Source organism: Lepus europaeus, chromosome 20 (genome assembly GCF_033115175.1).
Source record: "Lepus europaeus isolate LE1 chromosome 20, mLepTim1.pri, whole genome shotgun sequence".
In the NCBI taxonomy this organism is placed as follows: domain Eukaryota; kingdom Metazoa; phylum Chordata; class Mammalia; order Lagomorpha; family Leporidae; genus Lepus; species Lepus europaeus.
Genome location: NC_084846.1, coordinates 10875527 through 10947615, shown reverse-complemented (window position 1 = coordinate 10947615; position 72089 = coordinate 10875527). Strand labels below are relative to the sequence as shown.

The following is a 72089-nucleotide window of genomic DNA, read 5'->3' as shown; positions in this document are numbered from 1 at the left end:
ATTTTTTGGTACATAAATGTTGCTGGTGGTGGTGGCCTCAGCTGCTGTGATGTGGGCTGTGGGACATAAGGTTGGGGAAATTTTCCTTGATTTGAAGAATGCATCAGTTCAGGGCCTGTGGATACATAGGAGAGAATGATAGTATGAACTCTGGTACTTGCATCAAACTTGTGTGGACACATGAGGCACAATGTGAATTTTATGAATCCCATTGTCTTCCACCACCTGAGACATGTAACCAGGAGGAAGATATATAGGTGGCAGAGTACCACTTGGTGACATCAGGGGCACATAGGCAGCCCATTGAATATTCTGAATGTTCCCATCTTTAGTGTTGATAGCAAGAGTCTCCCCAGGAATAACTTGTACCAATATAATCTGTTGTATCCAGTATTGAGGAAAGGAAGGCCATCTGGCATCTCTCTTGAGATGTCATTGTTTGTGAGTAATTAGTAGCATACTGGGTTGCAATGGTGGTGTTCACACGATAGCTCTCCATGTCCTTGCATGGGCCCCAGCAGCCTTTTAACCTCTATTCACTTAGTTTTAAAATGATTCTCCACATGACAGAGCTGAGCAGCAACCAATGACCAAGTCCTGCAGGAATATAAACAAATATGTATATATATATATATATATATATATGTATATATATATATATGTTATTTGTTTATATATTTCATGCGTGAGACAAGCAGAGGATTTATATTCTGGGCATCTGTTTTAAAGTGTGAGGTGTTTGACTTCCTCCAAAATCTTTTTCAGCAGATTGGCCTACATGAGGTCCAGTCAGCAGGTGACTGCTTCCTGCTTCTGCCACACAACCCCAAGCCCTGTTCTGGTGGCATCTGAAAGTGGCCCAATGGCAGAGTCAAATCTGAGGAGCTGGGTCAGGTGAGTTCAGAGCTGGAATGGGACAGGGGATGGAATGGGACACTCAGAGACATGACATGGGGTAGAGGTGGGACAAAGACAGAGTGAAAGTTAGAGTCTGGAATGGATTTTGAAAGATTACATATGAGCTCATATAAACCTTGGGCAGATGTCAACAGATTGGGGGATGAGCTTTTCAGACCCTGGAATGTGAGCTAAAGCTAAAGCAAGGAACTCAGGAAACTGAGAGAAAGGGCCACACAGCTGTGACAACTGCAGCACTGTGTCCCCAGCATGAACAGTGCTGAAATCCTTGTGCTTAATGAGTAGATGAGAAATGCAGGAAACAATGCATGGAACTCAGGCCTCAGAGTCAGTGTGTAGATGCTTTTTAAAACCAGGACTTGGGGTGGGGATTATTTCATTTCCAGGACTGTTTCTGTTGCTTTAAAAAAAGTATATCAAATAAGGCATGTAGTGGAGTCAAATTCAAGAAAGTAAACTTAGTGCTTCTGAACTATACTCTTCCTAAAACTTATGTGTATGTTTCCATGGTTACAAGTCAACACTTATGTGTTTGTTACCATAGTTACAAGCCAACAAACTGTAAGATTACCAAGTTGGTTCATTTAGCAAAGGGTGATTTTTTGTTCTCATTGGTGATTCAGGACACCTTGGTTCAGATTGTTTTCTCAAATGTGTGAAACATCCATTTTTGTGTTTGAGACAGACAAAGAGGGTTTTGACTGGGGCCATCTACTTTAATGCAGGTGAAGATTCTGGCTTTTTCCAACATCTTCTTTTAAGAAGTGATTGGCCCAGATGAAGTCTGGTCATGAAGTCACTCTCTTCCTGGGTCTGCCACAGGACAACAGGGATTTGGATGCAAGATAGATCCAGACATGCTTGGGCAGGTGAGTCAGTGTTGGAATGGGCAGAAGAGGAATCCTAAACATTGAGCTTTGGGTTCAAACATGGTATGGCACAAACTAGGACAGGAAGCTACAGAACAGAGAATGGTTTCTGAAAAGTGATATGTGTGTGCTCATGTAAATGTTGGGTAGGTATTCTCAAACAGAAAGAAAAAAACAGTAAGAACCTTCTAGGCCATGGAACATTAGCTAACAGAAGGAATGATGAAATAGGAAATTGCAGAAATGTCCAAACAACTAGCTTGTTACACACTGTCTGTTCCTGATGTTAACACAGCCTGAAACACACTGGACCTGAATGAAAGGATGAATGCAGTCCATGAGAGGATGAGGATGGCATTCTACGCTGTGTGTAAGACACCATGTGGGATGCCTGCATTCCTTATCAGTGTGCGTAAACATTTGTGAAGTGTGCAGTGGGGAATAGTGCAGGCTTTAGAGTCAGTGTTTAACTGTGGACAAAGACCAGGGCTGGTTACACTCCCGTGTAAGGCTTTTGCTCATTCCTTTCTCTTATTTAAGGTATGCATAGGGGTCCATGTCACAGAAACAGAAAATAGAATGCTGATTGCCAGGGGCTAGGGGGAGGGGAAATGAAGAGCAGGTTAATGCTTGATAAAAAGTTCTGGAGACTGCATGCAATAGGAGTCTACTTTAAACAGCCCTAAAAATGACTACAATGTAGAATTTCAAATTGTGTTCTACCCCAAATTTAAATAGCTAAACTGCAACAGCATCATGTTCGATTAGGAAAGGATTATTTTATGTTACTACATTGGCCACATTGGGCTGAATTATTTCTCACATATGAAACATTGTGTGTGTGTGTGTGTGTGTGTGTGAGAGAGAGAGATTCTGTGCTTCAATTAGTGTCAGAGAGGCTACTGACTCCTTCTAAAATGTTTTTTTAATAGACAATTTGCCCAGGTGAAATACAATAATCAGGGTGAGTCTGCCATGTACAAGATAGCCAGCCCTTTGCTAAGAGTATCCAGATGAATGTAGTTCCCTCGTTGGACAGAGAAGAGCTGAGAGAGGTGAGTCCAATGCTGTAATGAACCAGTCACAAAATAAGGTCATGACAGGAGGTATTTTCAGTAAAACAGTGCACAAAATACATGCCACTAGGGACTACAGAGGATGGAATGGGTTTTTAAAATGCCTATTTGTTTACATTTACTTCAAACACCAATTGACAATGAGGTAGAGAAAGAGAGAGAGTTCCAGCTGCCAGTTTACTCCCCCAAAGTGCAACAACTAGGGCCAAGCCAGGCTGAAGCCAGAAGCCTTGAAATCCTTATGAGTGTCCAAGGTACATTACAGGGGTCAGGCATCTGCATCAGAAGAAGATGAGCCAGAAGTGAAGGTGGCCCTCTGAGAACTCCACGTGAGCATGAAAACATTGCATGGGTGTTCTCAGGAAGAAAGGCAGAAAGAATGTCACACCACAGGGCTGGACACAAAGAAAGGAATTCTGAAGTAGTTGTCCCAGACAAATAATATGTTCAACAGTGCTTCTCCCAAATGGAAAGGCACATGGAATCAAACATGTCCATTGCAACTGAGTGAGGAAAAGCATTAACAAGTACATAATGAGGAAGAACGGCAGGCTTAGAGTCGGTGTTTAAGGGCTTATGAAAAGCCGATTGGTTTCCTCATTACCTAGCAGTCCCAGTGCTGTTTCCTTTACAATGACCTGTTCACCAAAATATAAAGAAAATGGAATGTCCCAGAAACACAAAGAAAACAAAAATGGAGAGTCATTGAATGGGTAACAGCCGTAGCAGCCTTTTTGGGGGTGAACCAAAGGAAGGAAGACCTTTCTCTCTCTCTCTCTCTCTCTCTCTCTCTCTCTCACTGTCTAACTCTGCCTGTCAAAAAAAATGAAGAGTCATTTAATGGGTGTCAAAAACCACACTGAGTGGTAGAGAGCCAAAGGGTTGTTCTATGTGGATTTGTTCTAAAATCATTTGGAAAAAATGTTTGGAATATTTGTACAGATGATATGTATCAATATTGAAATATATCAATGGTTTTTTTTGAGTGTGAGCACATTCAAATACCACTAATTAATGGTCTTATATGATGAATGTGGAGGGATCCACTACATAGAAACAGAAAGGAAATTGATTTCAGGGGATAATGCTGAGTAGATGAATGGGTGTAAAAAACTCCCAAGTTACTGGGAATAGGAACAGTAAATGATAATGCTCTCTTTATTGTTTTATAATAACATCATTATAAAATGGATATCAATGTTTTGACAGAAGGGAAACTGACTAGATTTGTGTGTGTGCATGTGTGTGTATGTGCACTTGTGTTGACAGTAGGCAGAGGGGATTTGGGATATGGGGACCTCTCTTGTAGATAAGGTAATTTCTGACTCTTTTGCAAATCATTTATAGCCCATTACTGATACATGTGAATATCAGCAATAAAATAGTCCTACCTGTGTTGTATGATGGAAAGGTATTCTGTGGTGGGATCCAAGGTGGGCCACTCTACAACATAGAGGTTGACATGACACCAGGCTTATGTCACATGGGAGGCTACATTATAGTCCCCAAAGACAAGAGTGAGATGTGAGATATCAGGGTAGAAGGGTAATAAAGAGAAGTATGAGGGTGCAGTAGGGTGTAGAATATGTTTTGAAAGATTTCATATGAGCTTCTGTAAGCAAATACCGGGATGCCGTCCTCATCATGTTTCTAGGAGGCATGCGTGGAGCTGCACTCAAGACATAGAATTAGAGTTGCTCCATACAGTGCATGTTTCAAGTGCATTACTCCCTGATATAAGGATGTCCTTCAAACTGTGTGAGGAAAGAAACGAGTGGAGTACATAGTGAGAAAGGACACACATGAGTTGATGTTTAGGGGTTTATTAAACCAGGGCTGGTCCACCCTTCATAGCAATTGTACTGGTGCTAGCATTAAAATAACCTCTTTTTAAACATATTTATTTACATAAAGAGAACAGATTTCATATATTCAATTTTAAGCCTGCAATGATTCTTCCCACCTTCACTGCCTCCTCCTTTCCCTCCCTCCTTCTTCCTGCTTTTTTTTTCTTTTAATATTGTTTATTTTTTGAAAGCAAGCATTAGGAGGAGAGAGAGAGAGAGAGAGAGAGAGAGAGAGAGAGAGAGAGAGAGAGAGAATCTTCCATCTAATGGGTCACTTCCCAGATGGCCACAATGGCCAGGCTGGGCCAGGCCAAACACAGGAGCCAGGAGCTTCATCCAGGTCTCCCACATGGGATACTATATTACAAACACCTGAGCCAATTTCTGCTGCTTTTACCAAGCCTTTAGCTGTTGTTGTGCACAGGACATAAACCAGTGCCCATATTGGGATGCTGGTAGCCACACAACACTGAACCCCATACATTCAATTCACTTCATACTCACCGGTTTAATTGTGCACTAAATTTAGAATTCAACAACAAAAAATACAAAGACCACTGTTGTGCAATAGTAGACAAGGGCTATAAAAATTATCAAATCTAAAAATGTCAGTTTCACTCATATACATTAAAATGGAGGGTACAGATGACCCCTTCAGATGTTGATTTTATTTCCTTTGGGTAAATTCCTAAGAGTGCAATGGCGGGGTCATATGTTAGATCTATTTTCAGATTTTTGAAGAATCTCCATACTGTCTTCCATAATGGCTGTACTAGTTTATATTCTCACCAACAGTGCACTAGGTACGTTTCCTCTCGCATCTTCATGAACACTTCTCTTTCTTTTTCTTTTTAACTTTGGGATGATAGCCATTCTAACTTAGGTGACATGAAATTCATTGTGGTTTTTATTTGCATTTCCATGATGCATTTGTCCATGTGGCTGTTGGCCATTTGTATTTCATCCTTTTCATCTCCTTTGCCCATTTATTCACTGGGTTATTTGCTTTGTTGTGGTCCAGTTCCTTGAGCTCCTTATATGTTTTATGTCTTAATTGTTTATCAGGAGAATAGCTTGCAAATATTTTCTACCATTCAGTCTGATTCCTTTTCTCTTTGTTGAGTGTTTCCTTTGCTGTTCATAAACTTCTTAGCTTGAGCTAAGAATCTTAGAGCATCTCCTGGGTCTCACACATGGGTGAAGGTGGCCAAGGACTAGGGTGATCTGCTGCTGCTTTCCCAGGTGCATTAGCAGGGAGCTGGATCAGAAGTGAAGCAGCTGGGTCTCCAACCTGCATGCAGATGGGATACTAGCGCCACAGGCAGAAGCTTAACCTGCTACAATACAATGCTGGCCTCATCTATTGGCCCTTTGTAATTCATCCTTTGAAAAATGCCTATTTAAGTCCTTTGCTCATTTCTTCACTAGATTATTTGTCTTGTGTATACTGGGTTTCATGGGCCCCTTATTATTCCTATGTACTAATCCTTTATCAGCTGACTAGTTTGCAGGTATTTTTCCCATTCTGTCAGTTGTCTCTTCACTTTGCTGTTTCCTTTGCTGCTCAAAAGCTCCTCAGTTTGATGTAATCCCATTTGCCTATTTTTCTTTTATTACCTGTGCTTCTGGCTTCATAATGACATAGAACATGGCTTTTACTGTTGTGACAGATTGAAAAAATCTACATTGTACGTGTATATGTGTGTGGGGGGTTGGTGTGGGTGTGTGTTGCATGCATGCATGTTGACAAGAGGCACACAGGTTTTGGAGGGTTTTCAAGATGGAGAAATTTCTGACTCTTTATCAAATCTTTCATAGGAAATGAATGATGCAGGTGAATGTTACGGAATGAAGGAAAATAACTCTGAGGTGACAGAAAGGTGTTACACTGTGCAACAGAGAGATTGACAAGCTGCAGGATGTACGTAAGATCAAGCATTCAGACAGAACTGAGAAGTAAGATATTGGTGGTCAATGTTGTATTAAGGAAACTGTGAGTGGTGGGGTAGGGTTCCAATGAACTTTGGAAATTTCATGTGAGCTCATGTAAGCAAACACTGGGAAGACATTCTCTGAAACAGGTGAGTAAGATCCCGGCTATGGCAGGAGTAGACAAAGAATTATGGGGTTGTTCTATACAGTGAATGTGTTCAACAGTATTCCTCCTGAAATATGCTTGCCCTGTACAGGTGAGTGAGGATGAATTAAGGACACAGTGAGGAAGGACACAAACATTTGAAAGCTGGGGCCAGTCACTTCCTTTGAAGCTGTTGTACTGGTGCTTGTGTTAAAACGAGAGGGTATGTGAATGAATCAAGTTCACAAATAGAAAGATAAACAGGAAAATGGAGAGTTTTATCTTGATATGTTGTAAGAGAATTGGAACTGCAAGAGCTGTGTCAGGCTAGTACTCATGTGCTCAATTAGACAGTGGGTAGCTGTTTCTTTGGAAAAAAATGTGGGGAATAGCTTGCAACACATGCAGCTGAATCCAAAACACAATGGTTGCTCCACATAATGGCAGTGTTCTGCAGAGTGTGTCTCTCATGGCCTGCATCCTGGAGCATGCAGCTCACCAATGGAGTGGGTGGAGCACTTCCTGGAGATGGAAGCACAGACTTCGAGTCATTGTGCACCCTGCTCCTGAAACCCTCATCTTTGCTCTCTCTGGAGGGTTCACACATTTGTTTCATTACTTGGCTGTAGGATGTGGTAGATTTGGAGTGTTCCACTACACAGAGACAGAAATGAAGTTGGAGATTGCAGTGGGAAATGCAGAATGAATGAATGGTGTGCCAACATCCACCCAGTGACAGAGATTAGGGAGATTATCTATATGTGTTAGTTTGTAATGACCTTGGCAACATTTGCTGACTGTTTTCACAGATGAAGTATTTCCAGGTTTGTGTTTTTGTTTACTTGTGTGTGTTTGGTCACAAACATTGTTTTGAGTGTGAGTATCTAATTATTTAGGTGTGAGTAGTCTCTGATGACTTTGGAAGACTTTTCCAGGAGATTCCTCTGACATGTGAGTATTAGTGAGGAAGAAATTACCTCCTATGTGGGGTTTAAGGCAGGACCATCCCAGATAGGAACCAAGGAGTTCAGCTTTGGAAGATTCCAGTACACCACCAGAGACCAAGTGGGGACTGCAGCAGGGACTGAGACCAAGAACATCACAGCTTGCAAGTTAGCCCAGTGGGGCTACACCTTCCACCACCACAGATCTGGAACTCAGACTGGTTTGATAACTTAGGCAACATGCCTGAGGCTCTCTCTCTCTCTCTCTCTCTCTCTCTCTCTCTCTCTCTCTCTTCACATGTCCTAAATAGCCATTTCATGATATTGCTTAGATTGTGTGACATAGTGTGTGATATTTTGGTATGAATTAGAGCATAGGATAGTATCATATTGGTTTTTTGGAGTATTGTGTCACATGACTAGCCCCACCCCCTTTTTTTGCAGGCCTGAAGAACCTGCACTCATAGCCAAGCATAGATGACAAATGCAACAGCCTGAGGCTAACCTTGGGATGCTCCCCTTTGACCCCAGCCTGGCTGCCTGAGGAGCTCTGTGTGGGTTCCCTCCCACTGCCTTACAGGAAACATAGACTCATGGCGCCATCTCACACTGCTATGGCAAGTGCTGTTCTCAGCAGGACTCTGTGCTTTCACTACTGAAACCCGGGTTCAGTTCCCAGTTGAGGAAACAAGTCAGCATTTACAATCTAAATTCAAAACTTAAATTTTTTGAATTTAAAAAACAAGTTTCTGGCTTCCTATTAATGGCTTGTCACTGGAAACAATTATACTGAGGGGAACCTAAAACTAAAAAATAAATAAATTTTTTAAAAAATTTAAAAACCCAATTATACTGAAGGGGAAACATCCAGTGAAGTTTATTGCTAAGTTTTTATTTGAAAAGGGAGAATTGTATGAGGAAAAGGCATGAGCTCATTTCTGGTCTAGAAGATTCGTTTTGAAGTATTACTATTATCAAGTGCACTTCTGGTATAATGTTATAATTATACCAGCCTAAAATTTGGCATTTGGCTCAAAAATTTAAGAAGCAGCTTATCATTAGGAGACATCCTAATACTGTGCTACAGATAGAGGATCCTTGGTGCCCAGCAGAAGTAGAAGTCAGACAAAGGCTTCCTGTACAACCCCCCATGGATGTACAGGGAGACCTCACTACCTGTCAGAATCCTGAATCTCCCTTAATAGAGATCCATGGAAGGAGACATCAGCTAATTAAGTCCCTGTCACAAGTCCACAATGACACATAAAAGAAAGATGATAGTAAGGAAAGCAATTAGAAGTAGATTTGCAGAGTCTGAGCATGTAAAATTTCAAGATGACAAAGGTGTACCTAATGAGTATAAAGATAGAGACTGCAAGCCAGAGGAAAGTTGGGACACTGAGACATTCAATGCAGCAAAGCCAGTTACAACCAGGAAGCGTAGAATAGATTACAACCATGGAGGAGCACCCCCACAGAGAGTAGATGAAGGAAGAGAGCTTACTAGGGAAGAACTAGAAATGAGGAGAACTGACTTTTGCCAAAGGACATAGAAACATGCTTATTGGTTATTTAAAAATATGATTTAGGAGCAAATGCTACTATCATATTATTAGGACATGAAATAAGGCAATAAAGTGCTATAACTGTACCACAGGTGCTTAATTCATGTTGAATTCAGATAACTACTCAGCATCCAAATAGAGAACTTTTCTTGTGGACCTGGACAGCTAAAGCTTGGGGAAAAACACACCCTATTATAGAGCTAACTGCTTTAGGAGATTCTGCTGTATGGGACAGTAACCAGGAAGCTATAAGAATAGCACACAAGATAGCAGTATTAGCTTTGATGTATGAGGACAACCCTGAAATAAACAAACCTAAGCACATAGCAGCAAATAATGGTATTAAAAAAGTTATATTAAGAGGACACACCGGGTTCTAGTCCCGGTCGGGGCACCGATCCTATCCCGGTTGCCCCTCTTCCAGGCCAGCTCTCTGCTGTGGCCAGGGAGTGCAGTGGAGGATGGCCCAAGTGCTTGGGCCCTGCACCCCATGGGAGACCAGGAGAAGCACCTGGCTCCTGCCATCGGAACAGCGCGGTGCGCCGGCCACAGCGCACCTACCGCGGCGGCCATTGGAGGGTGAACCAATGGCAAAAGGAAGACCTTTCTCTCTGCCTCTCTCTCTACTGTCTACTCTGCCTGTCAAAAAAAAGTTATATTAAGAGGAATGACATCACATTTTAAAATGTCATATATGAATCTCCAGGACTCAGGCCAACACCATGGAGGATGTAATTATAATTATATCTTTACCCCCACCATTTGATGTTCTCACCAATAGTTCTGTTTTTCCCACTTCTTCACCAACATTTGCTACTACCTTTTTATTTTATAATAAGATAGCCATCTTATTGAGTATCTTATTGTGGTTTTTGTTTGCCATTTACTATTGACTAGTGATATTGAGCATCTTTTCATGTACTTATCGACATTCTGTGCCTCTTCTTTGGAGAAATGCCCCCCCCCAAAATTTTTTAAAAATAATATATTTTTATATTATGTAGAGATCTAAAAGGCACTAAAATATTTATTTTTAAAAATATTTATTTTTATTTCATTTTATTTGAAAGGTGGAGTTACAAAGAAGAGGGCAGGAAAGAGATTGTCCATTCACTGGTTCATTCCCAAATGGCTGCAATGGCCAGGGCTGGGCCAGACTAAAGCCAGGAGCCAAGAGCTTCATCTGAGTCTCCCATGTGGATGCACAAGGCCAAGAACTTGGGCTATACTCTGCTGCTTTCCCAAGCACATTAGAAAGGATCTGGACTGGAAGTGGAGCAGCTGGGACTCGAATCAGTGCCTATATGGGATGCCAGCACTGAAAGCTGTGGCTTACCCAATTATGCTATGATGACAGCTCCAGCATTTACTTTTCATGCTAGAAAATTAGAACCTAAAAGCACCCCAGTAGCCAGATCCACTTTTACACCCAGAGCAAAGATACAGAGGAGTAGAGCTAGAAATACAGGCTTTAGACCTGGTTGGAAACAGAATATACAAAATATGGATATCAATAAGAGAGGTGCCTTTCAGGGAAACTTACTGTGACAATAACTGATACATGCAGCCCAGTGTATAGGAGAAATAAATAGAAGCACAATGTTAGAAAATGAACTCAAAATTTTTTTCTTAAAATCAGAAGAGGAGAAGTTCAGGAAAACCTCTAGGAGAAACAGGTGTTAATACTACATGCAGGGCCAGCACCACGGCTCAATAGGCTAATCCTCCGCCTGCAGCACCAGCACCCCGGGTTCTAGTCCCGGTCGGGGTGCTGGATTCTGTCCCGGTTGCTTCTCTTCCAGTCCAGCTCTCTGCTGTGGCCCGGGAAGGCAGTGGAGGATGGCCCAAGTGCTTGGGCCCTGCACCCGCATGGGAGACCAGGAGAAGCACCTGGCTCCTGGCTTCAGATCAGCACTGTGCACCAGCTGCAGAGCACTGGCTGCAGCAGCCATTGGTGGGTGAACCAACGGAAAAGGAAGACCTTTCTCTCTGTCTCTCTCTCTCACTGTCCACTGTGCTTGTCAAAAAAAAAAAAATACTACATGCAGGAAAACTCATAGAACTCTTGTGTATAAAGTATCAGATATTAGGCCATACATAAGATTCTATATGGAAAATGCACATCAAATATTAGAATGCTTAATAACAGGCCTCAAATAAGCTAACTTAGTAAAATAGATAATAGGACGTATAAGGACAATATAAATATAATAAATGTAGCAGGTCTATGGGGAATAATAATACCAGCATATGAAACTAACATCAATTTTAAATTATAATAGCAATCTAATATGATGTAAAGTTTTTACCACTGAGCAAGTAGAAAATATTCTGAGGATGGACATAATTCCAATATTGTTCAGGGAGTTCATTCAATTATAAATGTTCGAGGAAGTTAATTTAAGACTAGCATCAATCAAAATAACTTCTACAAAATTGCCACAGGCATTAAAATTTACATTTACTCAACAGAGTCCCTTGAAGGGAAGACACAGAAAATAACTTAAAAAATATTTGAGTTACAAAAAGTCAGCATAATTGAAAAAGGGAGGAGTCACCTATATAATCATCAAGTAAGACCAATTATCAAGCCAAATGGACAATATAGATTGACTGCAGACAGATTAATTCAAGTTAAGTCATCAGCGTGCCATCAGTTATAGACAGACCAAAAGAAGAAAAAGAAACTGTCTTCTACATTTATTTATTTTTTGAAAGATATATCTTATTTTCATTTGAAAGAGTTACACAGGGAGAGGAGAGGCAGAGAGAGAGAGATAGAGAGAGGTCTTCCATCCAATGGTTCACTCAACAACTGGCCGCAATGGCCGGAGCTGCGCTGAAGGAGCTTCTTCAATATGGGTTCAGGGTCCCAAGGACTTGGGCCGTCTTTTACTGCTTTCCCAGACCATAACAGAGAGCTGGGTTGGAAGTGGAGCAACCAGGTCCTGAACCGGCACCCATATGGGATACCTTTGCTTTAGGCCAGGGCATTAACCCGCTGCACCACAGCGCTGGACCCTGTCTTCTACATTTAAAGACTTATTCTGAGGATGGACATAATTCCAATATTGTTCAGGGAGTTCATTCCATTATAAATGTTCGAGGAAGGTTTATAAAGGTAAATTTGGACTCATTCCAAAATCACATATTAAGAAAATGTTAGATTTCTAATTATGCAGCTGAATTAAGCATGGGAAAAGCCTTGTGACCTTGGTGTACCCATTGTGGATCACCAAAAATTGCTGCAAGTGACCAAGAGTCACACCAAACTACGAAAAGAATTCAACATATACTTGATCTTTTGGATATCCAATGGAATTTTCACTTGATCTATAATCCAACTGCATCAGGTTTTATTGAAGGATTAAATGAGTTAAAGGAGAACTGCAGTTGATGGATATACAGCCTGGTCTGCAGCAAGCTTTAGACTTAGCCAATTTAACTTAAAGAGAAAGATTCCATAAACAATCACTACTACACCACAGTGCCAGCCCTGACATGTTTCTTTTTAAAGATTTATTTATTTATTGGAAGTCATATTTACACACACAGAGAGAGAGAGAGACAGAGATGGAGAGAGAGAGAGAGATCTTAAATCTACTGGTTCGCTCCCCAGATGGCTACAATTGCAGGGGCTGGGCCAGGCTGAAGTCAGGAGCTTCATCCACGTCTCTTTCATGGCCCCAAGTACTTGGGCCATCTTCCACTGCTTTTTCCAGGGAATTGTATCAGAAGTGGAACAGCCAGGACATTGCTGCAGGCAATATCTTTAGTTGCTCCATACAACACTGGCCTTGTATTGGCATGTCTTAAAATGACAGCTGAAACACAAGATTGTTTCTTTAGGAAGAGAACTAAATCTTCATTACAACTGATTGTTATTGTATGTAATGTAAATTTTATGAGTCTTGTTTCTATGAGGTGCAGATAGCTCTTTTATTTACCAAATTAATTTCCCTTGGGTAAATTCTGAGGAGTGGGATTGCTGGATCCTATAGTAGGGCTATATTCAGATTTCTGAGGTATCTCCACACTGTCTTCCAGTTTGCCTTCCCACCAACAGTGGATTGGTGTGCCTTTTCAGACAGTCACAAGCTCCTAGCCTCCTGTTATTTCACCCCACCAGAGTCAGGAGTCTCAGCTTGGCTGTTTGATGGGTGCAGACACAAACTGGTACAGCTGTTACCTATGTCCAAAATGGCACCCACTCTATTGGCTTGCCACAGTACACCTTTGTAAAGTGATCAGAGAGAGAACCATGTCTGTCTGTCTGTCCTGTCTTTCTTTTTTCTCCTCTAGTTTGGCTGGTGCACTTTTCTCCCGTGGGGCCTCAAACCTTGTTCCCTCTAGGCTCTTCCTGCTACTTTTTCGCCAGTGGCTTGGACTACTGCAGTCTCATCTCACCTCACTTTCCAGTACTGATGCACAGGCTGTTGGCTGCTGGAGTCCCGAGCTGTGGGCGCCCACACCCTCCACCGTGTCCCTCTAATTTCAGTAGAGTTTCCTCTGCCATTTTTTCCCTAACTCTTCCCTGAGACTACACTATCTCCATTTTTTATAAAAGATTTTGTTTACTTTATTTGAGAGGTAGAGTTACAGACGGTGAAAGGGAGAGACAGAGAGAAAGGTCTTCCTTCCGTTGGCTCACTCCCCAAATGGCTGCAATGGCTGGAGCTGCACCAATCCAATGCCAGGAGCCAGACAATTCTTCCTGGTCTCCCACAAGGATACAGAGGCCCAAGGACTTGGGCCATCTTCTACTGCTTTCTCAGGCCATAGCAGAGAGCTGGATCAGAAGTGGAGCAGCCGGGACTAGAATTGGTGCCCATATGGGATGCCAGCACCACAGGCAGAGAATTAATTTACTGTGCCACAGCGCTGGCCCCCTCCACTTCTTGTTAAACTATTTTCTCCTGGGCTAGAGCAGTAAGCTCTCTCCCTACTCCACTATTTGGAACCATCCCCCAAATTTGTTCACATTCCGTATTGTAGTTTCTGATTGATATAGTATTGTAGCAATTTGCAGATGGAATGTAATGTAATTTAGTAGGGTGAAAAACCTAAAAGTTCTTGCTGAAAGAAAAATAATTACTTTACTGCTTCAACTATTCCAAGTGATAACTTACTGTTGGAGATTCTAAGTACTATAAACATTTAAAATATATTCCAGTAGCTTCCTGCCCAAAATACATAAGCATATCATCTATAGAACCTATCATTTACAAAATCTATACATAATTAAAGATCCCATTTATAGTTTCAATGTTGAGAAATTGAGGATTCAGCAGGAAAGTGCTAACATGGAGGGGAAAGCTGTAAGATGTACTAGATGTGCAAATAACTCATTATTTACAAAGGACATTCAGACCCCTTCAAACTGTACTCAGAAAACCCTCTCCCATGCTTTAAAATTTGCCTCTTTTAAATGAGCTGAAAGTGGGCTCAACACTGTGCTACAGCAGGTAAAACCACTGACTGCAGCCCCAGCACCCTATATGAGTGCTGGTTCAAGTCCTGCTGCTCTTTTTCCCATCCAGCTCCCTGCTAATGCATCTGGGAAAGCAATGGAAGATGGGCTAAGTTCCTGGGTGCCTGCATCCATGTGGGAGACCTGGAAGGAGCTCCTGGCTCCTGACTTTGGGTTGGTCCAGCTCTGCCGATTGTGGATTCCAACCTGCAGAGGGAAGATTTCTCTCCAGCTCTGCTCTCTGTTTGTGTAACTCTTTCAAATGAATAAATGAGCTGGAAGCCAACTATCAAAACAAATGCTGGAGGAAGGGGACTTCTCTATTTCTACTCAAGCTTTCAGGAAATTTTGCCTCTAAAAATTAGCAACAAGTTATCAAACTAGACTACCTTCAGATGATATGGCCAATCAAATTAACTTGCTTGAACCATAATTTGTTTCACAGTCTTCTGAAATCTTTGCCCCTGAATCCAAATATAAACTTTCTGATATGTCAATAGAGTCCAGGCAAGATTCTGGTGTTACAAATTCAAACTCAGGACTGCAATCTGCCACATTCTGTTGAAAAATGGAATCATTTTGCTGCTGAATGAAAATATCTTCCCAGGTTGCTAGCTTTTTCTGAATAGTAAATGTGGTCTCCATAGGAGGTTCTTTCCCAGTATCAGTCTTATACCCAGTACCTTCATTACAGTCATGGTGCTTGACCTGTCAGAAAGGTAGACATATTATCTCATCTGTAAAGACTTGCATGGATGTCCATGATAGAGCCTCGAGTCCCTGGAAAGATCTTGACTATGAACTGACTTCGTGTGTGAAGACAAACTGGTAGTTGATGAAAGATTTGTCCAAGGCCAAGCACTGATAAATTGGCATTCCTGTATTATGAATCTCATGCTTTGTGTGATATTCTGCAAGAAGAAATACTTTCTCACAGTAAGGGCTTGGATGCTTATTCCAGGAATGAATGTTCAAATGTCTTCACAAGCTTGTCAGACAGACATATGACCTTTTACATACAATATAGATATAACAGACCTTTGCACGTACTACAGTGATCACCATGCCTTATTCCCATATTTGTGCTGTCTCACTGCTGGGTATTTTTGGTGTCTCATTCTCAAGTCTGGCCTTCCCTTCATGAAGGTCATCTTTGATATAAGGGATCACTATGTTTTAAGTATTGACTCTGATATTTGCAAAAGTCTTGAAACCATTTAACAAGCCTTCAGTTTCAGAAGCTGTGTCTAAGGTGATGATGATCTTCCAACCCTCCATCAGATGTTTTGATCCTCAGCCTTGGACATTAGTGAGTCTAGTAATCATATCTAAAATGCTTGAAGGATTGGAACATGGTTCTTGCAGAAGCATAGGAACCTGCACCTTAGTGTCACTCTCATCATCTGTTACTTCCTCCTCCTCCTGTTCACTGGCCTTGTTTCCTGCTAAAGCAGCACTGTTGGCTGACTATGCACAAGTAAATTGACTGAAGAGGACATAGGATTTGGAATTGAAGAACTGACATTTATTTGGTGGTGTCTGGTTTAACACAATAACATTGGGAGTTAATGTGTTGGGACCGGACCGAAGACACCAGCAATTTTTCACTTCCCTGTGTTTGACTCAGTTGCCTGATTCACAGGAGTAGGACATTTAGAGTAACTGTTTTATTTCTTAAAGAGGAAAGGGTATTGCTAACATAAGGTACAGTATTTGAAATAGCATCAGGGCCTGGGTTAGGCTGGGCCTGCATCATTGCATTGTTATTTGACAAGGACTCCTTTGCAGTCAACACCTCAGAGCAGAAAATGACATCATCATCATCATCATCTTAATCATAACAATGATCTTTTTCATTACCTTTAGCAGACAAGGAAAAAGATTCTGTTATAATAGACATTATAATAGCCCCATTATCTTGGGCTTCCTCTTGATTTTTATATTGCAAGATTCTTATTAGAAGCAGGAGGTGTGGCTTCAGCATTACCACCTTAAGCTGTTCCTGAGATCAAGGTGGCATTCCTGAGATGACATTAACTTGTGACAACGGGACACCAAAGCTCTGCTATAAATTTCACTCCTAATTATTGCCCAGATTTAATTAACTCCTCAAACAAATCTGCTCGGCATGAACAATGTTGGAACTACAGATATAACTGAGAATTTCTGCCAAGATCTGTGCTCTTAGAAAGCTTGGTTCAACAACATGCTAAGCAATGGAGAAGAGCTGATGGAAGTATGTGCTGGAAGATGCAAGAGTATTCAGTGGGCATGGAATGTTAGGTCTTCCACATCAACGTAGCAGCACAGAAGAGACCATGACCACATTGCCCATTCAAGGTGTTGAGCAGACTGTCAGAGTACTGCATCTGAAATCAGTTTTCTACCCTCCATTCCTGCCTCCTGGCACCAGTGTCGCAGCTTCTCCTCTTTGGGCCACAAAGCATGGGAGGTCCCCAAGAAAAAGCAGCTTTTGCTCCAGTCTTGATTAATGCTTTTGGCCACCACCATTGCTGCAGCTGCCCCTTGTTGCCAAACTCCATTTGTTTTTTGTTTCCTTATTGAAAGACTTTGAGCTCCTCACTTCAAGCTCTTTTTTTAAAAAAACATTTTTATTTATTTAAAGGGAACAAATTCCATGCATTTCATTATACAGTTTTAAGAGCATAATAACTGCTCACCCTACCCTTCCTCCCTCCCTCCCTCTCACATTCCCTTCTTTCTCATTTTTCTTTTAAGTATTTTTTAAATTATATATAAGGTGACTAATGTCATCCTCCACTAAGTTGAGAATTCAACATACAGTAAGAAGAAAAAAAATACCACTGTTCCTCAACAGTAGAGACAAAGGTTGTAAACAATAATCAGATTTCAAACATGTCAATTTCACTCATACACATTACATGTTTTTGTACTCTGTTAGTTACCATAGATTAGGGGAAAATATATGGTACCTGTCTTTTTGAGACTGCCTTATTTTACTCAATATAATGTCCAGTTGCATGAATTTTGTTTCAAGACAGGATTTCATTCTTTTTTATGGCTGAGTAGTATTCTGTAGTGTATACATACTGTTGAAGTTGAATTCTTCTGAGAGGTTCGTTCTGAGAGGAAGAGCGTGGTGGGGGCAAGAGGCACAGAGTCACCACACAGACCCCGGGAGTCAGGTGAAAGCAGGCCTGAGGCAAGCAGCCTGCAGACTCATTTATTTCAGTTGCTATAGCTACTTATATAGCCAAGGCAACTAATCTGGTCAAGGGGTGGTCTATGCCCTAACCAATCACAACCTATTGCCAGGCAGTTTCTGAAACCATCCAATCATGGCCTGTTGTCAGTCAGGATCTGTTGCCATGTGATTTCTGAAGCCACCCAATCACGGGCTGTTGCCAGGCAGTTTCTGTTGTCAGTGGCCATCTTGGCATGACCTTCTCACCTCAGCGCCCATCTTGGCATGACCTTTTCACCTTCTCATTCCATCACATTTCCCCCTTTTTGTTTATTTTTGAGCAATGGGAGGCATGATTCTTGGCCATACCATTGTTGACCCCGTTGCCATGTGGTCTCCGTACGCAGATGTGCCTATCTTATGTTGTCCCCCAGGGGATCTTACCCATCATTGACTAACCAGTGCTCAAAACAGGAGACCACAGGAGTGCTTGCTCAGATGAGGGTAGGAATGAGGAACAATGGTAATCAGGAATGGCATGACCGCATACAGGCTGTAGGCCAAACAAGTGGCTGACCAGAGCTAGTGGGGTATAAAACAGTAGCTGATGTGGCTATGGGCAGTCTCTCAGGGTAGGATGATAGGGCAGGTGCATCTGCTAACAAGGTGGATTCTCAGTCTTGTTCAGCTGGTTCTGGTTGGCTGTCAGTTGCAGGCTTGATGTTTCTGGCTGGTACCCAAATGGGCTGTCCTGCATTCTCTGGAAAGACACAAGCATATCCTCAGCCCTTGGTTAGCAGAAGCCTTTCTACAGGCATTGGAATCCAGGGCCTGAATTTTGCGTACTCTTCGACATTAACAGCAAACATGCAGGTGGCATGGGGTCTAGTAGCTGCCCTGAGAGCCTGGGGTGCCTGGGAACTGCCACAAATGTGGGGATCCTCACTGGGTGTGAATGGGATGACCTCGCATGGGTTGTCGCCTTGAGGTCATCTGAGTTTATCCCATCAGTATTTGGGGGGGGGCTGCCTAAGCATTGCTACCTTGTTTGCTACCTTGTTTGCTACATTATCATTTTCACTGTTGGTGCTACCTCTTCCTAAGTCATCAACTGTTGTCTGTGAGGCAGGGACCTGGAGTGTCAGGCTCTTATCACTCACATCCATTATGTTTGGTAATCTGCATGGGATTCTGAGAGGGGGGTATCTTTCCCATGTTTGAGCGCTTAAGAGTGGCATGTCATGCCAACTCTAGCCAAAGGAAAGACACGCACAGCACTGCTGCCAAAACAATGCAAATTCCTAGCACCTCAGGTGTTGATGGCATTCTGCAGGTGTCCCCTACCTTAGACAAACAGACAGTGGTGTATCAGATCGTACGTATGTCCTGTGCTTAGTGGGGGACTTCCTTGAATCGTTAGGTCAAGTCTATATGCCCACACGTTGTCTCCAGAGTGTCATCTCTCTCGAGTGAGGGAAGATGACTTGGTTCCAAATTCTGGGATGATCAGTCCCTTATATGAATTTGCCGGGCAAACCGAAAGTAAAAGGAGGAGCTGAGAAGCGGCTTACGCTTCTGGGCAGTGTGTGCCTAACCTGGGGTCATTTAGACCAAGGACAAGGACAAGGACAAGGAAAAGGGTGTAGGAGGGGATTCTGTGCTCATCCTCACAGAACCAAACAGCACACAAAACACCTGACATGTTGTTTCTCTCTCAGTCACGTTGGCACGCCTGATGTTGAAGTTGATTTCTTCTGAGAGGATTTGTTCTGAGAGGAGGAGCGTGGTTAGGGCAAGAGGCACGGAGTCACCACACAGACCCCAGGAGTTGGGTGAATGCGGGCCAGAGGCAAGGAGCCCACAGACTTGTTTATTTCAGTTGCTAAAGCTGCTTATATAGCCAAGGCAACCAATCTGGTCAAGGGGTGGTCTATGCCCTAACCAACCACAGTCTGTTGCCAGGCAGTTTCTGAAACCATCCAATCATGGCCTGTTGTCAGTCAGGCTCTGTTGTCATGTGGTTTCCAAAGCCATCCAATCACGGGCTGTTGCCAGGAAGTTTCTGTTGTCAGTGGCCATCTTGGCATGACCTTCTCACCTCAGCGCCCATCTTGGCATGACCTTTTCACCTTCTCATTCCACCACAGAGATACCACATTTTCTTTATCCAGTCATTGGATGATGGTCATCTGAGTTGAGTCCTGAACCAAGCTTTTGTGGATTGATTTGGTATAAACACAGGGCTTCAGGTAACTCTTTCATATGCTTATTTTATTTTGTTTAGGTAAATTACCAGGAGTAAAATTACTGGTTCATATGGTGGATCTATTTTCAGGTTTCTTAGGAATCTCTATATTGACTTCCACAATGGCTGTACTAGTTTGCACTCCCAACAGGGGGTTAGGATATCTTTTCCCCATATCCTCTCCAGCACTTATTGTTTTGATTCTGTATAAGTGCCATTTTAATTTGGGTGTGGTGAAACCTCATTATGGTTTTGACTTGCATTTCCCTGATGGCTAGTGATCCTGAGTATTTTTTCATATGTTTGTTGGCCATTTGAATTTCCTCTTTGGAAAAGTGCCTGTTCAAGTCCTTTGCCCATTTCTTAACTGGATTGCTTGTTTTGTTGGTGTTGAGTTTCTTGAGCTCTTTATAGATTCTGGATATTAATCCTTTATCAATTGCATAGTTTGCAGATATTTTCTACCATTTTGTGGGTTGACTTTTAACTTAGCTGAGTGCTCCTTTGCAGTTCAGAAGCTTCTTGGCTTGATGTAATCCCACTTGCCAGTTTTGGATTTGATTACCCGTGCTTTTGGTTTTTTTTTTAAAGGAAAAGATTAATTCACATGGGAAATCTGACAGGTCAGAAGGAAGGGGCAAAGAAGAAAGGGTGGGGGTTGAGAGAGAGATTAACAGAGAGGATGAAGAAGAAAGAGAGATCTGGAGAGAAGGCATGTGTGCAGGCTTCAGGTCTTATACCTTTGCAGGGGGCAGGGAAATTGGAGTAGCAAATCTCATTAGGGTGGGGGTGGAGCTGACACCTGTGGTTGGGCCATTTGGTCACCTGGGTTCCAGCAATGGTGGTGAGGGATAGAGCCAAGGATGGTGTCTGGAGTGTATATTGTGCCACAGATAAGACTATGCCATTTTATTAACATTTCCCCCTTTTGTTTTTTATAAAATACTGTAAGGTATTACATCAGCCCCCAAAGTCCAGGAGGGGTGGAGACTATGATCTGTCTTTAGAGCTACTTCCTGCTGACATGGGGGTGATGAGTTACTTTCCACTGGCATGCAATGATGTCTGAAGCCGCAATCTCCTAAATGGGCAGTTGAGAATATACCTGTATCAGCATTTGGATGATTGCCTGGTTGGTGAAGGCCTTGGTTCATTCTGTTATCACCTCCTATAAGCACTTAAACACAGTAGTATAAAAGCCAGGGTGAGAATAGTAACCAATGGTTCTAATTAGTGGCATTATCCAAGTAATGAGAGGATTTCAAAGAGGAGAGGAATTGAGGGGAGTCTCTGGATCCTAGTGAAGTCTGTTAGATGGATGTGGTTTTATCTGGCCTGATTGGTTAACATAATAACAACACTGTTAAGGTCAGTCTGTTTTGTAGTACCACACCTGTTATTGAGGTGATATGGCTTTGGAAGCCTCAGATGGTATCAGCTGGGGTCTCAGTGGACCTAGGGACCTCCTCTTGTAACTGTTATTGTTGTTTTGGAGTTGGTTGGTTGAGATGACATTGTGACCTAAAGCTGTTCTGAGATCATTACTGAGGAGAGGGAGGCTGCAAAGCCAAAACTGGGAGAAAGGCCACTCATCTCTTGTAGGTAGAAGGGTTTGTCTGTAGAAAAATTCTGAACAATCATACAATGTTAAATGTGAGAGAGGACCATCAATACACATGTGTCAGGAGTAGAGCTATTGATGTAAGATTAGAGGCCATGATTACAAAGGAATGAGGCCCTAAGTGGGCTAGACAGGGTCTAGAACAAAGGACAGAGCAATTATTAGAAGACTTAAGAGAGCTGCTATCTAAAACACAACTAAGTTTTCTAATTGAGAGGGAAATAGAAACTGACAGAAGGGGCTTGACAATAATCAGGTGGGCTTAAAGGCCTTGCCAGTTGTGAGGCCCAGACCTATCTATCTCTTCACATGGGGTACATCCTAAGGGAGGGGTGAACCTTCTTAGGAAGGCTGTTGACTTCCATTACTCAGCTGGCCTGGCAGGAGAGCTGGCCAGGTGAAAGCAGTTGGCATCTGTAACGAGAAATGTACAGTTCTGTCTATAATGTTGCTGAACATATTCAGCCGTCCCCTCAGCAGCAGTGGTTACTTTGGAATCTGGGCAGAATGAAGGGATTTTCAGCTTACTGCCAACAAGGTCTGCAGCTCTGACCTGGGAGTCCTTGGATTCCAGGGCCATTCCATTTCCAGTGACCCAACTCTTGGCTGGCAGAGCTGCCAGGGCTCTTCACAGGCTGACTTCTGCTGAAGCCCTGACTTTCCACCTTGAAAACCACTGCAGTGGACTGGGTTGTTGGGTCTCCTTGATGGCAGATCACTGTGTAGAGCAGCCACTAACTGGCCTGAAGCCTATCTTTACAATGCTTCTGCTGCCTAGCTTCCTCTTCCTCCTGGTTGTGTTAAAGCAGACCAGAGGAAGCCTTTAAGAGAATGAAAGTCAAAGGGATGCTCCATCCCTAATTTTTGGTGGCCTAAACTAGAAATCTATAGTCACAGGCATGTTCTGATAGTGGTTTTTCTATGAGGTAGACAATGCCCATGAGGAAAGCTATGTCCTCACTTTAAAACTTTCTCTCCCTTTGGTCTTAAAGGGAGGTTTTGCCTGCTTACTGTGCCCATGGAAAAGTAAATATAGCTGTGGAATCATAATTTAAGCTCTCATCCTGGCTATGTTTTTACTACAGAAAAATGTTATCCATCCCTTTTATAAAGCCAAAAGATCAAACTGTACATCCTGGAGAGTCCTCCAGAATAGAATCACTTTCCCATCTTGAAGAGAATAGAGAAATGAGGGAACAAGTCAGGCTTCCCAGATTGCTTACTGACAATAACAGTATCAAATGAAAACTTAGCAAGCAATTTTAACCATTAAATAACAATTTATGAAAAAACATTTACCAGAAGTTCCAATGACTTCTATAAATTTTAAGACAAGAATACATGTATTTGGAAACATCTCTTAAATATCTAACATGGTATAGCTTGTTTAACCAGCAAAGTCAAGTACAAACATATAAAAACATTTTTAGTTTCTTTCTACCAACAAATTTAAAACATCTGATACAGTGATTCATCTAGGTCATGTGATCCAAAAAGTATCTTTAAATTTATGAGAAATCTTTTATCTATAATCCAATTAAAAACAGTTCTTAATAAATTTTCCCATTTAGACATGCAATATGTATACATGTGTAATGTAACATGCAAGATAGAATAATAAAGCAGTTTCAGTAATAGCTTCTTAATATCTTTTTTTAAAAGATTTATTTATTTATTGGAAAGAAAGAGCCAAAGCCTTAAATTGAGAAACAAAGAGAAAGGAGAGGCAGAGAGAGAGAGAGAGAGAAGGAGAGAGAGAGAGAGAGAGAGAGAGAGAATCTTCCATCCACTGGTTCACTCCCCAATTGGCCGCAATGGCTCGAACTGTGGGGATCCAAAGCCAGGAGCTACTTCCAGGTCTCCCACATGGGTGCAGGGGCCCAAGCACATGGGCCATCTTCCTCTGATATCCCAGGCCACAGCAGAGAGCTGGATCAGAAGTGGAGCAGCCGGGCCTCGAACCAGTACACACACAGGATGCGGGCACTTCAGGTCAGGGCATTATCCCACTGTGCCACAACCCCAGCTCCAACTGTTTTTTAAATTACCAATTGATTTGGATTACTTTCTGCTCTTAGTAACCTCAATTAACCATACTTTTTCCCAGTTGGAACCTGTAGTGCATTATTGGCTTCACCTGCTTACAGAGCCATCCCAAAGTACTGAACACAATAGAAGTCATTGGGAAAGGCCTTCAGAACCCATAGAACATAGTTAACACAGAACATACAATGTTTTAGTTTTATGAGCAGCAAATCTGATACACAAAACTGTGGATGATAAGAGACTTTAAATAGCCACATTTACAATTATAAACTCATTAAGCAGCATGAGGTACTTGTTTACTCTGAACAGTATTTTCAAAAGCCCTGTAGTATTTTACAAAACATTTATCCCTTTTAGGCCTCTGGGCCTTTCTCATTAAGACACCATCATCTCTAGCAACACAAAATCATAAGACTTTTTAGCTTTTGGATATTTGTATCAATAGCATTTTACATTATCCTAACTTAAAATTTAGCAGTGCTTCAAAACTTGACAGTAACAGTAATATAATCCAAAGAGCCCGATTAGTTGGTGTTTCTACAAGATGAGAGACATACAACCTTTGATTTTACCAGGGGCCCAAGTGGAAATATCAACGTCCAGAGAAAATGGAGCCTTGAGGTTTTTTTTTTTTTCCTGTCAAAGATGTCAAGAAGGGTTAAAATATCTGGTAGAAATAGGAACCCGTAACATCATGACATAAAATAGCCCAGATTTGATTACTGTTACAACGTGATTACTCAAATGCTTTAGAATGAGTACATATTCAAAAAATCATAACTCCTTTAAAACTCAGTTCCTAGAGAGAGCAGCAAGATGGCAGAATAGGAAGGGAGCACACTGAGAGTCTGGGAAGAGACAGTTTAAAAAGTGGAGATACTGCAGGTTCAAGGAAGAGTAGGGGAAGAAACGGCAGAAGAAACGCTTCCGGAACTAGTGATTGACCGTGGACCTGCTTGGAGAGCGTGGAAGCCCAAGTTCGGGACACCAGCAGCAGACTCAACACACCAGCGCTGGAACGCGAGATGAGCCAAACCTCAATAGCCCGAGACACCAGTGGGCAAGCAGAAAGAGGAGACTAGAGGGAACGAGGCTTGAAACTCCGTGGGGAAAAGTTCACCAGGCTAACTAGAAGAGAGAGAGGAAAAAAAAGGGACCAAAACGGACACGAGTTTCTCTCTCCACTCACCTCTCAAAGGCGAGCAAGACAAAGAGCAGGCGCCATTTTGGACATACGTCATAAGCAGGGCGACCTCAGGTCTGCACCGGCCCTGATCCTAGCAGAAAAACCTGACTCTGGGGGGAGGGGTGAAATAACAGGAGATTAGCATCTAACTTGGCAACCCAGTGGGAGACTGCAGGAGAATTGGAGCCCACACTGAAGGCAGCAGAGATTCCCTGTGTGGTCCTGGGGAAAGAGCTTCCGATCTCTGGCTCCTGTGGGTCTATCATTCACCTGCTAACTATCTCCAATTCCGTTCAGTTGTGTGGAATTACTTCCCTTTTGAATCAAAAAAAAAAAAAGAGATTTACCACGCCTAACCTGGGAGTGTCATCTTTGACACACCCTCAACCACGAGGAACCAAACAGAGCTCTCAGGCCACACTCATCTCAAGCCTCTAAGGCTCCATCTAAAGCAGACAGTCGACTTAATCTAGAGCCATAATATAACAAAAAAGCACCACAGTGAAGAAACCAAATATCTCCAACATGCCAAACAACAAACGCAAAAACCGAGGTAACAAGAACAAGAAAGACACTATGACGTCCCCAAATGAAAAAAAGACACCCCAATTCAAGATTATGAAGATGATGAGATAGAAGAAATGCAAAAAGAAGATCTCAAAAATTGATAAGAACATTAAGAAGCTCTCAAAAACAAATTCTTGAACTACAGAAATCCTTGATGGACAAGATAGAAAATCTCTCTCGTGAAAATGAAATATTAAGGAGGAATCAAAATGAAATGAAACAACTAGTAGAACAAGAAACTGTGATAGTGACAAGAAACCATAATGAAATGAAGAACTCAATAGATCAAATGACAAACACATTTGAGAGCCTTAAAAACAGAATGGGTGCAGCAGAAGAGAGAATATCAGACTTAGAAGACAGAGAACAGGAAAGGAAACAGGCAAACCAAAGAAAAGAAGAGGAAATTAGAAATCTAAAAAATACTGTTGGGAAATTACAAGATACTATTAAAAAAACCTAACATTCGGGATCCAGGAGTTCCTGAAGGCATGGAGAAGGAGAAAGGATTAGAAGGCCTTTTTAGTGAGATACTAGCAGAAAATTTCCCAGGTTTGGAGAAGGACAGAGACATCCTAGTATAGGAAGCTCATAGAACCCCTAATAAACATGACCAAAAGAGATCCTCACCACGACACGTCATAATCAAACTCACCACAGTGAAACAAAAAGAAAAAATTCTAAAATGTGCAAGAGAGAAATGCCAGATTACTCTCAGAGGATCTCCAATTAGACTCACAGCAGAGTTCTCATCAGAAACCCTACAAGCTCGGAGGGACTGGCAAGACATAGCCCAGGTGCTAAAAGAGAAAAACTGCCAGCCCAGGATATTATATCCTACAAAGCTCTCATTTGTGAATGAAGGTGAAATAAAGACTTTTCATAGCAAACAGAAATTGAAAGAATTTGTTGGCACTCGTCCTGCCCTGCAAAAGATGCTTAAAGATGTGTTACACACAGAAACACAGAAACATGGTCACCAATATGAAAGAAGATAAAGAAAGGAAACCTCACAGCAAAAGATCACAAGAAGCTCAATTTCTCTTTGACATAGAATTAAACTCTGATTCTCTGTTAAAGCAATGTGTTAAAGTAATCTATTATGTTCTCTTGATGTCTGTTACATTCTAATTGTTCAAAAACAGCTGAATTTTTATTAAGAGCTATGGGTTATTTAAATATGTGCTTATTTTCAAAGATTTGAATAATCACCTTGTAACAATGATCAAATTTAGTCTATATTATGTCATGATTTTAAGGAATCTTATTTCAACCAGATATTTTGGATTTTGAGCCTTCTTGGTGTTCTTGACAGGCATTCAAAAATCAAAGTTTCAAACAATCTGGACTCTAAAATTTCCAGTAAATCTTGGACTTTGATTTTTCCAGTTTGGACCCAACTGAAAAAATCGAAGGGCCTGTGTCTCTCATCTTATTGAGACACCAGCTAATTGGGTATTTGGATTATATTAGAAGTACTGTCAAGATGTGACGTGGTACTAAATTTTAAGTTTCTATAATGGAAAATGCTATTAATACAAATGGTTGAGAATTGAAAAGTCTAATGATCTTGTGTTACTAGACATGATAGTTATCTTAATGAGAAAGCCCCAGAGGCCTAAAGGGTTAAATACTTGTAAAATCCTACAGGTGCTTTCAAAAATACTGTGAAGTAAGCAAGTGCCTCTTGTTGGTTGATGAGTTTATAATTTTAAACATGGCAACTTAAAATCTTTTGTCATCCACAGTTATATATGATTTGCTGCTCATAAAATTAAGCGTTGTTGATTCTGTGTTTAGCTGTCCTCCTATAGGTTCCTATGGACTTTTTCCAGCCACTTCTATTGTATTCAGTACTTTGGGATGGCTCTGTAAACAGATGAAGCCAATAATGTATTAACAGTACCAACTGAGAGAAAGTATGGTTAACTGAGGTTACTAAAAACAAAAAGCAATTCAAATCAATTGGCAATCTACAAAAAGAGTTAAAGATTTTAAAAGCTATTATTAAAATTGCTATATTGGTCTATTATGTTATGTTATATGTGTGTACATATTGTATGTCCACATAGGAAAATTTTATTAAGAGTTTTATTTTAATTGGCTTATAGATAAGATTGTCCATAAATTTAAGCTGCTAAAATCAATCAAAGATACATTTTAATTCATGTGACCTGAATCTCTGCATCCTATATTTTATACTTGTTGATAGAAAGAAACTAAAAACATTTTAGATGGTTGTGCTTAAGTTTACTGGCTAAACAAACTACACCATGTTAGATATTTAAGAGGTGTTTGCAAATACATGATTCTTAAAATTTATAGAAGGCATTGGACCTTCTGGTAAATGTTTTCTTAAGTTGTTATCTAATGGTTGAAACGGTTTGCTAAGTATTCATGTAATATTGCTATTGTCAGCAAGCGATCTAGGACTTGCTCCCTCATTTCTCTATTCTAAGCCCAACTTGTTCTTTCATTTCTCTATTCTCTTCAAGGTAGGAAACTAATTCTATTATGAAGGAATCTGTAGGACGCACAATTTAATCTTTCGACCCTATAAAAGAGATAGCTAACATTTTTCTGTAATAGCATAGCCAAAATAAGAACTTAAATAATAATCTCATAGCTAGATTCACTTCGCCATCAGCCAAGTATACAGTAAGTAGAAAAAACCTCCCTTTCAGACCAAAGGGAAAGAAAGTTTTAAAGTGAGAATATAATTTTCCTCATGGGCATTGTCTACCTTAGAAAAACTACTACAGAACATGCCTGTGACTATAGACTTGTAGTTCAGGTCACCGAAGATTAGAGATGGGACTTGGGCACTCCCTTGACTTGCATCCTCTGGTCTGCTTTAACACAAACCAGGAGGAAAAGAAAGCTAGGTATCAGAAGCAATGGGTGGCAGGCCTATTAATGGCTGATCTGTATAGTGATCTGCCCTCAAGGAGACCCACCAGGCCAGTCCACTGCAGTGGCTTTCAATGTGGTAAGCCTGGGCTTCAGCAGAAGTCAGCTTGTGAAGAGCCCTGGCAGCTCTGCCAAGAGTTGGATCACTGGAAATGGACCTGCCCTGGAGTCGAAGGATGCCCAGGTCAGAGCCACAGATCTTATTGGCTCTATGTTGAAAAGCCCTTCACTCAGCCCAACTTCCAAAGTCACCACTGCAGCTGAGGGTATGGTCAAGTAGGGTCAGCAACATTGCAGGCAGAACTGTAAATTTCTTGTTAGAGATGCCAGCTGCCTTTACCTGGCCAGCTGTCCTCCCAGGCCAGCCAAGTAATGAAAGTCAACAGAGTGCCTTCCCCTAGGAGGTTCACACCTCCCTTAGGATGTACCCCATGTGAAGAGATAGATAGGTCTGGGCCTCTTAACTTACAAGGCCTAAAGCCCAACAGATTATTATCAAGCCCCTTCTGTCAGGTTCTATTTGCCTCTCAATCAGAAAACTTAATTGTAGCTTAGACAGCAGCTTTCCTAGCTCCTTAATATTGACTCTGTCCTTTGTTCTAGACCCTGTCTAGCGCACCTGGGCCTCATTCCTTCGTAACCATAACCTCTACTCTACCACCAATGGCTCTACTCCCAACTGTGTGTACTGATGGTCCTATTCTCCACTTAATGATGTATAATTTTTCAGACCTGGTTAACGGCACTCCTAGGATCATTGGTTACTATCCTCACTCTGTCTTTTATGACATTGTCTAAATATGATCAGAGTCGGTGAATTTGGAAGGCTTCCATAGCCTTGGCAACTCATGACGACAGCCTAGGTTGGTTAGTGGTTCCATAAACTAGAGTGTCAATTTGTTGGGTCAACAACAGGAGTCACTGTGCACTTGCTCCTCATGTGGGATCTCTTTCCTTAATGTGCTGTACATTGTGATTTAATGCTATAACTAGTACTCAAACAGTATGTTTCACTTTGTGTTTCTATGTGGGTGCAAATTGTTGAAATCTTTACTTAATATATACTAAATTGATCTTCTGTATATAAAGAGAATTGAAAATAAATCTTGATGTGAATGGAAGGGGAGAGGTAGCGGGAGAGAGGAGGTTTGTGGGTGGGAGGGAAGTTATGGGAGGGGGAAGCCATTGTAATCCATAAGCTGTACATTGGAAATTTATATTCATTAAATAAATGTTAAAAAAAACTCAGTTCCTCAACAATAGAGAACAGAATATATTATTTGAACAATAGTCTCTTTGGTCATTCCAAAAATTGGAAATCAAAATAGGAATTATCTAGCACATGGAATTATCCCATAACTTGAAACAATTTTTTTAAAGATTTATTTATTTATATACTTGAAAGTCAGAGGTACACACACACACGCACACACACACACACACACAGAGAGAGAGAGAGAGAGAGAGAGAGAGGTCTTCCATCCACTGGTTCATTCCCCAGTTGGCTGTAACAGCCAGAGCTGTGCCAATTTGAAGCCAGGAGCTAGGAGCTTCTTCCAGGTCTCCCACATGGGTGTAGGGGCCCAAGGACTTGGGCCATCTTCTACTGCTTTCCCAGGCCTTAGCAGAGAGCTGGATTGGAAGTGCAGCAGCTGGGTCTTGAACCAGTCCCCACAAGGGAAGTCACTACTTCAGGCCAGGTCATCAATCCACTGTGTCACAGCGCTGGCTCCACTTGGAACGGTTTTAACATAGTCAGGACTAGGGAAGAGAAAATAGCTGACTATAGCTGGCTAGACAACTGACAGAGTCACCAGTTAATCAGAAACTATCAAAGGGAGATGCTGGGAGTGGTGCTGTGGTGTGGCGGGTAAAGCCGCTGCCTGCAATGCTAGAAGCCTGCATAGGCACCGGGTTCAAGTACTTTCTACTCCTCCTGTGATCCAGCTCTCTGCTATGGCCTGGACAAGCAGTAGCATATGGCCCAGGTCCTTGGGCCTGTGCACCCACATGGGAGACCTGGAAGAATCTAGGATCTTCTTCCAGCTTTCAGATAGGTGTAGTACTGGCTGTTACAGCCATTTGGGGAGTGAACCAGTGGATGCAAGACCTCTCTCTCTTTCTCTCATTCTCCCCCTCTCTCTCTGCCTCTCTGTGACCCTGCCTTCCAAACAAAAGAATAAATGTTTAAAAAAAAGATGCTGCAGACTTTAAACAGATTTTTGAGACTATTTAAAATATTGACTAACATATATGCATTGCAAAAACCTCCTTGCTTTAACAGGATCAGATTCAAGTTTTTGTGTTAGACTAATAGCTTTTGCTTTCCATCTGCTGATTTCCTTGATTTACATTTGAAATAACTCTAGAAATCTTCAGATGAAGACAACATTTTCTAAATAAGACAACACATCAGCCTTGACTGCTGCAGACATTTGGGGAGTTAAGGAGCAGATGGAAGATCTCTTTGTTTCTCTCTGTCCATCCTTGTCACTCTGATTTTTGAGTAAATAAAGAAGTCTTTATAAATCTGCACTGTACTATGAGAATTAACTGTAAAACTTGTTATCAAACAGCTTTTTATATTTTGTGTGTGTCTGTGTGGGTGCAAATTGTTGAAATCTTTACTTAGTATAGAGTTGGTCTTCTCTGTATAAAGTTAATTAAAAATGAATCTTAATGGAAAATGGGATGGGAGAGGGAGGTAGAGGTGGGAGGGTGGGTATAGGGAGAAGAACCACTATATTCCTAAAGTTTTACTTATGAAATTTGTACTCATTAAATAAAAAGTTTATTTGGAAAAAAGTGCACTGTGTGATGTTCTTGGGTTATCAGTGGCCTGTGGAATAAATCCAGTTACTAATCCTCAGAATCTGTGAATGTGTAGCCTATTCTGTAACATAGTGGTCCCTCAAACATGGACGAGGAAAGCAGAGAAATTTGTAGCAGAGTTAGTTGCACCATGGGAGGAAGACCCAATCTGAGGTTTCTGCCAGTGAAGATGGCAGTGATAGCACAAGTCAAGGAATGTGGGCTGGGAAGGCAAGGGAATGGATTTTTCCTACCCCAGTCTATGAAGACACAGACCTAAAGATGCCTCCTTTTTTACCCAAGGAAACACATGATGAACAGAAAGATGACAGGTTTGTGTTGTCTGAAGCCACAAGTGTGTGAAAGCTGGTTTTAGTACCCCGAATACAGTAACAGATTCTCATGGGAAGGCTTCTAGGGTGAGGTTCAGTAGGAGATAACTGTCCACCCAGACAAATCAGTGCTCTGCTCTGCAGTGAAGGGAAAACCCAGGCATGGGAATTGGGAAGAAAATATAGCCTTGCTTCCCACAAAGGACAGCTGAGAAAGACAATTGGGTACAGAAGAATGAAAGGGGACAATGGGAAAGATAGATTACGGGAATATGGATCAAGAGGAAAGGTTTATGGGGGAGGGAGTAGGAAGTGTGATGGTTTGGGGATAGGAGAGCAGGCATTGGGGGAAGAACTGCTATAATCCAAAAGTTGTATTTATGAAGTTTATATTAAATGAAAGACTTCTATATAAATTTTTAAAAAATTAAAATGAATCATAATGCCATGTTTACAAAATATCGTGACGTTGGCAGTTCTACTCAGAAATATAAGAGTGAAGCAAAGTGGTTACCAGATCCAATGAAAGAATACATTATTACATTACTGCCTTGAAAGTCCAGGAGGAAAGAATGGCTTTGAGGTAAGTGATGTCTGGGTAATTACTATTGATGGCAAAGTAAGGTCAGCTTCTTGTCTTAAACAAGTTATTATCATCAATTGGCCTAGGAGGAAGGATCTAGGAAGATCTCAGTCTTTACAAGAGAGAAGAGTGAGAAGGTAGAATAAGACACCTCTTTGGGAGGAGATATACAATTTGGGACGTGCTCAATCGGACTTGCCCCAAATGGTGGAGTTAGAAATGTGCCAGGGGATTCCAACACAATCCCATCAAAGTGGCATGTACCAATGCCATCTCACTAGTCCAAGTGATCAATTTCAGCTCACAATTGATGGCTCTGATAGGTCTAAGAGTCAAAGGGATCACACAAACAAGACAAGTGTCTGCTAATACTTACTGATAGAATCAAAAAGGGAGAGAAGGATCCAACATGGGAAGCGGGATACACAGCAGACTCATAGAATGGCAGATGTCCTGAATAGCACTCTGGCCTCAGAATCAGCCCTTAAGGCATTCGGATCTGGCGGAAGAGCCCATGAGAGAATTGTAGGCATGGAAAGCCAAGATACCATGGAAAAAAAAGACCTAAATGAAAGATCTCTGTGAGTGAGATCCCAGTGGAAAGAACGGGGCCATCAAAGAAGGAGGTACCTTTCTCTGAAGGGAGGAGAGAACTTCCACTTTGACTATGACCCTATCAGAATAAGATCAAAGTCAGTGAACTCTAAAGGCTTCCATAGCCCTGACAACTCATGACTAGAGCCTAGGGAGCTTACTGACGCCATGAACAGGAGTGTCAAATTGTTAAGTCAACAACAGGAGTCACTGTGTACTTATGTCTCATGTGGGATCTGTCCTTAATGTGTTGTCTAATGTGAAGTGATGCTATAACTAGTACTGAAACAGTATTTTTATACTTTGTGTTTCTGTGTGGGTACAAACTGATGAGGTCTTTACTAATTATATACTGAATCGATCTTCTGTATATAAAGATAATTGGAAATGAAAAAAAAAACCCTGGTGTTAAATTGGAAATGGCATAGAAAATTAATTAATTTTAAAAAAATATTATGTAGGATCTCTGTCTTTAATGTGCTGTACACTGTTATTTAATGCTATAACTAGTACTCCAACGGTAGTTTTTTCACTTTGTGTTGCTATATGGGGCAAACTGTTGAAATATTTACCTAATATATACTAAACTGATCTTCTGTATATAAAGAGAATTGAAAATGAATCTTGATGTGAATGGAAGGGGAGAGGGAGTGGGAAAGGGGAGGGTTGCGGGTGGGAGGGAAGTTATGGGAGGGAGGAAGCCATTGTAACACATAAGCTGTACTTTGGAAATTTATATTCATTAAATGAAAGTTTAAATGTGAAAAAAAAAGCTCAAATGGGGAATCCATTGAGATGATTAAGATGCACCTGTGAAATATATAGACATTCATCTACCAGATATTGCCATTTGACAGAGTATTCTTAAATATTGGTTCGATTGAATGACTTGAAATTGGATAAAATCCTTTATTTATTGGGCCAGTCATGTAGTCAAGTTGGCTGATACAGGTAGAATAGTCCAGCTACTTAATGTCCGGATTTTTGAGAAACTCAAAAAAATAAAAGTTTTATTTCTTCATGTTAAAGATTACCTCTGTCAGCCGGCGCCGCGGCTCTCTTGGCTACTCCTCCGCCTGCAGCACCGGCAACCTGGGTTCTAGTCCCAGTTGGGGCACTGAATTCTGTCCCGGTTGCTCCTCTTCCAGTCCAGCTCTCTGCTGTGGCCAATGAGTGCAGTGGAGGATGGCCCAAGTGCTTGGGCCCTGCACCCGCATGGGAGACCAGGAGAAGCACCTGGCTCCTGGCTTCGGATCAGTGTGGTACGCAGGCCACAGTGCGCCGGCCTCAGTGGCCACTGGGGGGTGAACCAACGGAAAAGGAAGATCTTTCTCTCTCTCTCTCACTGTCCACTCTGCCTGTCAAAAAAAATTAAAAATAAAAAAAATAAAAGGATATCCCTGGGGGAAAAAAAAAGACACCTCTTTTACTGGGTCCCAGTGAAACACTAATGTGAACAAGTACCCACACCTGAAAATACCTTCACAAGAGGAAGGAAACTGGAGAAGAAATCACGGTGTCCAGTAGGAGCTCAATGATAATAAAAGACACACTGCTGAGGATAGGGTGGACAATTTTTATTGTTTTACAGCAGATTATTATTATTTTGAGAGAGAATATGAATGAGAATGAGAATATATATTCTAGTCCACTGGTTTAATTCCCAAATGTCCACAATGGCCAGGAATGGGCAAGCCCAACTCAGGAGCCAGGAGCACAGTGCAGTTCTCCTCCATGGGTAGAATGGCACACCTCCCAGAGTGCTCACTGTTAGGAAGCTGGAATGGAGGCAGAGGCAGGGCTCAGACCCAGCTGTTCTGATGTGGGATGCAGGCATCCTGAGTGTTTCCTCAGTGCTGTCTAAGCACTTGTCCTCATTTACACGTCTAAATCAAATTTTAACTTGGGGGAATACTTGCAGGTGAACATGCATTTGTAAGAAATAATGCAGAGAAATCCATGTAACCTTACCTCAGTTTCCCAAATGGTAACATCTTGCAAAATTGCAGTAAAATACCACATGCTGCATATTAGGAGTTAGAACAACAAATTAAAAAACAGGTGCATTAATGCCAGCTCCCCCATATAGACCTTTTACATCTGCTGCCTTCCTCTTGGCACTGCCCAGGGACCCCTCAGCTCTTCACCATTCATGTTTAAAATGTCATATACAATAAGGCCGGCGCCGTGGCTTAACAGGCTAATCCTCCGCCTTGCGGCGCCGGCACACCGGGTTCTAGTCCCGGTTGGGGCGCCGGATTCTATCCCGGTTGCCCCTCTTCCAGGCCAGCTCTCTGCTATGGCTCGGGAAGGCAGTGGAGGATGGCCCAAGTGCTTGTGCCCTGCACCCGCATGGGAGACCAGGAGAAGCACCTGGCTCCTGGCTTCAGATCAGCGCGATGCGCTGGCTGCAGCATCCATTGGAGGGTGAACCAACGGCAAAAAGGAAGACCTTTCTCTCTCTCTCTCTCACTATCCACTCTGCCTGTTTAAAAAAATGTCATATACAATATAAACATAGCTACAAAAGAAAAATCGGGAAGTAGTTATCTGTGGATGTTAGTGGTAGACTCTGTTCTTGGAGCTGAAATAGAAACTGGATCCTACATACGGGGATAGTCTCCAATGAGAAGTTAGAAAACACACAAATGTGTTAAATTTTGCATTAACTGGAAAGGACTTTAAAGTGCTGACAATGGACAGGAATGATGGACAGAAAACAAAAAACAAGTGGTTTCAGGATTTTCCTGACTACAAAGTAGGCAAACAAACTTAGTTGCCATGTGTAGTCTATCTGTTGGAGAGGTAAAACACGTGACTTTCTTTTTCAGTTAAAAGAAACACTTCTCAGGACAACATGTGTCAGGTAGGAAAATTATTCCCAAGATATCCTCACTGTCCCACAGAACAAATGGGAATTTCCAAATCTTTCGGATCATGTTAGGAGTAGTTTTGGAAAAGTAGGAAACTAGCAGAGTCACAGACCGTGGGCCACTGAGAACAGAAAGCTCAGTGAGTGGGTTTCTTACAATGTGCAGTGATTGAAATCCATGGAAAGGAAACTCCAGCAAATAAGATAAAGTATTTTCACAAGCAGATCCATGGGTAATAAGTTCTGCCTCTGAGGCTTGACCTTGGCAATTGTCAGCAATTTTTCATTCCCAAGATAATTTCCCATTTATGGTTTCTCTCCCAAAGATTTTTTTGGGACCTCTTTATATCCTCATTCTTCAGGCTGTAGATGAAAGGGTTCAGCATGGGGGTGACCACGGTGTACATCACCGAGGCTGTTGCAGTAGAGCATGAGTCTTGGGTAACAGCAGAGCTAAGGTAAACTCCCAGTCCAGTACAATAAAATAAAGAGACAATGGAGAGGTGAGAGGCACAGGTGGAAATGATTTATATTTCCTTCGAGTTGATGAAATTGCACAGACAGAGGAGACAATCCTGGAGCAGGAGTAAAGGATCCCACCCAGGGGCCCTCCAACCAGCAGCACAGATGCAAAATACAAAATGAAATCATTAAAGAAGGTGTCAGAGCAGGCAACCTGGTTCACCTGGTTCAGCTCACAGAAGAAGTGGGGGATTTCCAGGCGTGTGTAGAAGGACAGCCACAGCACCAGTAGGCTGTGAGACAAGGATTTCAGGACACTGATGACCCAGAACACCCAGACCAGCTGCACACAGAGCTGGGGGTTCATGATGACCAAGTAGTGCAGGGGGCGACAGATGGCCACAAACCTGTCATAGGCCATCATAACCAGAAGGAAGTCATCCAACCCAACAAACAGTATGAAGAAGTACATCTGCATGGGTGATGGCTTTGCTCTGCACCTGGAAGTTCACCAGCATCTTGGGGACAATGGTGGATGTTAGACAGATATCATAGGAATGACAGGTTGGAGAGGAAGTACATGGGTGTGTGGAGGTGGGGGTCTGAGAGGATGGCCAGGACAATGAGCAGGTTCCCAGCCACAGTGACCAGGTACATGGAGAGGAAGAGACCAAATAATAGAGGCTGCAGAGTTGGGTCCTCAGAGTCCCTGAAGAAGAGATTCAATTATCTGAGTCCCATTCCAGGGCTGCGTTTGGCTAACAGAAAAAGAAAAGAAAAATAGCACAATTGTGTAATATTAACCTGGCAGAAATGCCACAATTTATTTCCCCAGTAAGTGCCTGCATCCCTATAGGTCTAAAATCTGCTCCCTGCAGGAAGTCCCTAGGCCATCTCCAATAAGGAATCCGTGTCCTACTCTCAGCCTTCATCCAGCACTGACGTCAATCTTCCACCACTGGTTGACTCCCCAGAGGCTCTCAGCAGAGGGAGCTGGGCCAGGTCTCGGTCAGGATCCCAGAACTCACGCCAGGCCTCCCACATGGGTGCTGGTTCTGGTTGTTCCAGGATGACAAGGAAGCAGCTGTTCTGGGGTGGGGTGGGTGGGAGGCAGAGTGACGAGAGAGGGGGTCACAGAGTGGTGACAAACAAGGAGTCCTCATCGCTGCTCAGACCTGAAGACACCAGGAGCCTCTGGGTGCAGCTATCGCTGCCTTGCACCTGATGTAAACCCAGCTGTAAAAGTGCCCAGGGATGGATGGCATCTCCTCCTCCCCAGCTCTGTCTGTTCCCCCATGTTCTGACCTCTGTCTGGGAGGACATGGAGTTCAGGGCCCCTTCCTCTGAGCCCTAATCTCTTCCCTCAACACACAAAAGCCCACTCGGGAACTTCGGAGGAAATGGAATTAGGAGTTAAATCTACTTCGGGGCAATTACAGTTGAAATCTGTGCATTGAGAGTTCTTCCAAAAGCTCTATGAAGAATGCATAGCCAGGGACTGGGCGAGTGGTGCAGACATTCAGATGTTGGTTGAGAACCCACATCCTCCAGGAGAGTCCCTGGGTGTGCATCCAGGATCTGAGGCCAATCCAGCTCCCTGCAGTTGCACACCCTGGGAGGCAGCAGATGAGGGATCCAGTGTTTGTGTTGCTACCACACATGGGGGAGACTCAGATGGCGCTCCAGGCTTCTGCCTGTCCCAGAACCTGATGCAGGCACTGGGGAAGTGAACCAGTGGATGGAAGATTCTCTCTTTGTCTCTGTCCCTCTGCCCTTCAAATAAACAGGAAAGGAGGTGAATATAAGGAAAAACCTTTTTTTTTTTTTTAAAAAAAATGCACAGTATTTGAAAACTAGGCCTGGATTCCAAGGCTTTTTGCACCAAAATTAAGCCATCTTTTAATTCTATTTTTCCATGGACATCTTGAGGTGCCCTCCCATTTAGCTCAGGTCCAGTTTCTCTGAAATATGATCTCACTGCTGAGTACACACACACACACACACACGTATACACACATGTACACACGTACACACCCACCTACACATGCAATCCATATATGTGCACACACATACACACGTGCACAACCACACACAGGCACACACACACACCACATGCCATGGCCTCCTGGGGCTGATCCAGTGTTCTTCGCACCCCAGTCACAACAACATGTTCCAGGCATGCCATACTGTCAAATGTTCTTTCTCCAAGAGGATGTACAAACAGTATCCAAAATTCCAGGCTGTGACACTCCCCAGCCTGTGTGCCCTTGGGTCACAATCTGCTTGTGTTTGCATAAATTAAAAATAAATACTCCCTGAGCCAAAAGCGGGAAATTCAGCGGCCCCCAGTGGGGAAAGCACTAACAAGCTCAGGTAGCTCCTGAGAGACTCTGAGGAAGAACAAGCTCCTGGCCCTGGCACCCTTCCAACTCCCAGGATGGCTTCAGAGACCAGCAGCAGCCAGCAGAGGACACAAACAGCCTTTAAGGAAAGAAAGAAGATGTCCTTCTGGTGCCAAGACTCCTCCATGTGTGTGTGGGGGAACAACAATAATCAACTAAATACTCACACGGGAAATCCACAGTGAGCAACACATCGAGACATTTTTACAGGAAATATCGGGGTTGTTTTCCCTGCACGGATTCAATATTGATTGGACCAACTTTTCTAAGTTTTATTTTTCCATTTTTTACATCCTTGAGATAACACCTTTTTACTTACCCCTTATAGTCAAAGGCTTAATGCCCCCCTAAATGAAGAGTTCAATGGGTGAAAAGTAAAAAGCCCACAGGTCTGCAGGAATGTAAGAAAGAGCTAAAACAATCAAATGAAAGATGTCAGCTTCACTGTACACAGCAAATGCACATAGACGATGTACACATTTATGGGTAGAATGCAGTTTTGATACAGGATAATATTGTTTTTATGATGAGAATATTCAAAATACCCTCTTCTAGCAACATTGAAATTCAAAATTCATTGTCATTATGGTAACCCTCGACATCCTACAGGTCTTGAAATAGAGCATCAGACTCACCCTGCCTGCCTAACTGCAAATCTTTCCCCAGTGACCAAGGCTTTCAATCTCTGCCCCCACCCCTCCCATGGCCTGGTGCAGAGATAGAGAGAAATATCATCCCTCTTCTGGTTCAATCCTCAATTGACCTCAAAGGCTGGATCCAGGCCAGGCTGAATTCAGGAGCCCAGAACTCCATCTGGGCCTCCCACATGAGTGGCAGGAGTCCAAGTGTTTGGGCCATCATCTGTTCCTTCCCATGGCCAGTTAGCAGGAAGTTGGATCGGAAGTGGAGTAGCAAGTCTCAAACTGGCACTCCAGTGTGGGATGCTGGTGTCACAAGCAGTAACTTATTCTGCTGTGTCTCAACACTGACCCCTCATGAAACTTATGCTGACTTGTTAAACTTCATGGAAAGCATTGTTCAGTAACAACTGGTGCTTAACCTCCTTGGAGATACATTTTTAAGGATGTTGTTAATAGGAGTTCCAAAAATAGCTTCAGATTCTTAGACATCCGCATTTCACAGCAACAACAAATTCTCATGAGGTCTTGCAGTGGGTTAAATGAGACATTCTCCTATATCATAAAGAAATAATTAAGGAGACAGGCAAAAATTAGATGCTGGTAAAACAGTCTTTCCACAGTGTGAGCCCAGCAGGCTAGGACACCAAACATCAGAACCTCCAGCCTGGTGACTTCTGCCTACTGGAAAGGGCACTGCAGGAGGATTTCCTTCCACTTGGTAGATAGGATTAATTGTCAAACAGATCACATAATTAAGACCAGTGTCTGCTAATAATAATTGCTAGAATTAAAAAGGAGAGAACTATCCAACATGGGAAGAAATACACACAGCAGACTCATAGAATGACAAATGCTCTTAACAGCACTCTGGCCTCAGAATCAGCCCCTAAGGCATTCGCATCTGGCTAAAAAGCCCATGAGAGCATTTCAGGCATGGAAAGCCAAGACATTGTGTCAAAAAATGACCTAAATGAAAGATCTCTGAGTGAAATCCCGGTGGAAAGAAGGGGTCTTCAAACAAGGAGGTACCTTTCTCTGAAGGAAGGAAAGGACTTCCACTTTGATTATGGCCCTGTTTATATAATAATGGAGTTTGTGGACTCAAGAGGCTTCCATAGCCTTGGAAGCTCATGACAAGAGCCTCGGGTGATCACTGACATCATAAATAAGAGTGTCAATTGTTAAATCAACAACAGGAGTCAATTGCTCCCCATGTCCTTAATGTTTCATACTATGAGAATTTATGGTAAAACTAGTCTTCAACCAGTATTTTATACTTTGTGTTTCCATGTAGGTGCAAAGTGTTGAAATATTTACTTAGTATAGAGTTGATCTTCTGTATATAAAGATAATTAAAATGAGTCTTAATGAAGAATGGGTAGGAGAGGGAGTAGGAGGTGGGATGGTTTGTGGCTGGGAGGGTGGTTATGGGGGGGAAACTGCTATAATCCAAAAGTTGTACTTATGAAATTTATATTTATTAAATAAAAGCTTTCTATAAAAAATGCATCCAGGGGCTTGGATCTAAAATTCCCCAGAAAGTGAGCTATTTATTTAAGAGGCAGAGTTATGGAGAGAGAAGTAAAGGACTGCTTTTCACTGCTAAGAGGTAAGTAGATCATTGTGGAAATCATGAGAGGAAGGAGGAGTAAGAAGGTGGGAGCATGGGCGGGAGGCAGGGCAGGGTGGGACGTATCGCAATGTTCCTAAATCTGTATATAGGAAATACATGATTTTGTTTACCCTAAACAATTTTAAATAAATACAATTTTTAAAAAGGAAACCAAATGATATTCCAATAGATTTGAATAAACCATGTGGTCATAGCTACCAGTCTTCAACATCTCTCAGTGGGAAGCACCCTAATTGACTAACCAATCTGAATGTGTTTGCAGTTCAGGATTCTGCCCAGTTACTAAGCCACCTCCTAAAGCAACTACTGTGGAAATCCCATAAACAACTTCTGCATTTGCCTTACAGGACACTGTTGAGGGTTGCTTTGATTTCTGTGTGCCCAACTTGCAATTCTTGTTTTACCAAATAAGTGCTGTTTTACCTCTTCATCAACTTTATTTTTGTTGACAATTTGTTACTAATAACATCTGTCTAAAGGAAGGCTTATAATCTCACATCATAATCAGCAAAGAGGAATCTGAGGTTCAGGGAGATTAAATTTTTAATAACTACACAATCAAAAAGTTCAACTTCACTGAGAACTGTCTGGAATTACATACAAATGGGAACATGTAGTTGAACTTCTAAAGATTTATTTTTTGAAAGGCAGAATGTCAAAGAGGAGACACACACATATATATACATATATAGTATATATATGTATATATATATATATATATATATATATATATATATAGAGAGAGAGAGAGAGAGAGAGATAAAGAGATATCTTCCATATATTGCCTCATTCTCCAAGCGGCTGCAATGGCCAGGTCTGGGCCAAGCTGAAGCCAGGAGCCAGGATCTCCCACGTGGGTGTGGTGTCAGTGGCCCAAGAATTGGGCCATAGTCTGCTGCTTCCAAGGTGCATTAGCAGGAAGCTGGATGGGAAGCAGAGCATCTAGGACAAGAGCCAGAACTCTGATATGGGATGCAGGCATTGCAAGCAGAAGCTTAACTGGCTGCACCACACTGCCAGCCCTCCTAATCTGATTTTTTGCTTGGATCTTGAATCCAACCAATTAAACAGTCTAAAATGCTGTAGATTATTGTCTGCAATTATGGTTCAATAAATGCGTCAAATGGAAACAAATCTAACACCACACAAGCCAGGGTAGGATACAACACACAGAAGGCTGGTCACGCATAATAAGGGTGCAACTTATGTTTTCAAATTGGGAAGAAGGAAGAGTGTGATACATGGAGATAGAAGCAGTGAAATTAACATGAGGTAGTACTCACTGATCAATTCATTTCCTCCCCTCCTCCATAAACTCAAAGACAAACCTCAATGTAGAAATGAAAGAAACTGATCATAAGTGGGTTCCAGACATGGAAAGCATGAGGATTGTCCACAATATCCCAGAGGAGGCTTAGAAATATAATGTAGATGAAGGATCTCTGTGAGTGAGAGCCCAGGGGAAAGAAGGGGCAATCAAAGAAGGATGTAGTTTTCTGAATTGAGGAGAGAACTTCCACTTTGCTTGTGGCCCTGTCTAAATACTGACAGAATACTCAAAAGACTTCCATAGCCTTGGCAGCTCATGACAAGAACCTCGGGCGATCACTGACATCATAAATAAGAGTGCTAATTGTTAAATCAACAACAGAAGTCACTGTGCACTTACTCCCCATGTAGGACCTCTGTCCTTAATGAGTTGTACTATGAGAATTAATTGTAAAACCAGTTCTCAAACAGTTTTTGTGTGTGGGTGTGCAAATTGTTGAAGTCTTTACTTAGTATAGAGTTAGTCTTTTGGGGGCTGGTGCTGTGGCACAGTGGGTTAATGCCCTGGCCTGAAGCGCCTACATCCCATATGGGTGCTGGTTTGAGACCAAGCTGCTCCACTTCTGATCTGGATCTCTGCTATGGCCTGGGAAGAAAGTAGAAGATGGCCCAAGTCCTTGGGCCCCTGCACTCATGTGGGAGACTGGGAAGAAGCTCCTGACTCCTGGCTTCAGATTGGCACAGCTTCAGCTGTTGTGGCCAATTGGGAAGTGAACCAGCAGATGGAAGACCTCTCTCTCTCTCTCTCTCTCTCTCTCTCTCTCTCCCTTCCTCTCCCTCTCCCTCTCCCTCTCCCTCTCCCTCTCCCTCTCCCTCTCCCTCTCCCTCTCCCTCTCCCTCTCCTATCTTTGTGTAACTCTGACTTTCAAATAAATGAATAAATCTTTAAAAAAAGGTATTGGTCTTTTGTGTACAAAGTTAATTGAAAATGAACCTTGGCCGGCGCCATGGCTCAACAGGCTAATCCTCCGTCTAGTAGCGCCGGCACACTGGGTTCTAGTCCCGGTCGGGGCGCTGGATTCTGTCCTGGTTGCCCCTCTTCCAGTCCAGCTCTGCTATGGCCCGGGAATGCAGTGGAGGATGGCCCAAGTGCTTGGGTCCTGCACCCCATGGGAGACCAGGAGAAGCACCTGGCTCCTGCCTTCAGATCAGCACGGTGCGCTGGCCGCAGCATGCCAGCCGCGGCGGCCATTGGAGGGTGAACCAATGGCAAAAGGAAGACCTTTCTCTCTGTCTCTCTCTCTCACTGTCCACTCTGCCTGTCAAAAAAAAAGAAAAAAAAGAAAATGAACCTTTATGGAGATAGGGTCTTGTGAGGGGAAAGTGACAAGGGGGAGAGTTGGGAATATGGGTGGGAGGGCGGGATTGTAGGAAGAATAACTATATTTCTAAAGTTGTACTTATGAAATTTGTATTCCTTAAAAAATAAATTCAAAAACATAAATTTTTAAAAAATTTTAAAAAAGAAGTGTAATGTAGAGACCATGGCTAAATGTAGACTCGGATGAGACCAGCAGAGCTCCTGCACTTCTGCTGGGTGATTGCATCAGATCATCAGACTTTAGGATGGATTCAAGCACAGGGACAGTCAACTGATGCAATAATAGAAGGGAAACAAGCTGCAGGGACTTGTACTGATTTGCTGCTTCTAGTTTATGCTCTATGTCATGACAGCATTTGAATTCTTCTACAAGGTTTGTCAGGTGCGATTGCACTAAGTTCCCTTCTAGCTAAACAACAGATGCATTTTTGTGCAGGAAAATTGTTTTACCTTGAATCACACCACTGAGATGGAGTTCAAGCTCCCTTGGAAGTCGTAAGATCATGAACATAGAAGTGATCCCTTAGGGCTGGTGCTGTGGTGTTGCAGGTTAAAGCCCCTATGCATGCCATATGGGCACTGGTTCAAGTCCCAGCTGCTCCACTTCCAATGAAGCTCTTTGCTATGGCCTGGGAAAGCAGTAGAAGATGGCCTAAGTGCTTGGGCCCCTGCACCCATGTGGGAGACCTAGAATAAGCTCCTGCTCCTGGCTTTCAATCAGCTCAGCTCCAGCCATTGCAGCCATTTGGGGAGTGAACCAGCAGATGGATGACATCTCTCTCTCTCTCTCTCGCTCTCTCTCTCTCTGCCTCTCTCTGTAACTCTTTCAGATAAATAAAATAAATCATTTAAAAAAAGTGATTCCTGAATTTAAAGGAGCTACATGATCAAAAGGGGAAACGTCACCTATGATAGAAAGTAGAAAAGTGATAAAATGAATTAAATTTGAGACATTGTTGTCAAAGGAATGGACATTGCAGGAAATAAACAGAAGCATTGAGTTACATTGCTGTCTAATCTGATTAGAGAGGAACAATTTCTGGCTACCTTGATTTGACCCCTGCAATCTTGGGCATATCTACGGACACGGGTCGACTGACACATCTCCAGATTTCCTCCTGAAGAGCTTCTTCAAAGACCTCTTAATATCTTTATTCCTCAGACTGTAGATGAAGGGGTTCAGCATGGGGGTGACCACAGTGTACATCAGTGAGGCTGTTGAAGTTGAATGTGTATTTTGGGTAACAGCAGAACTGAGGTACACACCCAGGACTGTGCCATAGAATAAGGAGACGACGGCGAGGTGAGAGGCACAGGTGGAGAATGCTTTATACTTCCCCTGAGCTGAGGAGATGGCACGGATGGAGGAGATGATCTTAGAGTAGGAGTACAGGATCCCAGCCAGGGGACCCACACCCAGCAGCACAGATGCAAAATAGATGAGGATGTCATTGAGAAAGGTGTCAGAGCAGGCAGTGTGGACCACCTGATCCAGCTCACAGAAGAAGTGGGGGATTTCCAGGTCTGTGCAGAAGGACAGCCTCAGCAACATTAGGCTGTGCAAAAATGAATTCAAAGCACTGATGACCCAGGACAGCAGAACCAGCTGCACACAGAGCTGGGGGTTCATGATGACAGTGTACAGCAGGGGATGACAGATGGCCACAAACCTGTCATAGGCCATCACGGTGAGGAGAACATCATCTAACCCACCAAAAAGCAATAAAAAGAACATCTGGGTGATGCAGCCTGCATAGCTGATGGCTTTGCTCTTTGTCTGGATGTTCACCAGCATCTTGGGGACAGTGGTGGAGGTGAAGCAGACGTCCACCAAGGACAGGTTGGAGAGGAAGAAGTACATGGGTGTGTGGAGGTGGGGGTCTGAGAGGATGGCCAGGATGATGAGCAGGTTCCCAGCCACAGTGACCAGGTACATTGAGAGGAAGAGCCCACATATGAGGGGCTGCAGTGCTGGGTCCTCTGCGAATCCCAGGAGAAGGAATTCTGAAAGTTGAGTATCATTGCCTGGTTCCATGCATTTTATGTGACTGCAAAACACAGGGAAAGAAAAGCATGGCATGAGCATGCACTTGTCTCCTGTTGTAAATTCTGCTATTTATATTCTACAGTCAGAAACTCAAGTTTCCTGCTTTGTGTCAGACTCCCATAGGGCATCCTATATATCATCTCTGATTAGACATTCCTGTCTTGCTCTCACACTTTATCAAAGATGCGTAATTTTCATGAGAAATCATTTCAGGTGTTGTGGATGATGAATCAGACGTAGGCCTTACTCTACTGTCTAGACAACAGGCAAACTGTGTGGAAAGACTCATGTCTCTATCATAAAACGAAGCAGAGAGCACAACGAGCATCCTTCAAAAGATTCCTGGAATATTAATCAAAATATAACTTTATGTCCAGGACAAAGAAAGTTGAGATTCATGTACATTATTTTTTAAACAAAATGCATTTCATGAACTTTCTGATATGTGAATTTCAAAATGTATTTTTTCCAGGATGAATTTATCTTTTGCTTCCTCTGTCCACGGATTCTTGGAATTTTCTTAGTGCTATGTCAGTTGGGGAAAGTGATAAGCAGAAAATAAGAATGTGATAAGAATGAGATAGGACAAAAAGACTGTAGCTCTTTTTTAAATAAAGATTTTATCTATTTACTTGGAAGGTAGAGTTACAGACAGTGAGAGGGAGATATACAGAGAGAGATCTTCCATCCATTGGTTCACTCCCCACATGGCCAGCTGGAGCTGGGCCAATCTGAAGCCAGGAGCCAGGAGCTTCTTACAATGTTCCCACATGAGTGCAAGGGCTCAAAGAATTGGGCCATCTTCTACTGCTTCCCAGGCCATTAGCAGGGAGCTGGATCAGAATTTGAGTACCTGGGACTTGAACTGGCACCCATATGGGATATTGGAGCCACAGACGAAGGCTTAGCATACCGTGTCACAGTACTGGCCCTCAATCTTGTATTTCTTGAGGCTTCCATTCAAATGCCACCTCTTCCGCAGGCCTTCTCTGAACATCCATAGAAAACTGCAGCATGGGGCCAGTGCTGTGGCATTGTGGGCTAAGCATCTGCCTGTGGCCCTGATATCCCATATGGGTGTCGGTTCATGCGCTGGCTGCTCCTCTTCCAATCAAGCTCCCTGCTAATACATGTGGGGAAGCAGTAGAAGATGACCCAAGTCTTTGGGCCCTGGCACCCCTGTGGGAGATCCAGAAGAAGCTCCTGGCTCCTGGATTCAGATTGGCCCCGCTCCAGCCTTTGGGTCTATTTGGGGTGTGAACCAGTAGATGCAAGCTCGCTCTCTCGCTCTCTCTCTCTCTGTAACCCTGCCTCTCAAATAAATAAATCTTTTTTAAAAATGAAGGTGTCTCTACTGATGCTCAAGCTTCAGCACACAGGAACCCTCAGGGCTGCTGTTGTGTCAGCACCTTGCACTGAGTTTCATTGGCTGCAGCAACAACTCTTGAGAAGAGATTGGATCTCCCCCTCATATTCACCCGTGAACTTGAGTTCTGGCCTCTGCATTAGGAGTCACCTTTGGAATATACTGAGCCCAGGTGCCCTATTTGTACACCTGCTCCTGCCCCTTGGACACACACAGACACACACATGCACACACATGTAGCAGCACAGTGAGGACCCTGGCTTGTGTTAACACCATGCTCTTCACAGCAAGCACACTGTCAGAGAGGAGTGGATCCCTGGGCCCTGTTGGCATTACCTTACACTTTTTAGTTTTAAAATGTTTTTGTTGCTATAATGGGAAGAAGTTTTACATATTCTACAAATACAGCTTTAAGAGCACAATGAGCCGGCGCCGCGGCTCACTAGGCTAATCTTCCGCCTTGCGGCGCCGGCATACCGGGTTCTAGTCCCGGTCGGGGCACCGATCCTGTCCTGGTTGCCCCTCTTCCAGGCCAGCTCTCTGCTGTGGCTGGGGAGTGCAGTGGAGGATGGCCCAAGTCCTTGGACCCTGCACCCCATGGAAGACCAGGATAAGCACCTGGCTCCTGCCATCAGATCAGCGCGGTGTGCCGGCCGCAGCGCGCCTACCGCGGTGGCCATTGGAGGGTGAACCAACGGCAAAAGGAAGACCTTTCTCTCTGTCTCTCTCTCACTGTCCACTCTGCCTGTCAAAAATAAAAAAAGAGCACAATGATACTTTCTACCTTCCCTCCCTCCCTCGCTCCCTCACTCCCATCCTCGCTCTTCCTTCCTTTCTTATTTTTCTTTTAATTTTTACAGTGGAATACTTTCAATTTACTTTATAATCACAAGCTTAACGCTCCACTAAATAAAGAATTCCATATGGCCTGATGCTGCCCATCAAAAAACATTTAGGAAACAGACGACAATGCTGATCACCTGTGCAGTAAGCACCAAAGGTGGATAAAAGAGTCTCAAAGGAGAAAAAAAATATCTAAGGCACTCAGGTGAATCTTTTTTTATTTTTTGGACAGGCAGAGTGGATAGTGAGAGAGAGAGACAGAGAGAAAGGTCTTCCTTTGCCGTTGGTTCACCCTCCAATGGCCGCTGCGGCCGGCACATCATGCTGATCCGAAGCCAGGAGCCAGGTGCTTCCTCCTGGTCTCCCATGTGGGTGCAGGGCCCAAGGACTTGGGCCATCCTCCACTGCCCTCCCAGGCCACAGCAGAGAGCTATATTGGAAGAGGAGCAACCTGGACAGAATCCGGCACCTCGACCAGGACTAGAACCTGGGGTGCCGGCGCCACAGGTGGAGGATTAGCCTATTGAGCCATGGCACCGGCCTCAGGTGAATCTTGAGGGAACAGGAGAAAAAGCCTCCTGGACCACAGCTGGGTTAGAACTTCATTACGTCTCCTTGACACTCAGCAAAACTTACAATAGACTCAGTGAATTTATCCCAAAGGAAAAAGCACTAACATCTTTTTGGTGTCAAGACATTCACAGGTTGAAAACACTCCATGGATGAAGAAACAAGCAAAAGGAACACCAACCGTTTTAAAAGAAAATGGACCAAGAAACACCAAATGTAGGCATTTTCAGACAAAACAGAAGAATTGCTTGTGTGTGTGTGTCCTATTTATTTGACCCCTTGGCTTTATACGGCCTGATTACAGATGAGGCAGTCCCCTTTTATTACTTTTCTTCTGTGGCATCTTTTCTTTGTTATTCTTTGCTTTTGAATTCTAATCTCGGTTGTGACAGATCTCATGGGCACACAGGACTGGGCTGGTTCTGGCCATTTTTCAGCATTGGAGAGCCTACCCTGATGTCCCTGCACAAAATCCTGCAGACGGAAGGGCAATTCTACACGTTTACAATGAAAAAGATTCTCACGGAATAAATCCCTGAGGGCCTTGTGTCAGATGCACAATTTACTTCATCATCTGTGGTCCTCAGTGTTAGAACTCAAGACCCGAATCACAGCACTTGCTGTGAGACCTGGGCATTGTCGCAAAGCGAGAAGAATCCATGTGCATTGGAGATGGAAAAAAATCATACAGCCAATGAGGACACGTGAGTCAAATTGAGGGGCAGGGGCATCAATCCAGGGGAAAGGGCGAGTATTCAAAATAACAGGGAAGGGATGGGCACTGTGGCACAATGGGTTAATACCCTGGCCTGAAGCGCCGGCATCCCATATGGGTGCTGGTTCGAGACCCAGCTGCCCCACTTCTGACCCAGCTCTCTGCTATGGCCTGGGAAAGCAGTAGGAGGAGGCCCACATGGGAGACCCGAAAGAAGCTCCTGGCTTCTGGCTTCAGATCAAATGAACTCTGCTGCTTGCAGCCAATTGGGGAGTGAATCATCAGATGGAAGACCTCTCTCTCTCTCTCTCTCTCTCTCTCTCTCTCTCTCTGCCTCTCCTCTCTGTGTAACTCCAACTTTCTAATAAATAAATAAATCTTTAAAAAGATAACAGTGTACCAAAATCAAAAGGGTCATTAATAGTGAACTGACATGGTTATAGTCTAGTGATTTGTTCGGATTAATCATCAAAATTTCAGAAAACTAGATATAAAAGACTGTATAATATATAACAATAATAAAATAATATATATTAATCAGACAACTAGCTACAAAAGAAGATCCTACATAATTGAATTATACATAATATAATATATAACTGAGTTACAGATATCTAAGTTTCTTATTTCCTCTTCTATAAGAATCTGCAGGTCCAATATGTTTATGAAGGCAACCTTTTTCAAATGACTTTGAAAAATGCCCTCCACCTGGTGGCCAGAGGCAATCTAGCTTGCAAAATGGGTCAATCAATCAAACACACAAAAAAGAATAACAGAGATGTGAAAGCCACGTGGAAATCTGTAGAAAAGGCAACTTATCAGCTGAAATGCTGCAGGAGAATTTTGAATATTTTAAAAGCAATGAGGGCACCAGAGTTGAACTCAGACTTGTCCACACAAAATTTACAGATTTTCATACCACCCAGAAGTGTAACTAGACATAGAGAAAAGAACTGACCAAGATACAGCAAAGGTACTAAACACTCCAGGTGTCACAGTTGAAGGAATGCAACCCATGAATAAAGAACAGGGGAGAAAGCAAGTGACCAAACCAACCACAAATGCATCCAGACGCCCCAGTAAGGAAATGATCACAGGTACATTCGTGTATACCTGGTTTTACTTATCAAATCCTATGTTTCCTCTTGATACCTATGATTGAAGGAAGAGGGCTACAGAATATGCACCTCACACACTGCTGTTGGAAGGCAGGTTTAGCAAACAACCCATTGGTCTGATTCTTTCCAGTGTGGAAGTATATGCAAATATACCCCATCTTAAAAACAAAGAGACAAGTAGCCTCACTTGGCTGTACACACACACACACCACAATGATTTGTAGCTCTACAGAGATCACCTGATCTCGTGCTACCCGTCATTGTTAGGTTTCCATTGTCACCACTTGGTGTCAACTGTCTCCCTGACTCGCTGAGTTCCATGGACGCCCCTCTTCCCAGAACCATCAATAACCACGACGGTGAATGAATCAATCCAGCAGGAAAATACAAAAACCTAGTGATTGCTCAGCTCCAGGCTGAGTTGGGCTGGCTCTTGGGTGAGCCTTGTCAGTTCTCCTGGTCCCTGAACCTCCCCTGCAGGACCTGCCGAGTCCTTGGGCTCACCTGGATGAGACCTCTCTCTCTCTCTCTCTCTGTGGCAGGAATATCTTTTTGGATGTTGCTGCTGGAGAAGATGAGGCTGTGGCCCCAGATAAGACAGCAGGAAGGGATGAAGCCTCACTCCCCACACCTCAGTTGGGTCTCCAACATTTTATCAAACACATCTTCTCAAGCTTGTGGTAGCACCTTCTGAAGGGCTGGAGCAGAGGAGATGTGTACAGCTCCCTGGGTCTTCTCCCTGCTGTACAGCTCCTTCCCTCTGGTTTCCCCAGCCCCCGAGCTCATCAGGTCCCTGTGGAACTTTGCTTTGTGTACAGACTAATTTTTCCTGCTCCCAGGAGCTGAGGTTTAAAAGCAGGTGAATCCAATCTTTATTACTACTTCTCAATGAAGTCTCTTTGTTTCCAGAGGTCTTTTCTCAACCCTGAGTTAAGGTTTCTCCAAATACTAAGATGAATTATCATAACCACACCCCCAGGGACATCACAGCACTGTCTCCTAATGGAGACTCACCGTTGCTAGCTTGTCTCCTATCCAACAAGGAGAGCCATATTCCCCTGATAGGAAGCCACAGGTGCAATATTCCCCTGATAGGAAGCCATAGGTTCCATAGTCTGTGGCTTCATGGTGCTTTTCTCAAAAACAACAACAACAGCAAAATAATGAGGGGCTGGCACTGTGTCCTATAGGATAAAGCCACTGCCTGCAGTGCCAGCATCCCATATGTGTGCCGATTCAAGTCCCGGCTGCTCCTCTTCTGATCCAGCTCTCGGCTATGGCCTGGGAAAGCAGTGAAAGATGGCCCAAGTGCTTAGGCTCCTGCACCCACATGAGAAACCTGGAAGAAGCTCCTGACCCCTGGCTTCAGATTGGCACAGCTCTGGCTGTCGTGGTCATTTGGGGAGTGAACCAGCAGATGGAAAAGTGCTCTCTCTCTCTCTCTCGCTCTCTCTCTCTCTCCCTTTGTCTGTCATAACTCTACCTTTCAAATGAGTGAAGATGTATTTAGCTGTCATTTGGCATAAAACATTTTTCCTCAGTGGAACAATTGTAAGGATTCTCTCATGTAATTTCTATAAAAGTCCATTCTGTGTGGTCAGCGCTATGTGGAATCTGGCGATGTATTTGCAGTGAAGCAGCTCTGAAGGGCTAAGAGACCTGCCCTGAGTTGCAAACCAAGCAGTGGATGGGTTCCTATTGGGCTCCATCAAGATATCTCCTGCTCTGAGGTCACAGGCCTGTGCTCTTTTGACCAGGAGTGAGTTTTCTGTGACAAAACATTGGGAAATATCCTGAGGAATTTGGCCATCACATCTACGAAGGTCCTCCCAGCACCTAGTGGGTGCCAGGACTTGGGGAACAATTCTGGTTTGAGGAGTTGCTGTTGAACTCCCAAAACTGGACCTGTGGGATGCTGGTGCTGTGGTATAGAAGGTTAAGACTCCCCCTGTCATGCCAGCATATCATATGGGCACCGGTTCAAGTCCTAGCTGTTCCACTTCCCATCCAGCTCCCTGCTAATATTCCTGAGAAAAGCAATATAAGATGATCCAAGTGCTAGGGCCCCTGCACCCACGTGGAAGACCCAGAAAATTTTACAGGCTCCTGGCTTCATATCAGCCCAGATCTGATTGTTGTGGTCATTTGGGGGAGTTCACAGTAATTGGAAGACCATTCTCTTTGTCTCCCTCTCTCCATCTACAACTCTGCCTCTTAAATAAATATGATCTTTAAAAAATGAGATCTGCTTGCCAAATATACACAAAGTCAGTCACTGACTTTAAAGTGATAGAAGAAAGGAAGCATTTATTGTCATTTGCAGAGCAAGGAGCTACACAGCTTTTGCTTAGTTCCAGGGCTCCCTGAGTTGTTGGGGTGAAGTTGGGGCTATTTGATTTGTGTCCAAATTGTCAATTGGTTAATGGTACTTGTGGCTTTCCTTTGGTTGATCAGCAAGATGGTATTCTTCAGGGAATTTTCACGATGGCCAGAAGGCTTTAGTTAGTTTGGGGGCTACATACAGTGTTAATTCCTTTCTTCTCTGGACATGAAATTTTCAGAAAAAGAAACTCTCAAGACAATACCAACTGTCAAGCTGTTATTTATTGGAGAAACAAATGACTTCTTGAGTGTGGTGATTGGAACCTTGTAGGGCTGGTTGTACCACTTCCCAGATCTGTGAGTTAAGTTTAGCAAGTGGTTGATTTGCCATCTAATGGCTTGGCAAGGCCACGTTAAGATGTGGGCAGGAGGCCAGGAGACTGGGACCTGAAGATGTGTAGCATCTGTTCTCAAGGTTTTGAATAGGGGGCTTGGTTTCAACATCCCCAAAGTGTTTATCCAGCACAAATGCCAGCAGTGGAGAGGGGACAAACCTTATTCTATGTTGACTTCCCCAACTTCAGTAAAGTCTGTATCTCTTGGGGATCTTGTTCAAATGCAAGCTCTGATTTGACAGAAGGAATATGGGCTCAGCGAGGCTTCAAGGGCAACCAGCTTCCCAGAGTGTAGGATAAGGGGCTGGGGTTATAGGTGGGATGTTCTTACAAAGAAACCTTTGTTTTAGTTTCTAACCCTTTAGTTTTTAGAGCAGTGTTAGATCCATAGCAGCACTGGGAAAAATATTGACAAACAGTGCTTGCTCCCATGCATGGCTAGCTTCTCCCAGTTCCCACATGCCCACTTGAATGGTGTGTTTCTACAGTTGAACCTGTCTTGATGCGTTGCTAAGATCAAAGGCCACTACTATCGGGGCATGTGCATTCAGTGGGCTTAGATAAATACATAGAGACACATGACCGCCATTGTGGTATTCTACAGAAGACTTACACCCTCTAACAGACCCTGGGCTGCTATGTCCAGCCCTCTTTCCCATTAACTCTTGGAAACCACTGATCTGTTTTCTGCACCCATTCAGAAAGTCAGGTAGAATCCTAGGGGTCTTCAATCCTAAGGGTTTTCATTAAAATGTGTATTACAAAAAAACTATGCATGGATTTCAAACTTTTTTGCAGTATAATACACTTATCTTTTAGTTCCATTTTGTCTACACCCTGTTTAAATTACCCTCATGGTTTCATATGTACTTCTCTTTTCAGAAATTCACATGTGTGCAACTTGCCCTCGTGTCTTTTTATAGGTGGACAGCTGTTTTTATATTTTTAATGGTTCAGGGCCTTTTATTCTTTAATGTATTTTAAATGGTTCTGTTTTGTTGTTTCTATTTATTGCTCTTTGTTTGAAAATGAGACAGAGAGAGAGAGAGAGAAAGAGAGAGAGAGAGAGAGAGAATAAATCTTCCATCTGCTGGTTCACTTCCCAAATGTCTGCAACATCTGGGGTTGGGCCAGACTGAAGTCAAGAGCCTGGAAATCCATCTGTGTTTCCCACATGGGTGGCAGAGAGCCAAGCCATTGGGTCATCATCCGCTAAGTTCATCAGCAGGAAGCTGGGTCAGGAATAGAGTAGCCAGGTTTGAACTAGGGCTCCTATATGGGATGCTGGTGTGCTAAATGACAGCTTAACCTTCGGGGCCACCTTCTGTGGCCTCTTGATCTGCTAGGATATTCTCCTCACCCTTCTTTTAACATTAGCCTTCTTAATTTTTTATGTTTTTATTCTGATATTTTGTTTCATATGTATCCATCTGGGTAGGTTATGCAGTTTAAGGACTCTGCCCTTTTCATCTAATCCATTTGTATTATTTTTAAAAATTCATTTAAGTCATACAAGTTTCACGTATTTCATATATACTGATTTAGGAACATAGTGATTCTTTCCACCATACCTTCCCTCTCACCCATGCTCCAACCCTTCTTCCTCCTCCCTTTCTCATCCCCATTCTTAATTTTTATGAGATCTACTTTCAATTCACAACAGCTAAGATATGGAATCAACTAAGATGTCCATCACTGGATAAAAAAATTATGGTATATATACATTATGGAGTACTACTCAGCTGTAAAAAAAAAGATGAAATTCTGTCTTTTGCAACAAAATGGATGCAACTGGAAATCATTATACTCATTGGAATAAGCCAGTCCCCAAAAGACAGACATCATATGTTTTCCCTGATCTAACTCATAGAGTTTGTATTATTTTAAATAAAATAATCCATGTTTCCAAGAAATACCCCCAACAGATTCAGCATACACTACCTTTGCAAACATTGTGTCTCATGCTATGGCTTTCAGAGAACAATGGCTTCTCATGTATTTCTCAGATAGGAAAAATTATTCCTAAGATATCCTTACTGTCTCATGAGACAAATGGTAATTTCCAAAAATTTCTGGTTCCATGTTAGGATTCACTTTGGGAAAGTAGGAAAACATCAAAGGGAAAAGCTGTGGATACTAAAGACAACAGAAAGCTTAGTGAGTTTCTGAAACTGTATTTAGGGGGCTCATATCCACAAAATGGAAACTCTACTAAATAAACATAGGAAAAAATTCTGTTTTCAAGCCATGTGTTTACCGTGGCGAGGGTCACATTTCACCATCTGGTTGGCCAGCTGAAAGCAAGCATTGGTGATCTCTGCTATAGACAGCTGTTTGTAGTAGGCTTTCTCAGCAGAGATAATGGGGCATATGTGGACAGAGGGCAAAAATCTCTCATTCCATGTTAGGATTCACTTTGGGAAAGTAGGAAAATATCAAAGGGAAAAGCTGCGGATACTAAAGACAACAGAAATCTTAGGAAGTGAGTTGCCCAAACTATATTGAGGTTTTCATATCCACTAAATGGAAGATCTAGTACATAAACATAAGAAAACATTCTGTTTTCACAGTCAGATCCAAGACTAAGTATTATGGACTGTGAGGTTTCATCCTTGTAATCCTTGGCACTTCTTTGGCCCAAGACAATTAACCCTTTTATGGTTTCCCATCAAAAGTACTTTTCAGAGCCCTCTTTATGTATTCATTTCTCAGACTGTAGATGAAGGGGCTCAGCATGGGGGTGACCACAGTGTACATCACTGAGGCCATTGCAGTTGAGTGCGGGTTTTGGGTAACAGCAGAGCTAAGATGCACAACTAGTCCTGTGCAGTAACATAAGGAGATGATGGAGAGGTGAGAGGCACAGGTGGAAAATGTTTTACTGCTTCCCCTGAGCTGATGACATTGTACAGATGGAGGCCACGATCTTAGAGTAGGAGTAAGGATCCCAGCCCGGGGACCTCCACCCGGCAGCACAGATGCAAAATACAGAAACAGATCATTAAGAAATGCTTCAGGCCTGTGCCGCGGCTCACTAGGCTAATCCTCCGCCTTGCGGCACCAGCACACCGGGTTCTAGTCCCGGTCGGGGCACCGATCCTGTCCCGGTTGCCCCTCTTCCAGGCCAGCTCTCTGCTGTGGCCAGGGAGTGCAGTGGAGGATGGCCCAAGTGCTTGGGCTCTGCACCCCATGGGAGACCAGGAGAAGCACCTGGCTCCTGCCATCGGATCAGCGCGGTGCGCCGGCCGCAGCGCGCCTACCGCGGCGGCCATTGGAGGGTGAACCAACGGCAAAAGGAAGACCTTTCTCTCTGTCTCTCTCTCACTGTCCACTCTGCCTGTCAAAAATAAAAAAAAAAAGAAATGCTTCAAAGCAGGTGCTATAGACCACGTGATTCAGTTCACAGAAACAATGCGTCACTTCCAGGTTTGCACAGGACAATTTCAGCACCATTAAGCTGTGTAACAAGGCATACAGGACACTGATGATCCAGCAAATGAGAACAAGATGCAAACAGGGTGCGGGGGTTCATGATGATCATGTAGTGCAGGCAGTCACAGGCCATCACAATCAGAAGGAAGGTGTCCATCCCTACAAAAAGAAGGTAGAAGAATGTTTTGGTGATGCATCCATCATAGGTGATGGTTTTTCTCTGTTTCTGGATGTTCACCAGCATCTTGGGGACAGTGGTGGAGGTGAAGCAGACGTCCGCCAAGGACAGGTTGGAGAGGAAGAAGTACGTGGGTGTGTGGAGGTGGGGGTCTGAGAGGATGGCCAGGAAGATGAGCAGGTTCCAAGCCACAGGACCAGGTACATTGAGAGGAAGAGCCCAAATATGAGGGACTGCAGAGAATCCCAAAAGGAATTCTGAAATTCCTGTATCATTCCTTGGTTCCCTTTGCTTGAGTTCACTACTTGGAAAGAGATAACAACATGACTACATTTCCTAGAAATACTTACTATGCTGTGTGAGTGTGGATTGTTTCAATTTACTAACATTTTAAATGTTGAAAACTTTCAATCAGATGCATCAAAATTGCAAAGATTTGTGGGGGCAACTATGTTATATGTCAATAACTGTCATTGTGTAATATCCAGTCATGGTAACCATATTTATGTCCATTGCTCACAGAATTGAAATGCTACAATTTCTATTTTACAGGCTGAAAATTGATCTCTACAGTGTGTGTATAGATCTGGTCCCAAATAGGGGACTCTTGTACTGTCATCTCTGAGCAAGCTGTCCTTTCTACTTAGCATTTCACTGACGTTCCTGTACATGTCAGACTCTTACTAAGAAATTTTTCTTGCCCTTGAGCAGTAGAAATTGATTTCTGAGCATGTTCTCAGCACTGTGCAGTCAACATCTCCAAGGCTGAAAAGCAAAGTTCCCTACATTCTAATGATGGAGAAGGAATATCAACAAACAAATGAATGATATGAACTAAAATAAACTGGGCGTAACACAGCATCAGTGAAGGGTGTTATTTCTAGCACGTTCCTGGATAAGACCAGAACAGGATGCCATGGATCATAAATGAAGGGACACAGGTGATATCTGGAAATGAAGGACTTGCAGGGGGTCAACCTGTGCACAAGCCCTGGGGTAGGTGTTCTTACCTAACATCAAGACTCTGAAGAAGCAAGTGAGGCGATGACAATGAGCAGGAGGGAGAATGGTGGGGATGTGTTCAAAGAATGTTGAAGAATGAGGTCCCCTCACTGCTGCTTCTGAAGTATCCACACAGAGTCCACCGTCTGCATGATGAGCCTCCTGCATCTCATTGAGTTTTCACTATGCTGTGTGAGTATGGCTTGTTTCAACTTACTAACATTTTAAATGTTGAAAACTTAATCAGAGACATCAAAATTGCACAGATTTTGGGGGCAATTATGTGATATGTCAATAGCTGCCATTGTGTAATATCCAGTCGTGGTAACCATATTTATGTCCTCAAATTTGGTGCATTTCTTCATGGTGAAAATGTCCAAAATTAGTCTTCCAGTATTTCACAACATGACACAAACATTAACTATAGGCACACTACTATGTAATAGAACCTCAGAATTTCTTCCTTCTCTCTAACTATAATTTATCATCTATGATTCCAGCTTTCCCCATCCCTTCACCCTTGTTCCCAGCCTAGACTTTGATAACCACCATTATAATTACTAATTTTTAAAAGGAATCCAATGATGTGACATGAATCACTTCTTTTAAAAATATTTATTTATTTATTTGCTTGAAAGGCAGAGTTACAGAGAGACACACAGAGAGAGAGAGAGAGAGAGAGAGAGAGATCTTCCATCCACTGGTTCACTCTTCTAATAGCCACAATGATGAGAGCTGCGCCGATCTGAAGCCAGGAGCCAGGAGCTTCCTCTGGGTCTCTCACGTGGGTGCAGAGGCCCAGGAACTTGGGCCATCTTCCACTGCTTTCCCAGGCCATAGCAGAGAGCTGGATCTGAAGAGGAACAGCCAGGACTTGAACTGGTGCCCATATGGGATGCCGGCACTGCAGGCGATGGCTTTACCTGTTACTCCACAGTGCCAGCCCCGACATGAATAAACTCCAAATTTCATCCATTGATCGAGTTCTGGTCACCTTGAAATAGGTGAACTTTGGAATGTGAAGCCCTGGTACCCCAGCTGTGAACACTGCTTTGATATCATGAAGCAGATGCACACACAAGCAGGCAAATTTGCAGAAGCCATGACCTTGTGGGCCTTGTTGGTGCCATGGTCTTTTCACCCTTGGCCCTAGGGATTGGGCTACAAGTGGATATGACACATGCTGGTTAAATTGGTTTCCCTTGGCATGAAGTAAGTGTGAATGGTCACCTGGAAGTCCGAGATTGAAAGCCTTCATGAACAAATAAAAGGAGCTCAATTCAGGTACAATCATTTTCTCCCTTTTATTGACTAATTGGTTTTTCTTCGTTTATCTGAAAGGGAAAGAGAGAGAGATAAAGACAAATATAGAAAGATAATAGATAGATATGTAAATAAATCATAGATCATAGGCAGGCAGACAGATATAGGACAGATAGAGATTTCCCTTCCACTGGTTTGTTCAGCAAATGCCCACACCACCAAGTCCTTGGCCAGGCTGAAGCCAGGACACTCGGAAGTCAAGTTAGATCTCACATGTGGGTGTCAGCAACCCAAGTACTTGAACCATCACAGTAGCTGGAAGTAGCAGGGGAGTCTAGAACTGAACCCTGGTGCTCTCTGATATACAATGCAGGCATCCCAAAAGTCCAGTGCTCCTGCAGGGGAATCAGGTGATTGGAGACTTGGACACCAAGAGGGAGATGTGCCTAATGAGTGAAGAAAGGGAATTATAGATTCATTCTCTGCTGAGCAGCACTGGGCTGGATGGGACATGGTGGGTGCTACCTCAGGGCTGAAATCAGAACTATAACATAGTTATATTCATCTGTATTTTAATAAATGTATATGCATGTGTGCTTTATGTTATGTCTACATGTGTGTTTATGTGATTGGTATCATATTTGGTACGGCATGGTAGATTATTGAGTTGGAATTAAGTGAATATCCATGAATTGAACAAGAATCAACCAGGGGCCGGCACCAGGGTTCACTTGGTTAATCCTCCACCTGCGTCGCCAGCATCCCATATGGGCACTGGGTTCTAGTCCAGGTTGCTCCTCTTCCAGTCCAGCTCTCTGCTGTGGCCCGGGAGAGCAGTGGAGGATGGCCCAAGTGCTTGGGCCTCTGCACCCACATGGGAGACCAGGAAGAAGCACCTGGCTCCTGGCTTTGGATCAGCGCAGCACCAGCCATAGAGGCCATTTGGGGAGTGAACCAATGGAAGGAAGACCTTTCTCTCTTCCTCTCTCACTGTCTATAACTCTACCTATCAAATAAAAAAAAGGTTAAAAAAAAGAACCAACCAAAATGCTTTCCCAGGGTCATGTGATTTTGAAAGCTCTTTAGCAAGCAAGTCCAGTTTGATGCTTTTGGTTTAATCCTAAACAGTATTGTGTTCTGATCAAATCACACATATATTTAACTTTAGGGCTCTTATGTAAGTGATAGTCTCACAATCGCCTACTGTTAAAATAGTTAACAGGTGGCGCCGGAAGAGGAACCTGAGGGGGTGGTTAAGAACTATGGCGGCGGTGGACATCCGAGATAATCTGCTGGGAATCTCTTGGGTTGACAGCTCTTGGATCCCCATTTTGAACAGTGGTAGTGTCCTGGATTACTTTTCAGAGAGAAGTAACCCCTTCTATGACAGAACATGTAATAATGAAGTGGTCAAAATGCAGAGATTAACATTAGAACACTTAAATCAGATGGTTGGAGTTGAATACATTCTTTTACATGCCCAAGAACCAATTCTTTTTTTTTTTTTAGAACCCATTCTTTTTATCATTAGGAAGCAACAGCGGCAGTCCCCATCTCAAGTTATCCCACTAGCTGATTATTATATCATTGCTGGAGTTATCTATCAGGCACCAGACTTGGGATCAGTTATAAACTCCAGAGTGCTTACTGCAGTCATGGCATCCAGTCAGCTTTTGACAAAGCTATGTCATATTGTAGATACCATCCTTCCAAAGGGTATTGGTGGCACTTCAAAGATCATGAAGAGCAGGATAAAGTCAAACCCAAAGCCAAAAAGAAAGAAGAACCAAGCTCCATTTTTCAGAGACAACGTGTGGATGCTTTGCTCGTAGACCTTAGACAAAAGTTTCCACCCAAATTTGTGCAGCAAAAGTCTGGAGAAAAGCCTGTCCCAGTGGATCAGTCAAAGCAAGAGGCAGAACCTGTACCAGAAACTGTAAAATCTGAGGAGGAGACTACAAAGAATGTCCAACAGACAGTAAGCACTAAAGGCCCCCCTGAGAAACGGATGAGACTTCAGAAATCTCAACCCTGCTTATGACTTCAGTTAGTTACTGATGTTGGAGACACACAAGCTCCTTTTTTTATTCTCACTTTCAGCACTGCAGCATTGATGATCTGCCTGTGCCTGGACACAGATCCATAAAGGTCAGACTGGGACCCTGAGCAGCTCAGAGGGAGGAGTCAGTCGGGAAGTTCCCGCCCTCTTTATCCCCGAACACATGGCTGCATAACGACTGCTCCATAATGACAGTGGGTGGGACCCTGATATACACCAGGATCACTCTTCCTCTGCTCTCGTTTGGGGTATCTCTGTCCATTCATGGCTTCTCCCAGGCCAGGCCCTCTCAGCATTTCAGCTCCCCGGAAGTGGGGATCCCCTCGAAGGTAACCAGCAGGGATAGAGGTGCAGAGGCTCCAGGATGGCTCTCCTACCGCCTGCGGATTGGGGGCCAGAGGCACACTGTCCACATGAGGGTCAAGAAGCTGCTGGTTTCCACACACCTGCCTGTGTTCACCTACACAGAGCAGCATGGCCTCCAGGAGGATCATCCCTTTGTCTCTGATGATTGTTACTATCATGGTTACGTGGAGGGGGCCCCCGAGTCTCTGGTTGCCCTCAGCACCTGTTCTGGAGGTTTTCGAGGAATGCTACAGATAAATGACCTCATGTATGCAATCGAACCCATCAGGTACTCTGCCACATTTGAGCACCTGGTGTATCAGGTAGGCAGTGATGAGACAGAGTCCCCACACATGAGATGTGGGTTGACAGAAGAATCAATAACACGCCAAAAGGAGTTGCATGCATCATATAATTCTACTCTGAAACAAAGTTCTAATGTGGGCTGGTGGACTCACTGGCGATTTGTGGAGCTGGGAGTGGTTGTGGACCATGTTAGATTTCTTTATTCCCAAAGTAATGTGTCAGTAGTGTACAATGAAGTATCTCATGTTATCAATATAGTGGATCAATTTTATTACCTTATGCAAGTTGATATAACATTGATTGGTATTGAGATCTGGAATAAAAGAAATCCTATTTCTACAAGTAAAAAAATAGTTCACAGCTAAATAACATGAGATTATTTATAACGAGAATTATTCAATACCTCATAAAATTTCCATGAGCAATTCAAACATAATTGTTAAATTAGGTGACTGTAAGTGGGATAAACATTATTAAATGCCTCTTCAATACTGTAAAATTATTTTTATTGCCTTAAATATTAAGGTTAGAATATAATATTAGCTATTCATCATAACCTATGTCATTTCTAAAAAAGATATACTAGTGAACATGAATTATGAAGCAATGAATTTAAGTTGATACACTTTGAAATATTTTTGTTTATGGCAAAACTAAATATATTTGGCTTGCTCATAAGAATTGTTATGAGAAAAATATATAATATCTAGAGATTATGAAGTACTATTGTACTACAGAGTGCATCTCGCTAAGGATTAAAATACTAAATAACATCATCAACGAGAAATAGGAAATGAAATGATTCTGTATGTTAGAAACTGAATGTGTTCTGTGAAGGACTTTACCAAATATGAGGGTAAATATTTCTTAGGGAAAAGAATGGTTTTTTCCTAAGATATTGTGAATGTTTGTTCCAATGTAGGAGAAAAAATAGTAGGACATATGAGGAAAGATTATGGAAAATTGTGGAAGATTTATAGATCATGAACTTAATGGAACTGTGTGTTTTTCAGGTGTTAAGGTGAATTAAACACATGATATATTATGATAGCACAAAATTATGTGGGTCAAATAGAAAGTAGAAGTGAAAAAGATTCTAGTATTTGAGCACTCAAAGAAATGCATTTCTTCACACACTTTTTACCTTTTCTATGATTATAAATTAAACTCCTTTTGGAGATAGTTGTACATGAACTTGCATGTGTAAGAAATAGATGTGGGGACCATGCACCATTGATACAGGTTCCCAAATGATTACATCTTACAAAATGGCAGTAAATTATCACACTCAGGTTATTAGCATTGAGAATAACCAAAATACAGAGCAGGTGCACCAACATAAACTCCACGATTAGCCCTTTTACAGCCACAACCACTATTTTCCTGGTCCAATACCTGACCCCTTCAACTACTCATTTTTGCACCATTTATGTAGTGATAGTATTTCTTTTTTAAACTTTTATTTAATAAATATAAATTTCCAAAGTACAGTTTGTGGATTACAACGGTTTTTCCCCCCCATAACTTCCCTCCCACCCACAACCCTCCCAACTCCCACTCCTTCTCCCAATCCATTCACATCAAGATTCATTTTCAATTATCTTTATATACAGAATATCAATTTATATTTTATTAATTATTATTTTATTAATAGTTTATATTAAGTAAAGATTTCATCAGTTTGCACCTACACCGAAACACAAAGTGTAAAATGCTGTTTGAGTACTAGTTATAGCATTAATTCACATTGGACAACACATTAAGGACAGAGATCCTACATGAGGAGTAAGTACACAGTGACTCCTGCTGTTGACTTAACAATTTGACACTCTTGTTTATGGCGTCAGTAATCACCCTAGGCTCTAGTCATGAGTTGCCAAGGCTATGGAAGCCTTTTGAGTTCGCCGACTTCAATCTTACTTAGACCAGGTCATAGTCAAAGTGGAAGTTCTCTCCTCCCTTCAGAGAAAGGTACCTCCTTCTTTGATGGCCTGTTCTTTCCACTGGGCTCTCACTAGCAGAGATCTTTCATTTAGGTCTTTCTTTTTGCCAGAGTGTCTTGGTTTTCTATGCCTGAAATACTCTCATGGGCTCTTTAGCCAGATCCGAATGCCTTAAGGGCTGATTCTGAAGTTTAGGACATCTGCCATTCTATGAGTCTGCTGTGTATCCCGCTTCTCATGTTGGATCATTCTCTCCTTAATTCTATCAGTTAGTATTAGCAGACACTAGTCTTGTTTATGGGATCTCTTTGACTCTTAGACCTATCATTATGATCAACAGCCATTGTCCTAGCTGTTGATGAACAACTTAATACTTTATCCCTTTTAGTATTTTTTTGTCCTACTTAATACTATTGGTTGAATTCTGTAATTAACACACAATTATTCTTAGGTGTTTAAATTTAACTGAAAAGTTTTCTTTGTTAAATATAAGAGTGGGAATAAGAGAGGGAGGAGAGGTACAATTTGGGACATGCTCAATGGGACTTGCCCCAAACGGTAAAGTTAGAAACATGCCAGGGGATTCCAATTCAATCTCATCAAGGTGGCATGTACCAATGCCATCTCACTAGTCCAAGTGATCAATTTCAGTTCACAATTGATCGTAGTGTTAGTATTTCAAAATATCCTATAAACAACTCTATCAGAAATGGTGAAGTAGATACTGCTGGCGTCATGTTTTACAGTGACGATGGTGGACACTGGGACATGGAACTGACATGGGAACAGTATCCTCAGGATATGGATAAAACCCAAATGAGAAATTATAAAGCACACTTAAAGAGGCCAACACTGTGGGGTAGCAGGCTAAGTCTCTGCCTGCAGTGCTGGCATCCCATACGGGCACGGGTTTGAGTCCTGGCTACTTTTCTTCTTATCCAGCTCTCTGCAGATGGCCTGGGAAAGCAGCAGAAGGTTGCCCAATTGCTTGGGCCCCACATGGGAGACCCAGGAGAGGCTCCTGGCTCCTGCCTTTGGATTGGCCCAGCTCCGGCTGTTGTGGCCACTTGGAGAGTGAATCAACAGGTGGAAAACCCCTCTCTCTGTCTCTCCCTTCTATATCTGTAACTATACCTCTCAAACAAATAAATCTTTAAGAAAGCATGCTAACTATTTAATTCCACATTATCAGGAAGAGAAGTTAAATTAGTGATGGAGACAGGAATGATAAGTGTAAGAAAGTAAAATTGTATTCTCAGATTTTGCTGTGTTACAGATTATGGAAATGAGCATATTTACCACACATAGTCTTTAGACCACATGAGTATTTTTCAGTAAAAAATGCACCTAGGAAGAACTCATTTGTAAGATGCTTTACTGTATTGTAATACATAAGGAGATCCCAAATATTTCTGATCCCAGGCCAGGGATATTTTTGGGAAAGAAGGAAGATGTTGAAGGGAAAAACTACAGTATCCTAGGAAGAGCAAAAAGATTACTGAATAATTCAATTGTACAGAGAGGTTTAAGTCAGTGTAATAAGAACTACAGTAAAGAAACAGAAGGAGAAAATTCTATGTTCACAAACAGACCCAAGAGTAAGAGTTTCTGATACTGAGAATTGGTCCCTGCAGTGCTTGGCAGTTCTCCAGTCCCAAGGCAATTGGCCCATTTAGGATTTTCCTCCCAATGATATTTTCAGAGCCCTCTTCATGTCTTTGTTCCTTAGGCAGAAGATGAAGGGGTTCAGCATGGGGATGACCATGGTGTACATCACCGAGGCCATGGTAGTTGAGTGTGGGTTTTGAGAAATGGCAGAACCAAGATACACCCTGTGCAATAAAATAAGGAGATGACGGAGAAGTGAGAGGAACAGGTGGAAAAGGCTTTATTCTTCCCCTGAGCTAATGAGATTGCACAGATGGCAGAGATAATCTTAGAATAGGAGTAAAGGATCCCAGCCAGAGGACCACCTCCCAGCAGCACAGATGTGAAATAGATCATGAGGTCATTGAGAAAGGTGTCAGAGCAGGTACTGCAGAACACCTGACTCAGTTCACAAAAAAAGTGAAGGATTACCAAGTGTATGCAAAATGATAGTTGCAGCACCATTGAGCTGTGTAACATGGCCTACAGGACACTGAGGATCCAGGAAGCCAGGACCAGCTGTACACAAGCTGGGAGTTCATGGTGACTGTGTAGTGCAGGAGGTGACAGATGGCCACAAACCTGTCTTAGGCCATCACAGTCAAGAGAAAGTCATCCAACCCAACAAACAGGATGAAGAAGAACATCTGGGTGATGCAGCCTACATAGCTGATGGCTTTGCTCTGTGTCTGGATGTTCACCAGCATCTTGGGGACAGTGGTGGAGGTGAAGCAGACGTCCACCAAGGACAGGTTGGAGAGGAAGAAGTACATGGGCGTGTGGAGATGGGGGTCTGAGAGGATGGCCAGGATGATGAATAGGTTCCCAGGCACAGTGCCCAGTTACTTGGAGAGGAAGTGCCCTAATATTGGGGGCTGCAGTGCTGGGTTCTCTGAGAATCTCAGGAGAAGGAATTCTGAAAGTTGTATTTTATTGTCTACTTTCATATATGTGACGTTCCTAGAAAACACAGAAAAAGAACATGACAAAAGCAATTATTATCATCTGCTGAAATACTATTATTTATATTTACAGCCAAGAATTTAATATATTTTGTGCCTAACTCCAGTCTCCCATACTGGATCCCTGTGCCGACTCTGATTAGGAGCTCTTGTCCCATACACACACTTTCTCCTTGAGGGCTACAGAAGGAATGTTGACTTTGTTCCTGGAACTTCTAGAAATGAGCAGACAGTGCAAGACAACAAATCTGCCTACAGTAATAGGTCCAAGTGTTTGGGTCCCTGCATCCACGTGGGAAAGCCAGATGATGCTCCTTTGTGGCCATCTGGGGAATGGACCAGTAGATGGAATAGATGGAAGATCTTTATTCCTCTCTCTCTGTCTGTAACTTTGACTTTCCAATAAAGAAATTAATCTCTTTTTTTTTGACAGGCAGAATGGACAGTGAGAGAGAGAGACAGAGACAGAGAGAAAGGTCTTCCTTTGCCATTGGTTCACCCCCCAATGGCAGCTGCGGCCGGTGCACAACACTGATCCGCAGCCAGGAGCCAGGTGCTTCTCCTGGTCTCCCATGCAGGTGAAGGACCCAAGGACTTAGGCCGTCCTCCACTGCCTTCCTGGGCCATAGCAGAGTGCTGGCCTGGAAGAGGGGCAACCGGGATAGAATCTGGCGCCCCAACCAGGACTAGAACCCGGTGTGCTGGTGCCGCAAGGCAGAGGGTTAGCCTGTTGAGCCACGGCGCCGGCCAAGAAATGAATCTTTAAAATCTTATCATTTGACTCCATCGTACACAGAGTATTTGAATTACCTTAGTGCTCTCTCATCAGGGAAAAATATGATATGCAGAAAAAGAAATGAGCTATAAAGGTGAAAGCACAAGTTTTCAGGGAAAGCCTGCAGAAGGGGCAGAATTCCCTCTTCCCATACCACACACATTTTTAGAGAGGAATGGATCCCAGGCAAAATGTCGGCCTCAGTGGTGTGATCATGTTCTGCCTTCTGTCTAAAAGCATGTTAACAATAAAAACATTAAACACCTACCCAGTAAACAAGAAAATAAAATAGACTGAATGGAGAAAAAAATCTAATTATCTCAGATGAATCCTGAGTACCACGTAGGAAGACATTCAGAGATTGGAAACAATCCAATAGGAAAAATGTGAGTGGGGTCGGCTCTGTAGGGTGGTAGGCTAAGCTGCCACCTGCAGTGCCAGTGTCCCATATGAACAACTGTTCGAGTCTCAGCTGCTCCACTTGCAATCCAGCTCCCTGCTAGTGAACTTGAGAAAGCAGTGGAAGATGGCCCTAGTACCATCGTGGGAGACCCAGGAGAAGCTTCAGGTTTTGGATCAGCTCAGCTCTGGTCATTGTAGCCATCTGGGGAGTGAACCAGTGGATGGAAGACCTTTCTCTCTGTTTCTCCCTCTCCATCTTTAATTCTACCTCTCAAATAAATAAATAATCTTTAAAAATATGAGCAAAGAGAATACTGACAATTCAAAAAAGAAAATAGACCAAACCCCCCAAACACACACACAAAACTGAGTCATTTTTAGACAGAAAAGTAGATTCTGCCTCTTCTTTATGTATTGGGCCTGTTGGGTTTTGTTTGGTCATGTGGATGACACGGTCCCCTTTCTCACTCTTTTTGGATGGCATCTTTTCTTTGGTATTCTTAGTTTTTGCATTTTATTCTCATTTGTGACAAATTCATGGACACATTACAGTCATCATACAGCATGCAAAGCCTTCCCTGGTGTCACTGTACAAATTCCTGCACACACCATGACAATTCCATCCTTTTACAGTGAAAAATGGTCCCATGTAGTGAATCCCTAAGGACATTGTGTAAGATGCACAACTACTCCATAATCCTCTGTCCTCACCCTTGTAATTCAAGATCCAAATGAGCAGGACTGCACCTGCTATGAGACCTGTCCATTTCCACAAAGGGTTATGAATCCATGTGCAGTAGAGAGAAAAAAAATCGTGAAGACAATAAGAAGTTATGAGTCAAACAGAGTGGCAGGGGGATAAATCTAGAAACATAGTGTGGTTTCAAAACAGAACAAAATCCAAAGGATTGTATATCATTATCTGACATTAGATCTCCGTTATCAATAAATAAATTATTTCAATTGGATTATTAATTAAATTTTCAAAGACCTAGATATAAGTGAAGTTAGTTTGTAACTGAGTTACCTTCATCTCAGTTTATCATTTCATGTTCTATGGGGGTACGCGCATCAAATTTGTTTATGAAGGCAATCAATCTGTAGTCAGTTGACATTGAAGAGTGCCTCCTGCCTGATGACCAGAGGTAATGCAGAACAGGTTTATCCACAAAGGGCCAAAGGCACAACAAGGAATCAGAGAGACCTGGACATCATGTGGAAATCTGCAGAAAATGAAACTTACTGACCCAAGTAGTACAGAAGCATTTTGAACATTTTAAAAGCAGTGAGGATAACACGATTGGACAGAGATGATAGACTTGACCACACAAGATGCATACATGCTCAGACAATCCCCCAGATAAATCTATGTATAGAGAATATAACTGAATCACACACAGCAAAGGTGGCAAAATTTCTAAGTCTTACATTTTAAAGCATGCAGTACATAAAGCAGGAGTAAAAAAGCCACTAGACTGCATAGTGCAAAAACAAAGAACTTGAGCCAACACTAGAGAAAGTAAATTATTAACAAAATCACCAATATATTCAGACTCACCCATAAGGGAATAATTGCAAATGAAGCTCATTACTGTAGGCCCTTTTTAATGTTCAATAATGTGTTCTTCTGACTATCTGGCACAAAGGAAGATTAATACAGACTATGCACCTCATGTGCTTCCTTTGCAAGGCAGTGTTAGCAAGCAACCCTTGGTCATATTCCTTCTTTTCAATGTGGAAGTGTGCTCAGATATGCTCCATTTTAAAAATATTATCCGTATATCTGTCTACAGAATATACCTGATTCCTATATTCTCCATCATTGCAAAGATTCTTGTATTTACATTCTACACATCACACTTTCCGTTCCCCGCTCTAACTGGGTTTCCACTACCATCACTTCAATGTCAACACTCACCCTGTCTTGTTGAGTTCCATGGCTGCTTCTCTTCCTAGCATCATAAACACATCAATGAATCAGTTAATCCAGAGATCTTTCATTTCTGGGCTGGCATGGATTGTCCCTCAGGCAACCCTCAGATGAGCTTTCTCAGCTCTCCTTGTCCCTGAGCCTTTCCTGCAGCACCTGCCGACTTCCTGGGCTCACCTGGATGAGATCTGAACCATTCTTGGATGGTTGATGATGGAGAGTGAGGCTCTGGCCCCAGAGAAGACAGTAGGAGGGAGTGAAGCACATCTCACGACATCTCCCTTAGGTCTCCACAGTTTAATAAATCATATCTCCCGACTCGTGGTAGCACATGCTGAAGAGCAGGAGCAGAGGAGAAGTTTGCAGCCCCTGGGTCTCCTCCCTTGGGCGTAGTTCTTTCTCTCTTGCTTACCCAACCCCTGAGATCACCATTTCCCTGTGGGGCTTTGCTTTGTGTACAGGGAAAATTTCCCTGAAGATTCTCTGCTCCTAGGACACCAGGTATAACATCAGGTAAATCTAGTCTTTATTTCTCCTTCTCAAAGAACTCTTACTTTCCAGGGGGATAACTTCCTGATGACTTCTCCAAACCCTGAATTAAAGTCTTCTTAAAATCTAAGATTGTGTCATAACCATATAATTTATGACATCAAACCACTAACTTATAATGGAAACACAGCCCCTGTTAGCCTGAAAAAATTACTATTCTCCTATTTAACAAGGAGAAGAGCCATATTCCCTTGAGAGGAAACAATAAGTGCTACATTCTTTGGCTTCATGGTTTGATTACCAAAATAAAAAATATCTGAATGCTACTTAAAACACTAAGTAAGGACTGCCATCTAGGTTTCCATTACCAGGGAATGGGGAATGGACCAGGCTAATGAATGGAGCCCAGAACTCAATCTGGATGTCGTATATTTGTGGCAGCCACAAAAGTAGCGAATGCATCACCTTCTGTCTCCTAGGAAGTGTATTAGCAAGGAGCTGAAAGAGAAGCATAGCAGGGATTTGAACAATGGTAGCCCACTATGGATGGTGAGCACCCCAAGTGGCATCTTAACTGCTGTGTCAAAGCCCAGTACTTGATATCTATATCATCCTCTGTGTTTCTCCTAATTGTCATGCCTAAATTCCTGAGAAAAATTTGTGTTCTTCCTTTTTTAGAGACAGATTTCCAAAAATAAATATACAGACTGATGAAGCAGGTAGAAATCCCCACAAAAAAATCCATGCATCTACAACTGGCCAATCTTTGACAAGCACGAAAAAGACATTTACTGAATAAAGGACAGTGCCATCAACAAATGGTATTGGGAAAATCAGATTTTTGTGTGTAGAAGTTTGAAACAAGACCCCTTCCATATACCCTACCATAAACCACTCAGATTGCATCAAGAATCTAAATTTAAGATCTGATAGTATCAAACTACTAGAGCAAAACATAGGGCAAACACTGCAAGACATTAAGATAGGTAAGACCACCAAAAGCACATTAGCAATCTAAGTAGCTTCTTCACAGCAAAGTAAGCAATTAACAAAGTAAAGAGATAACTGGCAGAATGGGTGAAAACATTTACAAGCCATGGATCTGTTAAAGGATTAATAGACAGAGTATATACAGAATACAAGACATACAACAAAACAAACAATCCAGTTAAGAAATGGGAAAAGGACTTGAACAGGCATTTTTCAAGACAGGAAATCCAAATGGGCAACAGACACTTGAAAAAGTGCTCAGGAAAACCAGCCATCAAGGAAATGCAAATCAAAACCACAATGAGGTTTCACATAACCCCAGTTAAAATGGATCTCATGCAGAAACAAACAAACAATAAATGTTGGTGAGGATGTACGGAAACAGGTACCCTAATCCACTGTTGGTAGGAATGTAAACTGGTGCAGCCACTATGGAAGACAGTATGGAGATACTTCAGAAAGCTGAATATAGACCTACCATATGACCCAGCCATCTCATTCCTTGGGAATTCACCCAAAGGAAATGAAATCAGCATACACAAGAGATTCTTGTGCTCCCATGTCCATAGCTCATTTCACAGTAGCAAAGACATGCAATCAACCTAGATTTCCGTCAACTGATGACTAGTAATGTGGTATATATACAATTGGATAGTATATATTTGATATATCTCCATTGGATATATTATATAATATATATTATATACATAATTCTATATAATATATAATATCCAATAATATATATAATATAATATAATATCCAATAGAGATACATCATATATATATGGTTATATATATAACCATGGAAGAGAATGAGGGGCTAGCACTGTGGTATGGTAGATGAAGCCACCACCTCTGGTGTGGGAATCCCATATAGGAGCTGGTTCAAGTTCCAGCTGCTTCACTTCCAATCCAGCTCTCTGCTATGGCCAGGGAAAGCAGTAGAAGATGGCCCAAGTCCTTGTGCCCCTGCACCCATGTGGGAGACCTGGAAGAAGCTTCTGGCTCCCAGTTTTGGATTGGCTCAGCTTTAGATGTTGCAGCCATTTGGTGAGTGAACCAGTGGGTAGAAGACCTCTCTGTTTCTCTCTCTCTCCCTCTCTCTCTCTCTCTGCTTCTCTCTCTCTCCATCTGCCTCTGCCTCTGCCTTTCTGTATCTCTCTCTCTCTATGCCCCTGCCTTTTTGTAACTCTGCCTTTCAAATAAATAAATAAATAAATCTTTTAAAAAACAAAGAATGAAACTGACAGTTGTCATAAAATGTATAGAATGGAAGATCATTATGCAAAGTGAAATAAATCAGTCCCAGAAAGAGAAATATCACAGGCTTTCTCTTATTTGTGTAAGTTAATAAATAGAGACAGTATAGACAAATTGTGTGGATGTCATATTTTTTAGGATATAACTATAAATATCATGTGGAAGGTAAAGTCATCACATGCAGTGCCAACATCCCATATGGTTCAAGTCCTGGCAACTCCACCTCTGATCCAGCTCTCTGTT

The 72089-nt window shown here is 42.6% G+C and overlaps 1 protein-coding gene and 5 pseudogenes across 1 annotated transcript; 1 reads left to right on the top strand and 5 right to left on the bottom strand.

The window, feature by feature from the left end:
* LOC133749293 (mRNA export factor-like) overlaps window positions 1-499 on the bottom strand; it is a 3228-nt pseudogene extending 2729 nt beyond the window's left edge.
* A 14675-nt stretch (window positions 500-15174) lies between these two features.
* LOC133749292 (transcriptional regulator Kaiso-like) lies at window positions 15175-17160 on the bottom strand (annotated as a pseudogene).
* An 18811-nt stretch (window positions 17161-35971) lies between these two features.
* Window positions 35972-44563, bottom strand: LOC133749291 (olfactory receptor 7A17-like; annotated as a pseudogene).
* A 2-nt stretch (window positions 44564-44565) lies between these two features.
* LOC133749290 (olfactory receptor 7A17-like) lies at window positions 44566-45522 on the bottom strand. Its single transcript, XM_062178495.1, has one exon. The coding sequence runs from the start codon at window positions 45520-45522 to the stop codon at window positions 44566-44568; it is 957 nt and encodes a 318-aa protein (XP_062034479.1).
* A 14465-nt stretch (window positions 45523-59987) lies between these two features.
* LOC133749622 (mediator of RNA polymerase II transcription subunit 6-like) lies at window positions 59988-60685 on the top strand (annotated as a pseudogene).
* Window positions 60686-65063: 4378 nt separating this feature from the next.
* LOC133749289 (olfactory receptor 7A10-like) lies at window positions 65064-65811 on the bottom strand (annotated as a pseudogene).
* Between the last annotated feature and the right edge of the window lie 6278 nt (window positions 65812-72089).

Excerpts from the sequence above, each read along its gene's own strand:
- LOC133749290 (XM_062178495.1), bottom strand. The coding sequence starts at position 45,522 with ATGGAACCAGGCAATGATACTCAACTTTCAGAATTCCTTCTCCTGGGA.